The 52,828-nt window shown below is 45.8% G+C and overlaps 4 protein-coding genes across 4 annotated transcripts; 2 read left to right on the top strand and 2 right to left on the bottom strand.

The window, feature by feature from the left end:
• Positions 1-16,599: 16,599 nt before the first annotated feature.
• On the bottom strand, positions 16,600-20,187 carry LOC114786901 (uncharacterized). Its single transcript, XM_028974476.1, has 3 exons — positions 20,144-20,187; positions 18,234-18,566; positions 16,600-17,525 (listed from the first exon to the last, which is right to left on the bottom strand). Exons 2-3 carry the CDS (start codon positions 18,547-18,549, stop codon positions 16,804-16,806), a joined length of 1,038 nt encoding a protein of 345 aa, XP_028830309.1. The 5' UTR covers positions 18,550-18,566; positions 20,144-20,187; the 3' UTR covers positions 16,600-16,803.
• Positions 20,188-22,658: 2,471 nt separating this feature from the next.
• LOC114785712 (zinc finger protein 420-like) lies at positions 22,659-27,479 on the top strand. Its single transcript, XM_028972235.1, has 3 exons — positions 22,659-22,765; positions 25,021-25,198; positions 25,679-27,479. Exons 2-3 carry the CDS (start codon positions 25,027-25,029, stop codon positions 27,274-27,276), a joined length of 1,770 nt encoding a protein of 589 aa, XP_028828068.1. The 5' UTR covers positions 22,659-22,765; positions 25,021-25,026; the 3' UTR covers positions 27,277-27,479.
• A 4,111-nt stretch (positions 27,480-31,590) lies between these two features.
• Positions 31,591-39,550, top strand: LOC114785586 (uncharacterized). The gene is made up of 2 exons (XM_028971961.1): positions 31,591-39,203; positions 39,448-39,550. Exon 1 carries the CDS (start codon positions 32,039-32,041, stop codon positions 39,194-39,196), a length of 7,158 nt encoding a protein of 2,385 aa, XP_028827794.1. The 5' UTR covers positions 31,591-32,038; the 3' UTR covers positions 39,197-39,203; positions 39,448-39,550.
• Positions 39,551-40,125: 575 nt separating this feature from the next.
• fscn1b (fascin actin-bundling protein 1b) lies at positions 40,126-50,536 on the bottom strand. The gene is made up of 5 exons (XM_028972274.1): positions 49,676-50,536; positions 48,033-48,192; positions 41,077-41,198; positions 40,783-40,953; positions 40,126-40,706 (listed from the first exon to the last, which is right to left on the bottom strand). The coding sequence occupies exons 1-5, from the start codon at positions 50,520-50,522 to the stop codon at positions 40,504-40,506; spliced, it is 1,503 nt and encodes a 500-aa protein (XP_028828107.1). The 5' UTR covers positions 50,523-50,536; the 3' UTR covers positions 40,126-40,503.
• Between the last annotated feature and the right edge of the window lie 2,292 nt (positions 50,537-52,828).

Here is a 52,828-nt window from a genome sequence, read left to right as displayed (position 1 = left end):
AGGGCGGGGCTGTCACGTCTACCCACCCAGTTGCCATGATTCAAATTTCAAATAAATTCACCTGGACGATCTACACAGATGGTGACGTCACACTCGAACAAGAATAAATGAACCATAAACTGGCAAATTTGAGAAGCCCTTTTTTGGAGTGTTAGTAGCCTAGTGGGTAACACACTCGCCTATGAACCAGAAGATCCAGGTTCAAATCCCACTTACTACCATCGTGTCCCTGAGCAGGACACTTAACCCTGAGTGTCTCCAGGGGGGGACTGTCCCTGTAACTACTGACTGTAAGTCGCTCTGGATAAGGGCCTCTGGTAAATGCTTTTTCACAAATCCACCACCAATTTTGTTTTTCACAAATCCACGTCTCCTTCACAACAGGATCCATGTAAACCTCGTGTTTGTAATGATTTGATCTGCCTCGACTTTCCAGGTCACCTCTTTATTCGTCTCCTCTTCTCTCTCTCCACTGCTGAATTACAGGTGTAGGGTTTCACCGAATTGTTTCTGTGGGACACAGGACCTTCCACAGACTCGTTTTTAGCGCTGCACTGTAGATACCATAGACAGTTGCGTTCGAGTCCAGATACGGTGTTTCTACACGTACTGTCATGTCATGGATTGCTTTCTTGTCATCTAGGGGACAATTAATGACATTTCCCTGTACTCGCGTTGAATATTGCTGTGAAAGCAAACTACATTTTTCTTAGTCACATGTTCACCTTTGTCAGATGGATGAGTAACTTCCAACGAGACCTATGGAATCTTGTAGCCATCTTCCATCAAGGCTAGAATCAGCTCCTCAGCTTTTTTTTTGGTGGGTTCTCATATTATTCTGCTCTTGACCTGCTGATGTGGTTTTTGCTGCTTCAGTCCAATTCCCTTCTTTCCTTTAGACCCCATGTTCTCCATGTAGGAAGTCAGTCTGAAGAGTGGAACATCTGTAAGAAGATCTGAGTGATCTTCTGTAGGATGAATTAGTGGAGAGCTTGTGCACTGATGACTCCACTTGAACCACCACTTGGTCCCACTAGGTGGTCATCACAGCAACCGGATGTATTTCTGTCTTCATTACAGACTCTGAAACTCACCTTCTATATGAAGAACTTTTCCTTCATCTGCTGAGCAAGTGTCCTCTTGCAACCCCAGTGCAACCATCATCTTCTCCAGCTTATTGGCAGTCAGGGTGGGATCTCCTTCACCCTGAGCCAGGACCCACTCCACAGCCTCTTTACCAGAGCCCAGGAACCCAACCCACACCATCTCAGTGGCAGATGAGCAGATGCCCTGTAGAAGAGCGTGGGGCTTTACCTTCAGCTAGATTCATGTCTCCAGAGGTCCGGGCAGCACAGTGATTCATTAGTTTCGTCTCATTGTCTCCGTTCATCTGCCTCGGCATGCCACCATGGTTGTGACTATTTTAATCAGTTTCAAATCAAGGTTGAGGTAGAAGTTTATTGTACAGCGTACAGAGCACAATGAAATTCGTACTTGAAAACCCCTCCCACACAGACAGAACGTAGAACATGATACATAGGACACATAGAAGACAATTTAATACCTGAATTACTGGATCCAAGAGGCGAATTGGAGGTTCACTTAGGCTTGTGAACTTACTAACGGGGGGAGTTTTTCTTGCGAGTCCCCCCATGCGCATGCTGAATAAAACTTCAATTGACTTTCTTCATTTGCAGCTCCCCAGACGGGACAATTCCCACCACAATTGGCGCCATGAACAGGATCCACGTGAATCCGCCAGGACCTGACCGGAGGGGCTGATCACCCTGGGTCACCAAGATCCATCTCCAAAACCTCCTTTCAGAGTTTCAGAGTGACTGGGACTTCGGTCAGTGTCCTTGGCCGAATCCGCCGGGAGTTTCCTTTTTTTTTTTAGCTAAAAACACCACACCTTAAAACATTTAATTAAAACTGGAGAATCTAGAAGATTAATAAATCCAAAACCAAATTGATAAGGGAAATTGCATATTTGCTTTATTCTGTGGTCAACTGAATTGATCCAAGTGAAGGGCGTCACTTTTCTTATTTGTTAACAGAGTACTCTGACCTGGGGGGCAAGAACTGACTTTAAAGTCGTGTGAACCAAACGATCTTGGAGATCGAGTGTGAAATAAGGGTGCGAGATAAGAGCGGGTTCCCCGTGAGTGTGAGCCTTTTTAACAAGATCGGAAATGATCTGTGAGATAATAAGGCGAGAGCAACAACAAAGAAAACGTAAAACGAGAGAATTGTGAGCCATTAGTGAAAGATTCAATTAGAGATTCGTTATCTGTGAGTTTTCTTAGCAAAAGCAAGATTGAGCAAAGCTCGAAAAAAAAATTATAATAATATAGAAAAGAAATTTAAAAAAAGTCGTGAGCTTGTGGGAATGAGACCAGTAAAATATGAGAAATAAAAATGGGAAAAGTGTCACTAATGGTTTATGTGTCCTGAGAGAGAGAGGGCAGACCTTCTCTCTCCCCCTCTGATGTATGTGTGTAAGAGCGCCTCCTGCTGGCCCAGATGAACAAGATGCGTCTCACAAGCTGGTCCTGCCAGTGGCCCCTACTCCACCACACTCTTTTCCGGGGTCGATGGGCGAAGCCCGTCAGGAAGAGAATATCTGGGGTCGAGCCTGAGGAGAAAATGTTGGAGTTTATTTACACAGGAACTGTGGATGTCACCGTGGACAATGTGCAGGAGCTGATGGTGGCTGCAGACATGCTGTGGTGAGTTTCTACATGGAGGACGCATGGATCCCTCCAACTGCGTGGGCATATATCAGTTCCTGGAACAAATCACCTTCCAAGACCTGCTTGGATTCAAAGAAAACTACGCCCATGTTCACTTTCCTGAGGCATGTGCAGCAGAGGAGTTTTCCAGCATGACTTAAGATCAGCTGGTGAAGCTGCTGCGCAGTAATATATATATATGACACCTAAACTGTGCAATTTTACATGAATTTTGTACTGTTGTATGTGCACTTTGCTTGTGGCTACACTACACTTTCCCAGCAGCTGCACTGTTTGTCTCTGCTCTTGTGTCTTTCAATCCCCCTTTTGCAGAACTCTTGGACCCGCAGGCCGACCGGAATCTGAAGCTCCACCCTTCCGCCCTAAAAACCATCATGACCCCTGCTGGAGCAACAGAAACCACCACAGCACGATGACGTCACTGCTTCAACTCCACAGGAGAAACCCACCATCAGAGCAGCTGACCCATTCTCTCCTCCCAAGACTCGTTCAGGCGCCACTTACAATCAGGACCCTCAACTTCAACCCTCCCCATGGACCCCCCTGTGTATGTGTGCAGACCATGAACAACTGAAGATCTTCTGAACTCTTCTAAGCACCTCCCAAATGCAGATATAGGGGGTGCAGCCCTGTCCAGAGCCGTGAATGATTTCATCAGAGAATTCACACCGACATCCATTAGCGTCTCGCTAACGTTCTGCACCACGTCCAGGCCAGACAGGTTGAAGCAAAGGTCAAGGAAGACAAAAAAGATTTGACCCAGAGGACCCAACTCACTCTTTTGCAGCAGGCAAACACAGAAGAAGAGGATTTGGCATTCCCGGTGGCGAGAGACCTGAACACAGAGGAGGACATGTCCACCAAGGACATCCCCAATTGGACTGAAAAGGTGAAGTGGGGTGGAGCTCCAGACATTCCACACATCCGGCTCCCTCTGAGAAGTCATTGTTTTTTTCATGGTTGATTGTAGTGCAGCCGTGTAAAAAAAAACATCTGATTTGCCTGCGTGAAATAAAAAAAAGCATTTATATTGTACTGTGGCTTTTATTTTATTGTGTTGCTCCAGCCACAGCATTTTGATGACGCAATATGACGCTGTATTTTTTTCATGATTTAAATGATAGCATTGAGATGACGACATTGTTCTGGTTAGAACTTTTTTGTTTCCTTGAACCCAGACCAAGAGCATTTTCTTGGTTATTTTACCTGACTGTTACCTACATGTTTCACTGGTAAAAATCATGTTGTGATGCAACTGACTGGACCTATTTTTTTTTGTTTTATGTCTAAGATCTGTTTATTTACAGCTCTCTCTCCATCTGACCCCCCTGAATTGGCCACCACCGCCCATGCAGTGTTTGGGGGAAAAAAACCCTGATGCAGAGAAGGTCCTCTTAGCTTTAAACAGGCCCTGCAATCCCCACCCACATTAGGCTGGTCCGACCCCTCCAGGAATGTGACTATATGACCACATGGTGATTCACTGCGTCCTGTAGCTTATTTTTCATGCATTCACGCATGCATTCTAGCTGGTCTACCTCTATTCGACCTCTAAAACTCATACAAAATGCAGCAGCACGACTGATCTTCAACCTTCCCAAGTTCTCCACACCGCCCCTCTGCTACGTTCCCTCCACTGGCTCCCAGTAGCTGCACGCATCAGGTTCTAAATACTGATGCTGGCCTACAAAGCCAAACATGGAGTAGCACCATCCTACCTCACAGCCCTTATTACACCTCGCACTGCCCCTCGTATACTCCGAGCCTCCAGTACTGCTCGCCTGGTCCCTCCATCTCTGAAGGTAAAAGGAAGACGCTCATCTAGACTCTTCTCCGTCTTGGCCCCTCGGTGGTGGAATGAACTTCCAGCTCAGTCACTGAGCACCTTCACACGGCAGCTCAAGACCTTCCTCTTTAGAGAAGATTTAGATGAACTTGTAACCTTCTTCTCGTCTGACTTCTGTATAGCAACTAGAACAGAGTGAATAAAAAGATTGTATTCATAGTTGGGGGTCCTAGTGAACCAGAACTGACCACTTCATCCATGGTGACATGGATCAGGGCGTCTGCCAAATGTAAATTTCATGCATAGTTTATTTGTTTGTTTGTTTGTTTGTTTGTTTTTGGGAGGGGCAACTTGCCTTTTTTAAGTAAAGAAGAATTAGGTGCATAAAGGAATTACATTTGTTTTACTGCTGATAATGAGTGTTAATGAGAAGTGATGCTACTTATTCCCTATTGGCAGGTTGCTGTGTGGAGGAAGGTACTAGTAAGTCTGTGTAGAAGGAAACTGTGAAGGTCTGGCAGGTAGGACCAGGTGCTGGATGAAAATCTGGACCTGGCCGGTGATGTAGAGATCTGGGAGTTACTATTGGAGTCACTGTTGGATGTACTGTTACACGGTCCATGTGAATGTACCAAACGAAAAGTTACTGCTATAATAGCCTCGGATTTTCAGCATGACGGAGGATGTGTTTCTACACGGGTTTTTGATGCAATTTGGATGTTTCTTTGTCATGCTCTTCTAGGTCCGACCTCTTGACAGTCCACTTGATAACCCTGATTTTTGTTTTCTTTGTGGATGGATCAGCTTTGCGCCTACCTGATGGTTCTTCTTGCGTTTGGTATGCATTCTGTGATGCCCACTCCACCTTGAAATCTCTTTTTTGTTTTCTCAGCGTGGATTACTGAGCTGGCGGCTCTCACGCATGCACGCACTTTAGCTGCAAACAAACTGTCACCATCGACACTGATTCATGTTATGCTATAGGTGTTGTTCATGACTTTGGTACCCTGTGGAAACACGGAGGGTCTCTTAAATCCGATTTTGCTTCCAAGCCAACTCATACTAACAGCTCTGATCCCATCTCTGCAGGAAATGCACTAGCAGATGCAGCTGCGAAGACTGCAGCACGTTCACCACTTCTAACTCTGATTCAGGCCAGCTCTGCTTCTTCCACTCAACTCACTTCAGTAGCCTAAGTTGCCAATTTATGTTCAATTGACCCATGGATTGGATCATGTGTCAAAAGGAGGGATGGTGTCTGCTATTGCAGCTCATTGGTTGTTATGGCCTTTGGGCTGTAGAATGGTTTGGGGTGCTCTGTGTTGTGCGTGTTTCCCTTTAGGACCATTCCAACCACCAGTCGGGGCTCATTGTTGTGGAGCTGGAGGAGGAGGAAGTGAGAGGAGCGTTTTGGATTCTTGTAGAGTTGCAGATAAGCCTTTGTTGTGTGTTAATGATTAGTGTGGTTAGTTGTGGGTTTGTTGTGTATTTGTAGAGTCTCTCCTTTCATGGTGTGCTGTCTTCCTGTGGATTGTTGTGTAGTTGTTGTATGTAGCACTTTAGGTTTGGTTGGTTGTTCACTACTCACTGTAAATAAAAGCACACTATTTCACTTGGTCCTGGTATCTGTGTATTCGCACCGCACACATTCCTTGTTTGTTGTCATGTTTCCCAACCCCTAGACGGGGACGTGACAGGTTCACAAAAAGATTTCATTGTTTTTACTCAAAATACTGTCAATCATGCATGATATGCACTTCACATAAAGTGTGAAAGGAAAACCCTATATGTGGTCAAAGTGGGTGGAGGCATTCCCCACATCTGGCTAAAAAGCTCTACTTCTTGTCCTACATGACAATGAGGAAAAAGCAGCAGAATTGGCACGAGTCCATATGAAATCTTGTTTGCAACGCCACTTAACACAGGTCTCTCTCCCTTTATTAACAAATAAATATATAAATAAAGAAGAAATCCATACGAAATGAATTACAACGAATAACGACAAACAAAACGGGAAAACAAACACCGAAGCCGGCCGACACAACTTGTTCTCCTAGGGGAAGTGATGGGGAAACCGGAAGTGATGCAAAAGGGAAATGGTAGGGAGGCGGGTGGGTGGATGGCACGGCAAGCGCAGCCCCGAAAAAAGGAGACTGAGGCTCTTTTTATTCTGTCGGTTGGCTGAATTTGTTATCGCCAGGCACCTGCAAACACAACATAAACCCAGAACAGAAACACACCAAAAATAGTAGGACGTAACACCCCCACCACTAAAAAACATTTACTGTTGATCAAAAAACATTTATTGGTAGGAGCGTGACAAGGCTTCCGCCAAAACATTATCAGAGCCCCTTTTGTACCTGATCTCCAAATTAAACCCTTGTAAATATAAGGACCAGCGCATAAGATGCTGATTGGCAACTCCACATAAACTTCGAAATGTTGCAATGACAGCAACAACGCCAAGGCTTCCTTCTCGATGGTACTGTAGTTGAGTTGAAGCTTCAAGAACTTCTTAGAAAAACAACAAGTTGGTCCCTGACCTAAATAACTCACAGTTTCTTTAGCAAACTCACACTTCGCCAAGTTTAGGTTGAGTGAAGCCTTACACAACCGGTCAAACACAGTGTGGAGTGACTGCACTCGCTTTAGTCAGTGCAGAACCGATGAGTGCCATCTGGTTTAGGAACCAGAACTCTGAGAACTCCAGGCACTGGAACTTGATCAGCAAGATAGGCCACCTCAGCTGCCATCATAGCCCTCTTTGCGGGATTGAGGCGGTATGCATGCTGCTTTATGGGAGCATGGTCACCCACGTCAATATTATGGCACAGGACATTACAACAAGATGGCACCCCTGAAAACAAATAAGGAAAGAGACCTATTAAATTTTTATTTGATGCTGATCAGAGAGATGTGACAGAAACGAGTCCAGATCAGAGACCATTTCAGAATTCTGGAGACAGGCACAAGTCACAGGAACGTCTCACAGAGTAAGGCCGTCCTCCTCAGGACTGTAGCACAGAGTCACAGCAAAGGACACGGCTGCAACTGGAACTGCCCCAGCAGCTACTTTCTCCACATCCCTGTAACATACGACTTGAGCATATTGATGTGGCACACTCTACTTTTACGCCGTCTATCAGGCGTACGAATGACATAATCTGTTTCACTCAGTTTAGACACAACTTCATAAGGGCCAGAAAACCTTGCCTGTATAGCAGATCCTACAACAGGCAAGAGCACAAGCACTTTTTCACCAGGCTGGAACTCCCGACTCACAGCCTTACGATCATAACGCCCCTTCATCTTTAATAAATATTAAAGATAATTTTGATAAAGCTTCGCGTGCACACTCACATGCTCGATGCAACCACTCACGAAATGAACTCACATAATCAAGGATGTTCCATGGATGATCTTTGCCCTGAGACCCCCACTTCTCATGCAAAACTTCAGTGGGCCATGGATGGTGTGACCAAAGATCAAATCAGCAGGACTAAAGCCTAGTGATTCTTGGGGTGTTTCACGAACAGTGAACAATAGTAGTGGCAACCCATCATCCCACTCTTTAGTGTCATCACTGTACGTACGGAACATGGTCTTCAACGTCTGATGAAACCTTTCCAAGGCTCCTTGAGACTCTGGATGATAAGCACTAGACACCACATGCTTAATGGACAACTCACTTTCTTAAACAGGCGTGATAGAAAGTTAGAGCCCTGATCTGTCTGTACTACCTTTGGCAGTCCAAACGTAGAAAAGAACCGGATCAGTGCTCGTAACACAGGTTTAGCCTTGCGTGAACGTAAGGGGACGGCTTCAGAATAGCGTGTTGCAGCACACATAATAGTCAGCAAATATCGATGCCCAGACTTTGTCTTAGGCAAAGGTCCTACAAAATCTAAAATAATTCTCTCAAATGGCTCAGAAATGACTGGGATGGGACGGAGCGGAGCAGGGGGAATCACCTGATTTGGTTTTCCTGCTATCTGACAGCGATGGCCTGACCGGCAGTATTTAACCACATCAGATTTTAAACCTGGCCAAAAGAAGTGGCGTATTATACGGTGGTATGTCTTATTTACCCCCAAATGACCAGCAAAGTCATGGTGGTGCCCGACGGCCAGTACCTGACCTCTAAATTTAGCAGAAACCACAATCTGGCTCCGGGCCAGAGAAGGATTGGTCTTCTGTTCATCAGCAACCAACTCTTTATCTACACTCAGCTGCATGTCATCAGCAGCTGCAGTACCACCAGATGTGGAAATCGCCTCAGGTGCATGCGCAGAAGAGGCAGGTGCAGATCTCGCAGGCGAAGGGTCGGACCACATAACCCGACGTAATCTTGATACGAGCTCGAGTAACGACACATGCAGAAAAGACTGAAGCCAGACTAGATTCCACGTCCGTAACCAACATCGGTACGTCTACATCGGTACTTCCGGAACTGGAAGGACTTTTCCTCAAGTTCACTGGAAGCCAAGAACAAACTGCAACCCTAAAAACCCCCCAGACCAACTCTCTTTTTAAGTGCAGAGTGTGCAATGGGACTCTAGTGAACCCCATTTCAATTCCCTGCACCAGCACAATCTCTCTGTAGAGAATAGGAAAACCGAATCTAAAATGAATGATTGTGCAGCACCAGTATCACACAGAATTTTAATAGTAACGTCATCTTCCACACGGCCAGTAAGAGACACCGTTCCATTTAAAACCAAAGGCTCATAGCCAGGATCAACCTCATCGTTAATGTTTTCAAAAGTTAAAGTGTGCACCACCCCAACTTTCTTGGGAGTGATTTTGATGATGCTGAATTCTTTTTCTGTAACCGAGGACATGCAGCAATTACATGACCCGGCTCATGACAATAAAAACACCCACGAGGGTCTTTGGAGGGTGAACATTTATCGGGAATTCGGACTGAAAGGTGGCAAGCGAATGCAGCGTGAGGGAGACGAAGAGAATGGGACGAAGACACTTTTGTGTGTCAGAGCATACTGATCAGCACAAACAGCAGCTTGTCACCTGTCGATCATGCAGATAGGTAGCAACAGCATCAGGAACAATAGGATTAACTCTCTCAACTGTTCGTGGGTTGTAACATGTTCTGACGTACACCAGCGGTCAAATAGATTCTCCTTCTCACGTACAGCACGGTTGTCACGTTCAGATCTCCACTTGGCTGCGTCGTATTGCATCTGCTGCTCCCGTAAAGAATATTTGTGCATCTTTAATTCATGCGCATCCTTAACAACGTATGTGTGTGGGAATTCTGATCCCTAACCGGCAAACGCAGCCCGAAAAAGGAGACTAAGGCTCCTTTTGTCTTGTTTGTCCACAGCAGGAACAGGTTGGCTGAATTTGTAATCACCAGGCACCAGCAAACACAACACAAACACAGAACAGAAACACAAAAATACCAGGACGTAACCAAAGTTTGTTCAAGGTAGAAGTCATTAGACCCCTGATTAAAAAGCCGGATCTTGATCGCAGTCAGCTTTCAAATTATAGACCGATATCCAACCTTCCGTTTATATCAAAAATCTTAGAAAAAGTTGTAGCCCAGCAGCTGAGCACATACCTAGACTGTAACAATATCCACAAAGTATATCAATCGGGATTTAGACCCCATCATAGCACTGAGACAGCGCTGGTTAAAGTGGTTAATGACCTGCTGTTGGCCTCTGATCAGGGACGCATCTCGCTGCTTGTCCTGCTTGATCTGAGTGCAGCGTTTGACACTATTGATCCCGCTATTCTCCTTGCCAGGTTAGAGAATGTTATTGGGATTAAGGGAACAGCTCTTGAATGGTTCAGATCATATTTGACCAACCGATATCAGTTTGTGGACATCAATGGTGTTTCGTCTTCACATAGTAAAGTAGAGTTTGGTGTTCCACAAGGTTCTGTCCTAGGTCCGTTACTTTTTTCCCTATACATGATACCTTTAGGTGACGTTGTGTAGGCAGTGGTTTGCTTCCTACCTTGATGAGCGATCTTACCAAGTGACTTGGAAATGATCCACCTCTACTTGAAGTAGACTCTCCACTGGTGTCCCTCAAGGCTCGCTGCTAGGTCCTCTCCTTTTCTCCCTCTACACGAGATCACTTGGTGAGGTTATTTCCTCACATGGATTATCCTACCACTGCTATGCTGACGACACACAACTCCTTTCCTCCCTCTGACCTACATGCTGCTTCCAAAATCTCTGCATGTCTAACCGACATCTCGTCTTGGATGGCAGCCCATCACCTCCAACTCAATCCCACCAAAACTGAATTAATTTTCAGATTCTTCACCACATCAGGATCTTGCTATTTACCTAGACAACTCACAGCTCTCTCCTTCTACAACAGCCCGCAACCTTGGGGTAACAATAGACAACCAACTCTCCTTCTCGACTCTTCGTCCTCCTCTCCGATCACCCGCCGCGCCATGCCCGCATGGACGTGACAGAAAGACCTGACCCACATTTGGACGCCTATAAGGTCGTAGTAGCCTAGTGGGTAAGACACTTGCCTGTGGTAGTAGCCTAGTGGGTAGGACCCGGGTTCAAATCCCACTTACTACCATTGTGTCCCTGAGCAAGACACTTAACCCTAAGTTGCTCCAGGGAGACTGTCCCTGTAAATACTGATTGTAAGTCACTCTGGATAAGGGCGTCTGATAAATGCTGTAAATGTAAATGTAGATTCCTTCTCTACAATATCAGACGAATCCGCCCTTATCTGTCAACCCAGGCCACCCAGATCCTGGTTCAGTCCTTAGTAATCTCATGACTGGACTACTGTAACTCCCTTCTAGCTGGTCTACCACTATGTACCATCCGACTTCTACAACTCATACAAAATGCAGCAGCACGACTGATCTTCAACCTTCCCAAATTCTCCCACACCACCCCTCTGCTACGTTCCCTCCACTGGCTCCCAGTAGCTGCACGCATCAGGTTCAAAATACTGATGCTGGCCTACAAAGCCAAACATGGAGTAGCACCATCCTACCTCACAGCCCTTATTACACCTCGCACTGCACCTCGTATACTCCGAGCGTCCAGTACTGCTCGCCTGGTCCCTCCATCTCCATCTAGACTCTTCTTCGTCTTGGCCCCTCTGTGGTGGAATGAACTTCCCCTCGAGGTCATAGTCTTATATCGCCCTCCAGGGCCACTTGGGACCTTTATAGATGAATTGGACACTCTCCTCAGCACTTTCTCCTTAGAAACCCCCCTAACTCTCCTTGGTGACTTCAACCTTCCATCAGCCCAGCTACAATCATCCTGCCTTCTTCCCCTTCTCCACTCTTTCTCCTTAACCAACAGCAACATCTCTCCCACACACAAAGGAGGGAATGTCTTGGACCTGGTCTTCAGTCGTCCTTCTCCAACTTCTGACCTTTCTTCCACTCCCCTTCACATCTCTGACCACCACTTCCTGACCTTTACACTCACTGTACCTACAGGATCCACAACTGTCCCCCGTCCATCCTTCATTAGACAAAACCTTCACACTGTCTCACCTTCATCTGTATCTTCCTGCATTCTTTCACATCTCCCAACCTCTGACTCATTCCTCTCCTTACCACTAGAGACCACTACTAACTCTCTCCTCACCTCACTTTCCCTTTCCATTGATCAACTCTGTCCTATATCAACTAAACCCAAAAGGACTTCTCCCCCTGCGCCCTGGCTCTCCGATACATTGCGTAGCAATCGAAGAGTTTTTCGAGCAGCGGAGAGAAAATACAAGAAATCTCAACTTGACTCAGACCTACTGGATTACCAGAATCTTCTGCGCAAATTTTCTACTAACCTCACTACTGCTAAAACTGCTTTCTACAAAGCAAAACTAGAAGCCTCTGCCCACAACCCTCAAAAACTCCACAACATCTTCTTATCCCTACTCAACCCCCCGACTTCCCCTGCCCCAACTTCATTAACAGCTGATGATTTTGCCAACTTCTTCACAGGAAAGATTGAAAAAATCTGTGAGACATTCTCCACCACTAATCCTACTCTTCCCTCTGAAAATTCGACAACTACTCTAAATCAATTTTCTAAGATCACATCTGATGAAATCATTCAGATTATTTCCACAGGCAACCCAACCACTTGTCCACTAGATCCAATACCTTCTGCAATGTTTCAAACTATCTCCCCTGACCTCATCCCTTTCATTTCTTATATCATAAACGGCTCAATCTCATCTGGCCACGTACCATCCGCCTTCAAAACAGCCAGGGTTCTTCCAATCCTAAAGAAACCCACTGCTGATCCTACAGACATTAACAATTACAGACCAGTTTCCCTCCTCTCATTTCTATCCAAAATCCTTGAGCGCTGTGTCTACAACCAGCTATCACTCCATTTATCACAGAACAACCTCCTGGATCCTAACCAGTCTGGCTTCAGAACAGCTCATTCCACCGAGACTGCCCTTTTGGCGGTTACCGAGCAGCTACATGCAGCCAGATTGGCAAAACTGTCATCAGTTCTTATTCTCCTTGACCTATCTGCTGCATTTGACACCGTTAACCACAAGACTCTCTTGGCAATCCTGAAGAGGCTTGGAATTCGGGGCTCAGCATGGCAGTGGTTTGCTTCCTACCTTGATGAGTGATCTTACCAAGTAACTTGGAAAGGATCCACCTCTACCTCACGTAGACTCACCACTGGTGTTCCTCAAGGCTCGGTGCTAGGTCCTCTCCTTTTCTCCCTCTACACGAGATCACTTGGTGAGGTCATTTCCTCACATGGATTATCCTACCACTGCTATGCTGACGACACACAACTCCTCTTCTCCTTTCCTCCCTCTGATCTTCATGCTGCTTCCAAAATCTCTGCATGTCTAACAGACATCTCGTCTTGGATGGCAGCCCATCACCTCCAACTCAATCCCACCAAAACTGAACTAATATTCATTCCAGCAGATTCTTCACCACATCAGGATCTTGCTATTTACCTAGACAACTCGCAGCTCTCTCCTTCTGCAACCTTGGCGTAACAATAGACAACCAACTCTCCTTCTCAACTCACATCAGCAATCTTTCCCGCTCATGTAGATTCCTTCTCTACAATATCAGACGAATCCGCCCTTACCTGTCAACCCAGGCCACCCAACTACTGGTTCAGTCCTTAGTAATCTCACGACTGGACTACTGCAACTCCCTTCTAGCTGGTCTACCACTATGTACCATCCGACCTCTTCAACTCATACAAAATGCAGCAGCACGACTGATCTTCAACCTTCCCAAATTCTCCCATACCACCCCTCTGCTACGTTCCCTTCACTGGCTCCCAGTAGCTGCACGCATCAGGTTCAAAATACTGATGCTGGCCTACAAAGCCAAACATGGAGCAGCACCATCCTACCTCACAGCCCTTATTACACCTCTCACTGCACCTCGTTTACTCCGAGCCTCCAGTACTGCTCGCCTGGTCCCTCCATCTCTGAAGGTAAAAGGAAGACGCTCATCTAGACTCTTCTCCGTCTTGGCCCCTCGGTGGTGGAATGAACTTCCCCTCGAGGTCAGAACAGCTCAGCCACTAAGCACCTTCAAACGACAGCTCAAGACCTTCCTCTTTAAAGAATATTTAGATTAAATTGTAATTTTCTTGTTGTCAAATTTTGTGTACAGAATCTACAACAGAGTGAATTAAATAGATGTATTCATAGTTGGGGTCCTAGTGAACCGGAATTGATCTCTTCATCGATGGTAACTTGAAAGCACGTTGTAAGTCGCTCTGGATAAGGGCGTCTGCCAAATGCCGTAAATGTAAATGTAATGTAAATGTCAGAACATCTCAGGCACTGAGCACCTTCACACGGCAGCTCAAGACCTTCCTCTTTAAAGAATATTTAGATTAAATTGTAATGTTCTTGTTGTTGAACTTGTGTACAGAATCTACAACAGAGTGAATAAAATAGATGTATTCATAGTTGGGGTCCTAGTGAACCGGAATTGATCTCTTCATCATTGTAAGTTGCTCTGGATAAGGGCGTCTGCCAAATGCCGTAAATGTAAATGTAAATGTAAATGTCATCCGCAAACACGGTATTAGCTTTCACTGCTATGCTGACGACACACAGCTGTATCTGTCAGCAATGCCAGATCAGAGGCAGCAGCTGAACAGAATAGAGAATTGTCTGAAGGACATTAGACAGTGGATGCTCACCAACTTTCTCCTGTTAAACCCTGATAAGACAGAAGATCTCGTACTTGGGCCTCAAGCAGACATAAGATGGCTGACTACATCATAATCCTGGATAGACTTTCTATCTCACCAAGTACTGAAGTAAAGGATCTAGGTGTCCTCATCGACGCAGGTCTCTCATTCGATTCTCATGTAGATAATATTACTAGAACAGCATTCTTTCACCTTAGAAATATTGCAAAGATAAGAATCTCAATGCACGATGCATCAAGGTTAGATTACTGCAATGCATTATTGTCTGGATGTTCTAGTAGGTGCATGAGTAAACTCCAGCTAGTACAGAATGCTGCAGCCACTAATCTACTAATCTAGTAATCAGGAAAGGAACAAGACGATCTGCCAGATGAGCATGGAGAAGAACATCAGCAGATGTTGGTTTTCTACTCTCTATGACACCAGCAACAATATCCTCTGCATTCAAATATGAAGGATCTAAATGTTGCTTGCAGAGATCATCTACCTGGAAGATCATCTACTCTCAGCGAGCAAAACTCTAGGAGAGAGAAAAAAAAGAAAGGAAGAAACGTTGGGAAGGAGTGATACAGAGAGGGACCCCCTTCCAGGGTAGAGTGAGCCTGCAAATGGTGTCATTGCAGGGTGGTGATGATATAATAATAAGTCCTACAGTTGTAGCGTTGGAGAAACATTAGCTAGAACAGTAGGATAGACGGCGCCATTACCGTCTTGAAGGTTCTGCACGATCTTCCCACCGACCAGTGAGACGAGCAGCAGCAGAGTGATCATCTTCATGGTGGTGAGAATGAGGTTTTGGCTGAAAAGATGACAGTGAGGAGTTTTGTAGTCATACTTCTAGTAACACTGATGTTCTCCACCTAGACACATGTTTCTGAAGGTGGAGGTACCAGCGCTGGACAGAGCATTCATACAACATGGTGCAGGAACCTCAATGAGACGCTCTTCAGAAGGCAGGAAGTAGAAATTCTTCTTCATGTCCATGTGCGTACATTATTAATCCATGGTGTGTTAAGCATTAAATATTTATGGAGCATAAACAAAGTGGTTTGACTGTCCAGCTGTGAGTTGCGAGACTTGACACCTAACGTCACCCTACAGGAGAACAGGGCCTTGGTGGCCCTTCTGGATCATAATTCTGAAACAGACCAGCTGGCCATTTACAGCAAGTGGGCTTTGAACCTGGGACTTTGTGGTCTTCTGGTTTAGAAGCGTGTGTCTTACCCACCAGGATACTACCACACCATGACATCATGATATTTCTCATTTCTCAAATATACTCAATTATTATACTTTTAAATGCAATTCCAAACATTTTCTCTGCTGTATCTTCTCCTCTTTTAGGTCTCAGTGTCATCTGGTAACAGTTGAGATGAGTTCTCACATCGTCTCTCTGGTCACCTGATGTAAAGTGTGAACACTGAGGATGTTTGACCAAATTAAGACACTTAATGAAGAGATTTAATAAGAAAGCTTACAGTCGGCAGGGAAACGCTGGATCAGGCTCACCTGTGTACGTGGGAGTGGGTGGAGCCAGTTATTTCATGTTATGTCGTGCTTTTAAACATCTGCTCACCAGTAGGCTTGGGAAAGGGCGGAAAGGTCGTGTCACGTCCGTGCGGGCATGACGCGGCGGGTGAACGGAGAGGAGGACGAAGAGTGATGAGAGACGAAGAATTAAGTCGTGCTTTTAAATATCTGCTCATCTGTGTACGTGGGAGTGGGCGGTGCCGTATTTTTTGTTGACTATATGTTGCTTGCTTGCACGGTTGCATGCTAACCCATGTACGCTAAGATAAATTGCTGGACCATCACTAGATTTGTGCATGATAACATATTATGTCTTTGTAAGCGAGTAAGACAAATACACAAAATCCCACCTTTATTTTGTTTAATGTAGTTACTAGAAACCAATAGAGCAGAAACAGATTCAAGATTTTTTCTTGATGGCCTGAAACAAAATGAGAAAGATGCGAGGAGACATCTCAACAAAACAGCACTGAGCACTGAGTTTACAGTAATAAAGTAGTTATTACCTCTTTATTACTCCACATGCATACTGAAGGAGTAATGATTTATTAGAAGAACCATCTACTCTGATGATTTCTGAATATGTAAAAAGTTCCACATGTGACTTGGTACATGACCGCTACACTTTGTCTAGCAGCTTCAAACTTTCTAAGGTTGTCAGGTGAATTTCTAGTCCACTTCACCTTCGCAAAAGGATCCACATAAGCCTGGCAGTCGTTCATGTTAGTAATGATACGGTCGGCCTCATCTTTCCAGTTCACCTCTTCAGTCCTTCTACTTATTTCTCTCATCCAGTTATGAACTGCTGGGAAGGAGCTGAATTTCCTGTAATGGTTTGGATGCAGCAGCTTCCACAGAGCGATTTTTAACACACCCCAATAAACTCCATAAATCACAGAGTTCACATTGATGTACAGCTCATCTAGTTCAAACTCTGCCACCATCTCATACATGATATCATTCTGAATACTTTTATCCAGGGGACACTGCACATCACGACTGTTTGTCAGGAACTTGTCGATTTTTTTGTGAAATTTAAGAACATCGTTGTTGATCACATGCTCTCCTCTTCGAGAACGTACACCAGCGTCTTTAAGAAGCTGCTCGTCAATTTGGTAGTCTGGATCTATAGGGTGAATCGCCTCCTCTATCATGTTTTTAATTTTAATCATATTCTTCTGCTGTTGACCGGCTTTTTGAGACACAGATCCTTTCTTCCCTTTAGACGCCATGTTCTCGATGTAAGAAGACAGGCTGATGAGTGGAACACCTGTAAGAACAAGAGAAATCAGAGTGGTCTTCTGTAGGACGAATCAGTGGGGGTCTGGTGCATGATGTCAGCATGAAGCTATGTAGACATGTAACCTGTGTAGATGATTCTTCTATGTAGACATCAGAATATTTACATTTCTGAACTGACACATGATCAGTGAGAGACATGAGAGACATCTCTGTCTCACACGGGCAGAACTAGACGTCCCCCTTACAAACACTGACATTCACCTTCTTGTCACGGCTCTCATTCACCCACCACGCCAGCAGGGGGCACACGCTCATCCTCACATCCACCATCGCATCAACGTTTCCAAACGTACAATAATTATCGTATTTTAATTTTTTTTGATTGTCAATGTGAGACACTGCAGCGCCGCACACAGTGACACGGTGATCTAAAAAATCTAATAATGTCCACATCTCTGTTTTCATCTGACTGCGCGGACGTACTTGGCCAATCAATGCAGGCAGGGGCGGGGCAGCCTGTCTGGTGGCCTGTGAGAGCCCCTGCGTTCCTGGCCTTCGCTCTTTGGATTCCCGCCTTGTTGACTGGATGCACGTTGCTTGCATCTTCTACCTGACCGCCCTCGCCAATGCTGACCCTGATGTCTAACGATTCTGTACGGTGAGTCTGCAGGCCACAATGGGCCCAACATGAGCCTGAACCACCTGCCTTCCCTACCTCACTCCGTCTTTCCCTTACCATCGACTGCAGCGTCTGTTCCCGCCATGTCCGCGCCTGCATCCCCTTCATCGGCTGACCAGAACCCAGATGATCTTCCAAAGCTTCTTCCACTGGTCTCCTTTTGCAGCCCCAGTGCAACCATCATCTTCTCAGCAGCAAGCATGGGATCTCCTTCACCCAGAGCCAGGACCCACTCCACAGCCTCTTTAACAGAGCCGATGACAGGAACAGAGTCTAGGAACCCGACCCACACCATCTCATCAGTGTCTCCACCATGACCAGATGAGCAGGTGCCCTGTGGAACAGCACGTGGCTTCATCTCCTTAGCTTCCATGATGGAAGCTGAGTGTCCTGTAGAGAAGAAACTTTATTCAGGTGAAGAGAAAAATAATAATAGAGCAATTTATTAACTAGAAAGGAAAGTCTGTGAACAGATGGGCTTAGCAGAGCCGAAAAAGGAGAACAGATAGATAATAAAGGTATAATTATTGACACATGATAAAGTTAAGAATAAGCCATCGTGTGACAGAATAATAAAAGTAGCGTTAATATATCAGCATGTAGCTGTATCAACAGAACAATATTTCTTTTAGAACCTGGACTAACATGAGTATTGTTCATGGGGAAAAAGGCATGTAATCAGATTAGAAGAACCACATTCCCTCAACTAGCCTTTTCAAAGACGCTTTTATTAAAAAATTACATTTATAAATGACCCATCAGGCAATATGATGTAATATGATGCATTTTTATTATGATGTGCTGCGTTTCACAATTACAATCACTAAGAGTCTTTTTTTTTAATCTGCAGGTGAATTATATGACCAGTGTGATTTTAACTTTTTAATATATATATATCTGCAGTGCATTCTGGGTAGCTCAGGAGGAAAGCCACGCCTCTGTCGAAGCATGGCTCTCATCGCTGACGGCTCCCAGATTGTTCTTATGAACTTACAGGACTGGTTTGAACAGAAGAACCACATTCCCACAGCTAGACGTGTGTGTCGGTGGAAAAATGCTTCCACTATAAAATCTGAATGTTCGATTGATCCACCCAGTGGATATGAGCCGAATAAATTTGTGAAATTTTGAGGCTGTAAAATGAAATCACGATAATAATAATAAAGAGAAGAAGAAGATGGAAAACAATATGTTTTTTTGGCTTTACCAACATATGCAAATGCAAATAAAAAATACATTGTAAGAATATTTAAAATATATTTACATTTCTTTATCACTGAATACAATTTGGTACAAAATTCTATACAAATCAAGAGAAACACTAAAACCCAGAAAAGGTTGAAGACGATAAAATAATTCTTGTAATAAGTCAATCTTTTTGTATGATTCCCCAGTTGTTAGATTTATATAAATAGAAATATAAATTTACCTTCAGCCAGTACGGTATGTGGCAAGTTAATCAGGCTGCGCTGCTGTGATGGTCGTTGTGAGACGCTGCAGCACAGCACACAGTGACACGGTGAAATGTGTCCTCTGTATTTAACCATCACCCTGAGTGAGCAGTGGGCACCATGACAGGCGCCCGGGGAGCAGCGTGTGGGGACGGTATCGAGATCAAGGGGACCTCAGTGGCACCTTGGCGGGTCGGGATTCGAACCCACAACCTTACGATTACAGGTCCATATCCTTACCTGCTAGGCCACTACCGTCCCCACAAAATCAGTCCCCCACTACCAGAAATTATGCTGTTGAGATTGCCACATTTGGGGTGAGCACAGCCGGAGTGCAATGGCTGAGCCCCGCCCGGGGTGAACCCCGCCCTTCATCTCCCCTGCCATAGCTGCCAACTATGAAGAGTTTTATTAAAAGCAGACAAAAGGGGTTCCAAAATACCTACAGAACACAAGCAGCACACACATGCTTATTAAAACGAACTAGAGATTATCTAGAGGTGAGCAGGTTCTTACCCGAGACTCTGGTCTGCTGTCTGACTGTCAGGAAGCTGCTGGATTCCTGGTTTTATTCCTGATGATCTTGTTCTGCAGCCGCCCACTGCCTGCTGCCCTCCTCTAAAGTCATGTGACTTACAAGAAAGAGAAAGCAGCATTTACATTTACATTATTTTACATTTACAGCATTTATCAGACGCCCTTATCCAGAGCAACTTACAATCAGCAGTGACAGGGACAGTCCCCCCCTGGAGACACTCAGGGTTAAGTGTCCTGCTCAGGGACACAATGGTAGTAAGTGGGGTTTGAACCTGGGTCTTCTGGTTCATAGGCGAGTGTGTTACCCCACTAGGCTACTACCACCCCAGCACAGCAACACAGCGAAATGGCATCTGCATTTAACCCATGAGGGGGGCTGGCAGGTAAGGAAGTGGCTGTGCTGCAGTGTTTCACAATGACAATCACATCACTTTCACTTTCACCTAAAGTAGATTAAATCCCCCATTCTGGACATTACAGGCATTTTTAATTTAAAAAAGATCAAAGTATTTGCTCTCAAACTTTTTGATGATGATTTAATTAAGAAATTGTATTATGTTGTATTATGTCAAATCTATCATCATAGTATTATAACATTAAGCCACAATGAAGTGTATTAGAAAAAATATAATTTAATTATATGCACAATTTTAACATATATTGTTTAATGTAGGAAATAAAAATCATTATTATGTTGCCCAGTTATAATTTCCGTAGAAAGTAACTGTACCTCAGAACAAAAAACATTCATAAATAATTATAAACTTATATTTAATGAATATTAAAGAAAAACAATCTATGCAATGCAAATGTACAGATTTAAACTTTTATAGTTAATGCACGCATGCATGATCTAGACACATTTTGGGTGTGATGAGACGTCGGATGAAGAAGCCTCGGAGCGTGTCGAGTAATGGAGGGGTGTTTGCTTCGTTCAGGGGAGGAGCCAGATCAGAAGCCTTGCTGCCCGGCTGTGTCACGTCACTGCTTTTGTGGGGTTTTTGATAGAGAATTCAGAGTTTGGACAGTTTGGAGATACTTTGGAGAGTTTAGAGAGAGATTAGAGAAGGATAGATAAGAGGGTGGAGCTAGCTAGGTAGAAAATGGGTTAGCCTAGTGGGGTAACACACTCGCCTATGAACCAGAAGACCCAGGTTCAAACCCCACTTACTACTAGGGAAATTTTGTGGCTGTAAAATGAAATCGTGATAATAATAATAAAGAGTAGAAGATGATAGAAGAACAATATGTTTTTGTTGGCTTTACCAACATATTGTCACGGCGGCAAGGTGACGGAGGAAGAAAGCGCAAAGTCGGGACATACTAGAAACACTAGAAACAGGGACTTATTTTTAAACACAAACAAAACCAGCGCGATGGCTGAGAACAGGGGAATAAAGGGGAAAAACACCCGTGGCGATTGCCAGAACTTAAACTATACACATAAGACCTTGCCAGGTCAAGTTCACTAAAGAGTTCACCAAAATGCCGTCCCAGCAGAGGGGCGGAGTCACAGGCTTCTAATGGCTGTCCGGATTGGGCACAGGTGATGTGTCCAGGTGCCATCAAACCTGACACACATGCAAATGCGAATAAAAAATACACTGTAAGAATCTATAAATATATAAATCTATACATATAAATCTATGGGGCAGCGGTGGCCTAGTGGTCAAGGAAGTGGTTCGATGCTTCATGAGCCTCCATCGCAAATCTGAACCCGATTCAAGATTCAAATTTGGTTTATTGTCAGTACAACACAGTACACCGTGTATTGAAATAATGTTTCACACAGACCCCACCATAGTACAATTATATAAGAAAAATATATATGTATATACACACTAATTTATTTTACTTTACTGTACTTTACTTTACTTGGCAGACACTTTTATCCAAAGTGACTTACAAGAGGAAGACACCAGCAATTCTCACTCTGTTTCTATAGAATTTGAGTTAAAAACTAAGAGCCCTGATAATATGGAGAGCTTATTATATTTATTGTATTGTGGCACTCTCCACCCTCCATACTCTAAGGCCTAACTTGTCAAGAATAGAACATGCAAGGGAATTGTTAAGTGCTAGACGATTTTTTTATTTTGTGAGTGTGTGTGCGTGTTCAGACTTTGTCTGAAATACTTTTTGAACAAAAGGGTTTTCAGCTGCATCTTAAAGGTGGTGGTAGTCTCAGCTAGTCGAATGGAGCAGGACAAGTTGTCCCACCAGCCCGTGAAGATTACAGCAAACAAACTAAACAAACTATACTAAGTAAAACTAATTACACTAGTTAGAATAAAATAGTTGGCTCTTTTAATGTTTATGTATGTGTTGCTCTATCCTACTTGCTGTAATTATGAATAAGTACTAGTATTGATGCGTTATATTGCAGCGTCTGGTCTTTGTACGTGTTTCCTAATAAAATGACGCTGCAGCTTAGGTGAAAAACGAAGAAGAAGAAAAAACAGTGGCGGTGGCGTCACTTCCGGTCTGTGACGTCATTTCCGCCTCTTGCCGCGCTCTCCGTGTTTATGTTTCGTTCTCCGTCCCGAATGTGAAGCGAGTTCTTGTACCTGAATAAACCCGAAACTGGGGCGCCTGGTTCTGGTAAGTTTGTCCCCACTTCCTCTTCTTGTTGTCGTGTTGACGTCGTCTGGAGGACTTTTCCTGACCTCCCAGGGTTCCTCCAGAGTTCCTCCCAGGGTTCCATGTTCTGCTGCTGGACCTTCCCTGTGCTGTGACAAGTCCTCATATCATTTCTCCTTCTGTCTAGAACCCGGGTTTGTTCTATAAACTAATGCAGAGTCGCTCCTGGATCACGTGGGGTTCTTGTCTGTGACGTCATTTCGGTGGGATTTTAGAAGGTATAAACTGAAGTCGGAGGAACTTGTATTCTCTTATCCAGAGCAGGGACAGTGTCCCCCTGGACATGTCCGGGGACACCATGGTAGAACCTGGGAAGGCGAGTGTGTTATTTCATGTTATAAATATAAATATATGTGTGTGTGTGTGTGTGTGTAGTTGTCCAGCTGTTGCAGGACGGTGTGTGAGTGAATATGATTGACGTGCATGATCCGAGTTCTTATTTGTGGTGTTTCCGGGTCATCTGCTGTCGCTACCAATCCCCACCGAGCGAAATGAACGTATTTCGTCTCCGTTCCACGTTGTTCTGGCATCGATCCTCTTTATCATTCCAGTCACAGACGCCCTGATCCAGAGACACGTACCATCTACACTAGTTCTTCTGAACCACTTCTCCTGTCTGGAACCTTCTTTGAAGTGAAGTGATTGTCATTGTGAGACACTGCAGCACAGCACACAGTGAAACGTGTCCTCTGTATTTAACCATCACCCTTGGTGACAGTGGGCACCATGACAGGCGCCCGGGGAGCAGTGTGTGGGGACGGGACCTTCATCAAGGGGACCTCAGTGGCACCATGGTGGTTCAGTGACACCATGGTGGCAACCTTCTGATTATGGAGCTGCTTCCTTAACCGCTAGGTCCTCTGCAGAAGAGGAACATCATACCAGACTTTCCGTGGATCCTCAAAAAACGGAAATTAGATTTTCCAAAATGACGGCGTTAAAGCTGTTAAAACGCTGCAGTCAGTAGTCGGCAGGACACGGCGCATGTGGAAATGGTCCCGGCCTCGCTCTGCACCTCGCCCGTCCTGTCCCGTCCCGTCCAGCCCCGACAGCCAGATGACTGGTCCCGATTCTTCTTCTGTGGTGTTGAAGGAGGTAAAACGATGGAACTTATAAAGTCCACCTTCAAACAAGGACGAAAATGATGTCCTGACTCCAGAGTAACAGAAGGTTGCCGGTTCGAATCCCGATCCACCAAGGTGCCAAGGTCCCCACACACTGGTCCCTGGGCGCCTGTCATGGTGCCAACTGTGGTCCCCTTAATGAAGGTCCCGTCCCCACACACTGCTCCCCAGGTGCCTGTCATGGTGCCCACTGCTCACCAAGGGTGATGGTTATAAATACAGAGGACACACTTCACCGTGTGCTGTGCTGCAGTGTTTCACCATGACAATCACTTCACTTTCTTCTTCAGCGAAAGTCCGGCGTCTCATGCTCATGATGTCAGTCCGTTCCTCTCGTTCTCATGCGGTCGTTCTCGGCTTCTCCACCATGTTGCCCATATCAAAATGACTCACGTATAACAAACCGAAAATATTGTAGTCGCCCCCTAGTGGCGCGCAGCAGTACAGGTAATATGAGTCAGCGATACATTTGCAGCATTTTATAATTTTACATTTTTGGCATTTATCAGACGCCCTTATCCAGAGCGACTTACAAGCAGTAGTTACAGGGACAGTCCCCCCCTGGAGACACTCAGGGTTCAGTGTCCTGCTCAGGGACACGATGGTAGTAAGTGGGGTTTGAACCTGGGTCTTCTGGTTCATAGTAAGTAGTTACAGGGACAGTCCCCCCCTGGAGACACTCTGGGTTAAGTGTCCTGTTCAGGGACACGATGGTAGTAAGTGGGGTTTGAACCTGGGTCTTCTGGTTCATAGTAAGTAGTTACAGGGACAGTCCCCCCCTGGAGACACTCTGGGTTAAGTGTCCTGTTCAGGGACACGATGGTAGTAAGTGGGGTTTGAACCCGGGTCTTCTGGATCACAGGCGAGTGTGTTACCCACTAGGCCACCACCACCCCAGACGCCATGGTAACCAGATAATCAGCACGTTTATGATCTAAACTCTGTAACCTTTTATTTACAGGTCCGTGAAGGTCCGTACACGTTCCGTATGCGGAGGCCTATTTACTACCAGTAGAACATTATGATGTATTAGTGATTGAGGGGACTTTTTTTTGTTTTTTTGGTGAATATCTGATCCTCTTCTTGTCCCAGGGTCCCATGATGGATGCCAGTCCATCTGAGTTATCTGCTGGTGTAACGAGTGATGACCAGAACTCTACACGTGATCCACTCCAGGTGATATCTGTTGTGGTTGCACGTGCGGACTGTGGTGAAGCGGTGGAACCAGGAGAAAATGAAGAGAACAACTCTACTGACGTTGTCTCCTCTGGTGAGTGTGCTGAATCATGATGAAATTATGGGACCTTCCAGATCCTCAGGCCAGCTTTACTGCATGAAGAGCTAAACATAAACACAGAGCTAAAGGTGTGGAGCTTCAGGTCAGCATAATTACCGATTGGACTGATGAGGAGCACATGAAATTTCATATCGACCCCACGGTCATCGTTGGTGACAAAAGGGTGAGCAGCATTGTAGGTAGGTAGATGTAGAAGATGGAACAGCATCATAGTGGTAGCCTCCTCGTCTCTAACTTCTACTGAAGCCCTAGATCTCCTACTGAAAACGAGGGCTGTAACGGTACCCATATGGAACCAGCATTGTGTGGAGGATATAACGTCTCTGTAACGTGGAGACTTCAGCAAGTTCAGCCATTGGCTGGTGTCTCAGCTTCACACGTGTGGACTACATGACTGGTAACATCTCCACACCACGTGGTGGTTCATGGTTTCAACTTTTACTTTTACTACAGATGGAAGCAACACAGCAGAGCAGAAGATGTTCCAGTGCAAACATTGCAGCAAGGCCTTCAAACAAGCAGTAAACCTTCACCAGCACCAGAGGACCCACACCGGAGAGAAGCCCTACCGCTGCGAACACTGCGGGATGAGGTTCTCACAAGCGTCCAACCTCAGAAGACACGAGAGGGCACACACCGGAGAGCGGCCGTACAAGTGTGAACGTTGTGGAATGAGGTTCTCGCAGGCGCCGCACCTGAAAAGACACCAGAAGACACACACCGGGGAGAAGCCCTACCAGTGTGAGCAGTGTGGGAGGAGCTTCTCGCGGGCGTCACACCTGAAGTCACACCAAGGGACCCACGCGGGACAGCAGCCCTACAAGTACGCGCCGTGCAGCGTGAACGTTCCACCAGCGTCCGGGATCAAGAGGCTGGACACTGCAGGAGAAAAGTCCTGCCACTGTCTCGAGTGTGGGAGGAGCTTTTCAGACGCACCAGCTCTTCGGAAACACCAGAGGATCCACGCGGGGGTGAAGCCGTACCAGTGTGGACAGTGTCAGATGAGCTTCCTGGAAGCGGCGCTCCTTAGAATACACCAGAGGATCCACACTGGAGAGAAGCCCTACCCGTGTCTGGAGTGTGGGAGGAGCTTCTCGCAGGTGGCAGGTCTTAAGGGACACCAGAGACTCCATACTGGCGAGAGGCCATACAAGTGTGACCAGTGCGGGATGAGCTTCTCGCACGCCTCCAACCGCAGAAGACACCAGAGGACCCACACTGGAGAGAAGCCGTACGTCTGTGTGCAGTGCGGCATGACGTTCTCGCAAACGTCTCAACTGAAGAGACACAGGAGGACCCACACCGGAGAGAAGGCCTACCAGTGTGGCCTGTGCGGGATGGCCTTCTCACGATCATCACAGTTCAAAACGCACCAGAGCATCCATACCGGAGTCAAGCCGTACCAGTGTGTGGAGTGTGGGAAGAGCTTCTCAGAAGCTTCGGTCCTCAAAACGCACCAGACCAAGCACACCGGTGAAAAGCCCTACCAGTGTGTGGTGTGTGGGAAGAGCTTCTCAGAGTCGGCGTACCTGAAGAAACACCGGAAGATCCACACTGGACAGAAGCCCTTCCAGTGTGTGGAGTGTGGGATGAGCTTTTTACGCTTATCCAACCTTAAAAGACACCAGAAGATCCACAGTGGAGAGAAGCCCTACCAGTGTGGAGATTGTACGATGAGGTTCTCACGAGCATCGGAGCTGAAAACGCACCAGAGGACCCACACTGAAGAGAAGCCCTACAAATGTGAACAGTGCGGGAAGAGCTTCTCACAAGCGACAAACCTTCGAACTCACCAGAGGATCCATACTGGAGAGAAGCCCTACCACTGTGGCGAGTGTGGGATGAGCTTCTCACGATCGTCGCACCTGAAAACACACCAGATGGTCCATACTGGAGAGAAGCCCTTCCAGTGTGGTCAGTGTGAGATGAGCTTTTCACGCTCTTCTCACCTCAAAAGACATCAGAGGATCCACATTGGGAGGAATGTGGTGGAAGATCTGGTCACGGACCAGAACCAACCAGAAGATGTGGTTTCAGTTTCACTTCTGTGAACTTGAACTTCTGAACTTTCTACTAAGGATGAGTTTGTGGTCCAGTTCCTGCACTGGTTTTGGAGGAAAGAAAAAGTCCAATTAAGAACCAAAATCACACTATTTATTTTCTGTATATAAATGAATTTGAAGTAAAAATCACAGTGTACTCGTAACAGTGATTTATTCATCAGTCGATCATTAATTAAAAATAAATACAACGATCTTCTGAACAAATCTGCATTAGAGGTGTGTTTTTTTGTTTGGTTACAATTGTATGAAATATCAGTGCGTCATTATTAATAAAAAATGCAATTAGCACTAAACTACGAGGCCCCAGACGTAAATTTTTATAGGTCATGTTCATCTTGAACAAAGTACCAGGGACGGTGGCAACTTGACAGTTCGGGATTCGAACCCACAACCTGCTTCCTGCCCCGCTGGACCACTCAGAAGAAGGAATCCTCCTCACCCACCTCCAACCAACTAAAGAGAACGAGAGTGGAGATCCAGCTCCTAATAGCAGGATGTAGATGTTCCTTATCTCGTTAACTTCTGGACATCATTGTATTTAATGTGGGGATGTGAGATTGAAATGGAATCTGGAATTTTAAACCTGGTTCCTGGTACTTTACTGGTCTGTTGTTCTTTACGTGGCCAGTAGGCGGCACTGTGGGTTCCATGTAAAACACATTTAGAACGTTTGGTAGAAGCTCTTATCCAGAGCAACTTACATAAGTGCTTTAAAATATCCATCAGTGAAGTTCACCAGGACCTGATCTGTAGATAAAGTTTATATATATAAAAATAAACCGGAAGGTTTTTAATTTGCGCTTGAAGGTCTTTAAAGACTCAGCTGTTTGGACATCTAGTGGAAGTTGGTTCCACCACCAGGCAGCCGAGACCTTGAGAGATGGTGGATCTCTGGACTGGACCAGTGCTGGAGGATCGGAGAGATGGAGGTGCAGAGCGAGGAGTGATGAGAGATCTGAGGTAGGAGGCTTCTGCTGCTGCTTCCATGGGTCTGCTTATTTCCCCCCACATCACTACAGCAGGGTTTCTTCACCGCCACCCCCCTCTGGTCTTGCCAGCTAATTTGATTGTCCAGGTACAATGACAATAAAAAGTCTTGAAGTCTGGAGGTTTATGGGGTTCCTGGTCCGCAGTAGAGTGGGTGTGTGTGTGTGTGGGGGGGAGGGGTCACAGTGCAAGAATCAAGACTCATCCAACCTGAAACCAAAGACTGGAGTTGGAGAGTCCTGGAAAGTGACATTCGATGGAGCGGCGAGGCTGCGGGACATTTGTCTTTGGACACGCCTGCTTATAAACCCCACACCCGCAGAACAGTCCTGGTGTGATGCAGATGCTCCATATGACCAGAGACCTGGTAACTAGTTTAGATGCTGAATGTCTCAGTAACTGGGCTCAGAGGACGGGATTTATTCAGGGTTACGGCGGCGTGTGTTCCAGTCATACTTTGCTCTTTATCAAGTGTATTTGTGTCTCAGTAATACTTTAGTACATGACATGTAATTACACTAATTTACTGATTCTTAAACGGACTTAAAAACATGTATTCAAATGAAGTGTGTGCGACCCAATGTGTTTTAATAATGCAGTATTTAATAGTGTACTTTAAGCACATAAATCCAATGTGGACACCGATAAATTCATGCAATAAAAATGTATTTCTGTCTCATTTATACTTTTAAGTGAATCTTTTAAATGTATTTAAAATAACGATATATTTTTAGCACACCAAGTATCATAAATATGTGCATGAATAGAACCCTTGGTGTAATGATCATGATCAGGTTCCAACATGTTTACTCAGCACGGGCTTGTTCTCTGTTCCATGGAATATAATCAGGAAACGGCTGCTTATGATTTTCCATGGAATAGAGAAGGAGCCCGTGCTGAGTAAGCACGTTGGAAGCCGGTCCTTCTCCTTATCACTTGTGGACTGACCTCCCACTTGGAGATGACTGATAAAGAGGAGTATAAATCTGAGTCGATCTCTGGACCCTGGAGAGCAGCAGATGGTTCCTGGCGAGAGACATGACTACTGCTGCTCTTATCGAAGGTGGTTATGAAGCTTGTACCTGCTGCTCTCCTCCTTCTGGACTAGACGTCTACCTTCACCTGCACAGACAGTAGATGAACAAGGTAAAATGTCTTCATCTTCACTTCTGACTTCACTTCTTCAACTTTATTTCCACACTTTGTTTCTTTTCAAGCCGAGAGGTTTTGGTCCCGAACTGAGAACAGGAGCAGTAGTTTCATAGATCACCGTCGTAATATTCATATATTTTAATATATTTTATTTACATAATATATTCAGATGTGTTTCTTCATCCAACAGAGACCAGTGTCTCTTTGGCTGCTCTAGACAATTACAAGGTACCTGTGAGTGAAATAAAATGACATAAAATATGTAATAAATAACCCATAAGAAACATCACGTGAGACTCTGGCGTCATTTAAAAGGAAGTGTGACTGTCACAGCCTGATGTCCTCTGCTGCAGCAGCGTGGTCCACGCCGATAGCAGCCGTGTACTTCTGATAAACGTGATAAATGGGCGTAGACGGGATCATACGCCCGCTTTTCTGCCGTACGCACAATTCACAAGTCGTCTCCATCTAACCATCGCACACAGACACACACATGATGGAGAAGAACATGGGATCGACCTTCTTCCAGACAGGCCCAGGCACTGTCACGTCTGTCACCTTGCAGGTTGGGTTGGTCCTGACCACTGCAGACCAGGGCCATCCCAGGAGAAGCTGCTCCTGGTCAGAGTCGCTCAGACCCGTCTGCTGCCAGCACGTCAAGAACAAGAGGTTTACGGGCCTCCTAATAAATGCCAACCAACATCCACAGATAACCAACATCACTGTTTAATCCCAACCCCGCTCAGATACCTACAGCACCCTCTCTCACTCAACCCTTCACAAGGTTCCTCACTTTAATCCAGTTTTTTAGTGGAGATCTTCCTTGTGTGCAGAAAGGGTCACAGTGTGTTGGGTGTCGACTGCAGCACCTGTTTAAGTCCATCGAGACGAACTGTATGTGATTCTGGGCTCGATAAGAAACCTGATTGGAGCACATAAGATGATGAATGAGACATGTACCCCGTGCCTTTCTTCATGTAGTGTCTACCATAGTAGACTACTGATTCTGATGATGTAGGGTGCTAGTAGCCTAGCGGGTAACACACTGGCCTGTGAACCAGAAGACCCAGGTTCAAACCCCACTTACTACCATCGTGTCCCTGAGCAAGACACTTAACCCTGAGTGTCTCCAGGGGGGACTGTCCCTGTAACTACTGACTATGAACCAGAAGACCCAGGTTCAAACCCCACTTACTACCATCGTGTCCCTGAGCAAGACACTTAACCCTGAGTGTCTCCAGGGGGGGACTGTCCCTGTAACTACTGACTATGAACCAGAAGACCCAGGTTCAAACCCCACTTACTACCATCGTGTCCCTGAGCAAGACACTTAACCCTGAGTGTCTCCAGGGGGGACTGTCCCTGTAGATTAGATTAGATTAGATTCAACTTTATTGTCATTACACATGTACAAGTACAGGGCAACGAAATGTAGTAGTACAGGGCAACGAAATGTAGTCTACTTACTATGAACCTGAGTGTCTCCAGGGGGGGACTGTCCCTGTAACTACTTACTACTACATTACTGAATGTAGTTTGGCGGTTTGTTGTCGTGTTTTCATGAGAACGTTGAAATGTTCTATTTCTTTATTTCTGGCTCCAGGCTGCATGAGAACATCGCTGCTCAACGGCTGCAGAAATGGGGAACGCACCATCAGAAGCTCACATGGGCGACCGTCTGAGATGCTGTAAATGTAATAAAGTTCTGCCTCCGTGCTACTCCTTCTCGGACATTTACCAGAGCACCATCCATGGGCGCAACGTGTACGTCTTCAGAGGTGGAGAATATTACAGACCAGTGGGCCACGATAATGCATACGAGTGTGAATATTGTTTTAATAAACCAATAAGAGACGAGGAGAGGCGGAGAGAAGAAGAAAGAAGGAGAGAGGAGGAGAGGCGGAGAGAAGAAGAAAGAAGGAGAGAGGAGGAGAGGCGGAGAGAAGAAGAAAGAAGGAGAGAGGAGGAGAGGCGGAGAGAAGAAGAACGAAGGAGAGAGGAGGAGAGGCGGAGAGAAGAAGAACGAAGGAGAGAGGAGGAGAGGAAGAGAGAAGAAGAACGAAGGAGAGAGGAGGAGAGGAAGAGAGAAGAAGAACGAAGGAGAGAGGAGGAGAGGCAGAGAGAAGAAGAAAGAAGGAGAGAGGAGGAGAGGAGGAGAGAAGAAGAACGAAGGAGAGAGGAGGAGAGGCAGAGAGAAGAAGAAAGAAGGAGAGAGGAGGAGAGGAGGAGAGAAGAAGAAAGGAGACAAGAAGAACTAAATCAGAGACTTGAAGAATCACACCAGCAAGCTGAAGAGCAGCTTGAGAAACAGTTGAATAGTGACATCTCAGAGGAACAGGAGTCCAAGCGACAAGTTCTAATCAGCTGTCTGGATGAGTTTGAACCCAACTGTGAACTGAAGAGTGACCGTGATGAGCTTCTGGAAACCCTCTCATCAAAATGTAGCATCGCTGTTTCAAACCTGAGTCCTGCTCAGCTGACTTCAGTCCAGCTCGGGAACATCTTGTCAGCCCTGGACAGCCTTCTGTTTGCTGAATGGATATGTGCTCCTCCATCCCTTAGTACTCTGGAGCACGCTCAAGTGTTCCTCGCAGAACTGTGCACCCTGTCTATGGAGCTATCTGAGGAGCTTTCTCTACAGTGCATCTCCAATAAGGTTCAGTCCTTTGTGGGGTCCATCAGCCAGATGGCATCCAATGCTTATGAGGGTCTCCTGCTGACTCAAGCCCTGTACCTTAATGTGAGGCACCTAGTCTCTGGCCAAGACAGCTGTGATGCACTTCTCATTGCGAAACGATGGGCTGAAGAGGACCTTTCCACCGAGGACCTGTTTCTTGTAGAATTTCTTGGCACCCTCACATCATCACTACAGAATGTGGTAGAAAGAGCCTCCTTGTTCATTTTAAATATGGAAATCAAGTGCTTGGAGCTTCTCTTATTTACACTGACACATCTGAAGGACAAGGAAAGCCACTCAGAACCAGCTAAAATGCTCCTCAGACTTGTGGAAAAAAATGAATGGACCCCACCTGAGACAGTGGCTCTTCTCAAAGCACTTTCTGAGAAATACACAGAGGATGGTCCAGTGAGTGACATTCTCATGCTGGTGAACGTGTATGACCTGTCACCAGAGTGGACTGATGACTCCGGACGCTCCATCATTCAGGCTCTGGACTTTGTCGGCCCTGAGAAGTTCCATCTGGAGTTCCAAACGATCCTCAGGAAGCAAGACGAGAACAATCTGGACTCGGCTCTAACAGACTTAAAATCTTGCAGCGATGTGGACGATTCTGCTGTTGGTTTGATAAAAATCGTTATCAGCAGCGTCCTTCGGTATTCCGAAGATGCTCCAAAGGTCCAACCGTTTATGAAATATTCCTGTAAACGTTCAGACCTGAGCGCAGATGACGTCCAGAACTGTCTGTCTCGGCTCTGCAAAGCTGTTTTTGACACGAAAGGCTGGTGGCCCACCGTGCAGCACATGCTGCGGTGGTGTGTGTTGGTGCTAACGGAGAGTGGTGGACCACCAGAACTGGTGGGTGTAGAAGAGGAGCCATGCGTCACGGCCATGTTTGCAGCAGCTCAGGTCTGCATGGGCAACAAGCTGGACATTGTGCTAAGCTCTGATATTCAGTCACGGGAGCACGTCAACGAGTGGTCTGACTTCTACAGGTTCCTCGGGATGTCCCTCAACACGAACGTGAACCAGGAACACGTGTCACCGTGGGACCTATATGAAGCAGACGTCGTGTGCGGTACCATGGACTTCTTTATCTCTGATTACTTCCATCACGGCTTAGAGGTAATGGAGACGGGACGTTCTCGCCATGCCAGAGGATTTATCATTGGAGAAATCCATAATCTGGAACCTTCAAGACTTGAGGAAAACAACACGCTAGTGTTCGCTGCTGAGACCCTGAAGAACCTCATTGGTTGTTTTCACAGTGGAGATATGGAAGCGAGAAATGGGGTCATCAAGGCCATTTTCCAGGTGCTCCACATGAACCTAAATAAATGCACAGATTCTGATGCTAAAATTGTGACCATCTTACAAACATGTGGTGGAGAAGCACTTCCTCCTGTCCAGGTCTACATTCTAAACCTTCTCGAGGGTGTCCTGAAATTGCTACGGGGAGAACCAGAAGGCACGTTGTGTTTGGAGAGTTTATTTGCTTGTGCGGGGCGAGCCGTGAAAAGAGAAGCGACCACAGAACTCTTCCAGAAGGCGTCAAGTATTGTAGCACAACGGCTTTGGTCACCAGTAGAAGTCTTGAATCTTCTGGCAGCATTAACAGACCACTATCAGGATGAGGCCACCATCATGAAGATTCTGCATCTCATGGAAACATATCAGGTGTCTTCTGAGTGGACCGATGAGAAGAACCGTTCTGTCCCTCAGCTTCTGTGCTCTTCTGAAATAAAGAACCTGATCCAGCATTTAGAGAAGAGTTTCAGAGTTGAGAAGGAGAAGAGCATTGACTGCCTGTTTGATGAATTGCGGCAAATGAAAACCATTGATGAAGGAACGCTGGAGAAATCGTACTTTATAGTAAAAGGTGTGCAAAACTTGATTGAATCTGGTGAAATGGAAGCCCACAGAGATGTGCAGCAAGCGAAGAACCTGAGTCACAGCGTGGACGAGGAGGACCTTCAGGAGATCCTGGCGGTCTTGTGCAACGCTGTCCACCTGCGCATGGCTGCAGGGAAGTGGTGGCCCAGGGCCACTCAGATGATAGGCTGGTGCCTCCTGGCCTTGTCTGACACCGGGAAGCTCTTGGAGATGGGCACCGGAGAGGGCAAGTCTTGTGTCATCGCCATGTTTGCTGCGCTGCGCGCACTTCGTGGCGAGAAGGTAGATGTGGTCTCCAGCTCTGCTGTGTTGTGTCAGAGAGATGCAGAAGAATGGGCCAACTTCTACTCATACTTTGGCGTCACAGTTGACACAAACACAAATAAAAACGATGACAAGCACAGGAAGGAATGCTACCAGAAGGACGTGGTCTACGGAACCACTGAAGCTTTCGCCGCGGATCACATTCGGCAGATTTTTGAGATGATGGACGTGAGGCCCGATCGCGCCTATCAGTGCATCGTCATTGATGAAGTGGACTCGCTGCTCCTGGATCAGGGCGTGCAGCTGACCTACCTGTCCAGCCCCATGGCCTGCATGCAGCATCTGAACGTTCTCCTGGCCATGATCTGGGGCCATGTCAGCCAGTACGGCTTTTTGACGACAGGACAAGAGACGTTCCTACAGGCCCCCCCCGCTTCGTTCTTCAAGGCCATATTTGACTCCATCGACACAGAAGGATGTGAAATTAACGACCCCATGGACATTTTACGTATTGCAGAAGAATCGCAGGTCGTGCCAGAAGGATTTGCAGAGGACATGTACAAAAGCGAAAAAGAGGACCTCTTCAGGAAACTGAAGACAGTGAGTCAGGATGCAGTGGTCAGTTTTTTCCAAGAACTTGAGGACTATGTGCCGTATGGTTTTACTGTCTACACTTTGGACGACGATGGACTGCTCTGTCTTAGAAAGGCCAGTCCGTACAACAACTGGGACATTCCAGAGCTGACGTTTCTGGTCCTGGAGGACGGCTTGTGCTGTGCGCTCTATGAGTCAGAAGAAACTCTCATCGAGCCCATTGCAACTTTAATCTCCGAGAAGATTCAGTACACACCTTGTGCAGACCCCAAGGACTGCATCAGCACGCCGGGGTTCCTGAGGAACCTGATCGATGCGAAGCTGCCAGCGTGGGTCCAGAACGCCTTTCTCGCCAAGCGTCTGAAGCAAGGACGGGAGTACGTCGTGGAGAACGACAGCGTCTGTCCCGTGGACTTCAGGTCCACTGGTATCGTAGAGCTGAATAAGAAATGGGGTGACGGTCTGCAGCAGTTCATCGAGATTAAACACCAAGTCAAGCTGAGCACAGTTTCAACAGTGACCAACTACATCTCCAACATCGCTTTCTTCGAGAAGTACCATGGGAAGATATACGGAACGACAGGGACTCTCGGGACTGAAGCAGACATGCTGTTTCTGGAGGACCTGTATTCAAATCTCTCCGCCTGCAAAATGCCCACTTTCAACCGCAATAAATTATTCGAGGTCAAAGGAGCTCTGAGGAGCTCAGCTGAAGAGTGGAAGTGTGAAATAAAGCAGGTGGTCATGAGTCAAATAACCCCGAATTCATACAGACGCGGACGAGCAGCCTTGGTGATCTGTGAAACCATCAACGTGGCCAAAGAGATTCATGAAGAGCTCAAAAACGTTGTTCCAGGTGAAGTTATTCTGTACTGCCGGAGTGACAAAGACAGTCTGAGCAAAATTGAGAAGGAACTGCTTCCTGGTGACGTCATCGTTGCCACCAACCTTGCAGGACGTGGCACAGACATAAAAGTCTCCAAAGAGGTGAACAACAATGGAGGACTGTTTGTGATCCTCTCCTTCCTTTCCGAGAACAGGAGAGTGGAACTCCAGGCATTCGGAAGAACGGCACGAAAAGGTAAACCAGGATCTGCTCAGGTAATCGTGACCACTGGTCACCTGCAGGAGACCTTTAGGAGAGTGTCTTCTCTGGAGGAAGCAAAGGAAACGAGGGACATGCTTGCAGCGGAGAAGATCCATGACATGACGAGCGATGTTGCGGAGATGAGGCTGCGGGAGGACCTGTTTTCAGAGTACTGCGAAACCCTTCAGGACATCCACAGGAACACCGATGGAGATGAAAAAAGAGCTGTGGTTGCCGTCATGAACGAGTTCTGGGGAATTTGGTTGCAAACTAAATCAGATGAAATCGACAAGTTGAAAAGAGATGAATTGCAAAAAAGCTTGAAAGCCGATTTATCTTTGGCAAAAATTCAGTCTCAAAGTCTGACCTCACCATGTTCTAGCATCTACCATTACATCAAGTTTGGGAATATTGCACTGGATGAACATCAATGGGACACCAGTAGCAAACTCTTTGAAAAAGCCATGGAGCAAGATGAGTGCTGGGCCGCCATAGCTTTTTACAGTCACGCCTACTGCACTATAATGCAGCAGAGACGAGACTACCTCACCAGGGCCAGAGATGATCTCAGGAAAGCACAGGAGTCTCTGACGTTCCTCACAGAGGAGTGCCTGGTCTGCCTGCAGCTTGTGAAGATGTCCTGTCCTGACTCAGGCGGCGGTGACCCAACGAGCCTCGAGAAACAGTTAACAGCCAAGTGCAACATGTTGAGTTACTTTGACAAGAACATTAGCGAGGCCATCCAAAAGCTGGAGGAGATTAAAGAAAGGAAGAGGGACGCAAAAGCCAACAAGTTACCCATGTTCTCCCTGGTGTCGGGCGCTGAAGAAGACCTCCAAGTGCAGGCCTACAATCTTTACAGCCAGGGTTTGAAATATGTCTTTTCTGTGGAAGAGGAACCTCGTTTCCCATGGGAAGCTCTGCTGGTGTTCTGTCTGGGGATTCTGCAGATCGTTGCGGGGGCTCTGCTCACCGCATTCACGTTTGGAACCTTGGCTCAAGTTGGCATGGGGCTGGTGACTGAAGGCATATCGGATTGCATCTACGGAGTGGAGTCTATGGTGACAGGAGAATTCAGTTGGAAGTCGTGGGCGGTAGAAAAAGCCATTTCTATTGGAATATCTCTCATTGGGTTTGGAGTCGGAAAGCTTGTTGCGAAGGGCTTCAAAGCTGCCAAAGTGCTAATGAAGGGATTTGGTAAGGAACTGAAGTCGATGCCAAAGTTCCTCTCCAGACAGGCCAAGGACGGCCTGAGTGTGGTTTCAAAGACAAACATGAAGAATGCAGTGAAACACACGGCAAAACGAATGGTGGAAGAAATGGTTGGCTATGGATTTGGGAAGGCAGAAGAGGAATTAATGAAAGTCATACTAAAGGCCATTACAGACGAGGTGGAGAAGGGAATTGGTGACGCTGTGAAATCGAACATGGAAGAAGAACACTTGGCTGCGCTGGTAGACTCTATTATCCTCTCTCACCTAGATGGTAGTAGTCAGCTGTCTGATCTCCTGAAGGACAAGAAGAAGAAGGAGAAACTTCTGGACATTTTCAGAAACTTAAGCAACATGGCGTTGCAGCCATTCTACGCTGACCTCCAATGGCAGCAAAAGCTGAACTCCTCCATCTCCTCGGTGTTAAACAGAGTTAAATCAGAGGCCAGAGGGAACGTTCGTGGGATTCTGACAGCCATCCAAACCCTGCACATTGGAGCACTGGCAGCAGATGCCACAGCGACGGTGCTCAGCATGTCAGACAGGTTTTTCTCAAACCTCCAGGGACAGATGGACACATTTATGAGGGACCGTTCGCTTTCTGAGAAAGTAAAACAGAATGAGCTGTCCACTTCCGAAACTGAGATGCTGAAAGAATTCAAGCGGAATTTAGCAGACACCATCAGTGCTTTGTTAGCTGAAGCTTTTGTAGAAGTTTTCCACCAGAAATTCTCCAGTCACGTTTCTTCTCATATCCAGGGCCGAATTAATGGCATCATTGGCCATTACGTAAAAACGGGACTGAAGAGCGACAGAACGGAGGAGAAACTCCGAGCTGGACAAAATAACAGGTACATCACGTTCATGCCAGGAGAAGAAGTTGCAGGAGAGTCGGGTAAACACTCACAGTCACACGCTGAAAAGATCAGGAACCCCGCAACTCCAGGCACCATTCTCGACATCAGAGTCCTCGCAGAAACCACGGGCACCAAGGTCGTGATCCTGACAGAGGACCATGGTGGCCAGCTTGTCAAGATGCAGGAGCTGAGCCCAAGTTCCAAACCTCCACATCAAACCGTGGCACTGATCTACAGGCCGAAGAGCGTCCAGTACCCGGACGGCCATTACGACGTACTCATCAACAACCAGGCGGTGAGCCTGACCAGTGAGAGCAAGAGCTGCCTGTTCCATGCTTTAGCGCGAGGCATGAGACCAGAGGCAGAAGAAATGGAGGTTGCTCTGGAAGCAGCGCGCCTCCGGTCTCTGGAGGCCGACGCCCTCCTCAGAGAGCCGGGTCTTTGGGAGCCTTTCATCAAGCGAAAAGAGTGGACCGAAGGGATCAGGGGAGGTGACTGGTACATCGCCGAGGGAGCAGCAAGGGTCAAATGGAAAGACACCAAAAAGAACCTTCAGAAAGAGGTTGGAAAAGTAGAATACTACAAGGACTGGAAAACGTATGCAAACAAGAATCCTGGAATTGGGAGATTCATCAATGCTGATCACCAGCCACCGGTCAAGAGTATAATGCAAGCTAAAAACATGAACCAAAACAGCAAACTAGCTACAGCCATGCTTGAAGTGGCCACGAAGTCCTCTCCTCTGGATAACAACCTGGTTCCCGGCGTGCAGAAGAACCACGGCCGCCAACTTCCAACCGTCTACGTTCCACAAGAAACTCACCGCGAGTTTCCCAGCACCAAGTCGAAAGCCTTCAGAACCTGCTTGGCTACCGCCATAAGCAACGATAACGTTGTGGGGGCCTTCAAACTGACCATCATTGGCGCAATGGTCAGATGTAAGATCAACACCAACAAACAGTTCAAAAACTTCCAGAACAGCACCAAGAGTAAAACCAGGCTTGCCGTTTTTGAGAAGAGTTTTATGCAGCATTCGAAAGACATGGTGCAGACGTGGTTCAACCTGCTGAACCCCAAGGGTGCCATGACAAAGGCCCAGTACAAGACTCTGACAGTGTGGATCAACAAAAAAAACTACAGCAACCAGAACGACCAACACTACCAGCAGGTCTCCGGACTCCTGTAATGAAAAGGTGACGCGAATTCCTAAATTCAAAAGAAAACTGATCTGAAATGTTCTGAAACCGAGATGCTGAGTAGTCACAGTAGCAGTAAAACTTCAGATCCCACAGAACCCTCAGATGGTCCAACTGGACTGAACCTGGGACTGTAAATAGTCTATAATAATCCTGTTTAGCACCTACTGTCACAGAATCTGGTCCAAATAAAGCCAACTGCTCTGAATTTTCCACTGATGCTGTTTTCTCCACCTTACAGATGACTCTGGACCATCTGGCAGACTCCCTGATCCAGAGCGACTTACAACGTGCTTCCATGTCACCATGGATGAAGTGATCAGTTCTGGTTCACTAGGACCCCCAACTATGAATACAACCTTTTTATTCACTCTGTTCTAGTTTCTATACAGAAGTCAGACAAGAAGAAGGTTCCAAGTTCATCTAAATATTCTCTAAAGAGGAAGGTCTTGAGCTGTCGTTTGAAAATACTCAGTGACTGAGCTGGAAGTTCATTCCACCACCGAGGGGGCCAAGACGGAGAAGAGTCATCTGGTCTGAGGGAGGTGTCACATCTCTGGAAAATTCATCATATTTATCTATGTGTTAATTAATGTGCCTGATTATTTCTTTGTCTTTGTACAGAATTCAAGTTCAAATGTTATTTGTCACGTACAGTCATACACGGTATGATATGCAGTGAAATAGCCATAAAACACAGAATTGGCATCTGACCCACACAACATGACTAAGAACATAGAAGATCAGATGTTGTGCAACTCCTTTAATTCCCATTAATTCTACATAAGCAATGAACTGCGTAGATAGATGTGTTAAGTAGGTTTTCTTTATTTGAAGCATCAATGGAAAATAGCTACAAGCTGACCTGAATCATCTATCTATCTTCTCTAATAAATATATTCATGTAGACAGAAATATGCACTCATGCTGTTTCATAATTTGATAATTAATATTTTCATTATTATTCATTATTCTTATCATTTAAAGCAAACATGAACAGTCAGTCTGAATGCACTGAACAGAATGTTGCAGGGTTGCAAGCTGCTGAACGAGCCACGCCCAGGTGACCCCGTATTTACTACAGATTACTCCGTGTGTATGTGACTAACTTTACTGCAGTAACTGCGAACTTCTCTAAACGTGAATTAAAGGCGGCAGCAGTTCCATCTGCAGGCTGTCCGGTCGACATGGAAACTATGGAAACGATACGTTGCTAGGTGACCTCGGCCTGTCAATGACCTGCATGGGTTCTATTCGTTCCGAGTCACAGGTTCCGTAAGCCGTGGGCATGTGTGTGTTAATACTCCCACAGCGTGGCACTCTCCCGGTTGGGCGTATCAGCCGTTAGCGCCCCCGTCTGGTCTCCTCTCAGGTAGAAACCATCCTCCGTTCTGATGGCGAGTCGGTTCCAGTCACAGAGTTCCAGCTGGAAAGGAACCGGAACGTCGCTGCTGCTGCTCACCGCGCCGCCGCTCACCTGCCAATACCTGCCAGCACCGTCTGAGGGGAGGAAAGGAGGAGGCGGGGTCAGGGCTGTGTGCCGTATGATGTATGGTATGTGGGGGCGGGGCCTCACCTCTCAGGCTGTAGGCGTCGCCGCTGCGTTCCAGCTTGAAAACGTCAGGGGCGGCGCGGTTGGAGTCCAGTGTTCCGGAGCCCGACTTCCGACAACCGATGAAACCGTGTTCCCCCCGCAGAACCATCAGGGGCCTGTTGATCAGCTTCACCGCAAACAGTTCCGACTCACCTGGGATGGATGAAGAACCATCGATCAGGAACCTACAGCCAAGACTGTCCAACCAGAACGTCACCAGCAGACATGAACTCCAGTCAACATGGAACACAACTGGTTCTACGGCGACAGACCCACCTGCCAGATCCACGCTGGCGGAAAGCTGCCCGTTTCTTCTGGCGTGGACGTACTTGCCGTTACTCGCCTTCAAAGTCACCTTTGACCCCTGCCACTCCACCTGAAAATAGCAGCTGTCAGACCTGCATAAGGAGGTGGAGAACCCGCATAAGAAATACGATATACATGACAAGCGCTACGGAACCAGAATTTAACCAGCAGAGTTCTAACGAAATCTAATAAACGATATACGATACAGAACCGGGTTTTAACCAGCAGAGTTCTAATAAAATCTAATAAACTAAATAGGCTACAGAACCGTGTTTTAACCATCAGAGTTCTAATAACATCTAATAAACTATATACGATAAAGAACCGGGGTTTAACCAGCAGAGTTCTAACGAAATCTAATAAACGATATACGATACATAACCGGGTTTTAACCAGCAGAGTTCTAATAACATCTAATAAACTATATACGATACAGAACCGGGTTTTAACCAGCAGAGTTCTAATCAAATCTAATAAACAATATACGCTACAGAACCGGGTTTTAACCAGCAGAGTTCTAATAAAATCTAATAAACTATATACGATACATAACCGGGTTTTAACCAGCAGAGTTCTAATAACATCTAATAAACTAAATAGGCTACAGAACCGTGTTTTAACCAGCAGAGTTCTAATAAAATCGAATAAATAATATACGATACAGAACCGTGTTTTAACCAGCAGAGTTCTAATAACATCTAATAAACTAAATAGGCTACAGAACCGTGTTTTAACCATCAGAGTTCTAATAACATCTAATAAACTATATACGATAAAGAACCGGGGTTTAACCAGCAGAGTTCTAACGAAATCTAATAAACGATATACGCTACAGAACCGGGTTTTAACCAGCAGAGTTCTAATAAAATCTAATAAACGATATACGATACAGAACCGGGTTTTAACCAGCAGAGTTCTAATAACATCTAATAAACTATATACGCCACAGAACCGGGTTTTAACCAGCATAGTTCCGATAAAATCTAATAAACTATATACGCTACAGAACCGGGTTTTAACCAGCAGAGTTCTAATGAAATCGAATAAACGATATACGATACAGAACCGGGTTTTAACCATCAGAGTTCTAATAACATCTAATAAACTATATACGATACAGAACCGGGTTTTAACCAGCAGAGTTCTAATAACATCTAATAAACTATTTACACTACAGAACCAATTTTAACCAGCAGAGTTCTAACGAAATCTAATAAACGATATACGCTACAGAACCGTGTTTTAACCATCAGAGTTCTAATAACATCTAATAAACTATATACGATAAAGAACCGGGGTTTAACCAGCAGAGTTCTAACGAAATCTAATAAACGATATACGATACATAACCGGGTTTTAACCAGCAGAGTTCTAATAACATCTAATAAACTATATACGATACAGAACCGGGTTTTAACCAGCAGAGTTCTAATCAAATCTAATAAACAATATACGCTACAGAACCGGGTTTTAACCAGCAGAGTTCTAATAAAATCTAATAAACTATATACGATACATAACCGGGTTTTAACCAGCAGAGTTCTAATAACATCTAATAAACTAAATAGGCTACAGAACCGTGTTTTAACCAGCAGAGTTCTAATAAAATCGAATAAATAATATACGATACAGAACCGTGTTTTAACCAGCAGAGTTCTAATAACATCTAATAAACTAAATAGGCTACAGAACCGTGTTTTAACCATCAGAGTTCTAATAACATCTAATAAACTATATACGATAAAGAACCGGGGTTTAACCAGCAGAGTTCTAACGAAATCTAATAAACGATATACGCTACAGAACCGGGTTTTAACCAGCAGAGTTCTAATAAAATCTAATAAACGATATACGATACAGAACCGGGTTTTAACCAGCAGAGTTCTAATAACATCTAATAAACTATATACGCCACAGAACCGGGTTTTAACCAGCATAGTTCCGATAAAATCTAATAAACTATATACGCTACAGAACCGGGTTTTAACCAGCAGAGTTCTAATGAAATCGAATAAACGATATACGATACAGAACCGGGTTTTAACCATCAGAGTTCTAATAACATCTAATAAACTATATACGATACAGAACCGGGTTTTAACCAGCAGAGTTCTAATAACATCTAATAAACTATTTACACTACAGAACCAATTTTAACCAGCAGAGTTCTAACGAAATCTAATAAACGATATACGCTACAGAACCGGGTTTTAACCAGCAGAGTTCTAATAAAATCTAATAAACGATATACGATACAGAACCGGGTTTTAACCAGCAGAGTTCTAATAACATCTAATAAACTATATACGCCACAGAACCGGGTTTTAACCAGCATAGTTCCGATAAAATCTAATAAACTATATACGCTACAGAACCGGGTTTTAACCAGCAGAGTTCTAATGAAATCGAATAAACGATATACGATACAGAACCGGGTTTTAACCATCAGAGTTCTAATAACATCTAATAAACTATATACGATACAGAACCGGGTTTTAACCAGCAGAGTTCTAATAACATCTAATAAACTATTTACACTACAGAACCAATTTTAACCAGCAGAGTTCTAATAAAATCTAATAAACGATATACGATACAGAACCGGGTTTTAACCAGCAGAGTTCTAATAACATCTAATAAACTATTTACACTACAGAACCAATTTTAACCAGCAGAGTTCTAACGAAATCTAATAAACGATATACGCTACAGAACTGGGTTTTAACCAACAGAGTTCTAATGACATCTAATAAACTATATACGATACAGAACCGTGTTTTAACCATCAGAGTTCTAATAACATCTAATAAACTATATACGATAAAGAACCGGGGTTTAACCAGCAGAGTTCAAACGAAATCTAATAAACAATATACGCCACAGAACCGGGGTTTAACCAGCAGAGTTCTAATGAAATCTAATAAACTATATACGATACAGAACCGGGTTTTAACCAGCAGAGTTCTAATAACATCTAATAAACTATATACGCCACAGAACCGGGTTTTAACCAGCATAGTTCCGATAAAATCTAATATACTATATACGATACAGAACCGGGTTTTAACCAGCAGAGTTCTAATAACATCTAATAAACTATATACGCCACAGAACCGGGTTTTAACCAGCATAGTTCCGATAAAATCTAATATACTATATACGATACAGAACCGGGTTTTAACCAGCAGAGTTCTAACGAAATCTAATAAACGATATACGCTACAGAACCGGGTTTTAACCAGCAGAGTTCTAATGAAATCGAATAAACGATATACGATACAGAACCGGGTTTTAACCATCAGAGTTCTAATAACATCTAATAAACTATATACGATACAGAACCAGGTTTTAACAAGCAGAGTTCTAATAACATCTAATAAACTATATACGCTACAGAACCGGGTTTTAACCAGCAGAGTTCTAATAACATCTAATAAACTATATACGCTACAGAACCGGGTTTTAACCAGCATAGTTCCGATAAAATCTAATATACTATATACGATACAGAACCGGGTTTTAACCAGCAGAGTTCTAATAAAATTCAGGTGACGACCTCTTGAAGCTCATCGAGAGAATGCCAAGAGCGTGCAAAGCAGTAATCAGAGCAAAGAAACTAGAATATAAAATATATTTTCTATTATTTTACCTTTTTTTGTTAAGTACATACAGTGGTGTGAAAAACTTTTTGCCCCCTTCCTGATTTCTTATTCTTTTGCATGTTTGTCACACAAAATGTTTCTTATCATCAAACACATTTAACTATTAGTCAAATATAACACAAGTAAACACAAAATGCAGTTTTTAAATGATGGTTTTTATTAATTAAGGAGAAAAAAAATCCAAACCTACATGGCCCTGTTTGAAAAAGTAATTTCCCCCTGAACCTAATAACTGGTTGGGCCACCCCCTTAGCAGCAATAACTGCAATCAAGCGTTTGCGATAACTTGCAACGAGTCTTTTTCAGTGCTCTGGAGGAATTTTGGCCCACTCATCTTTGCAGAATTGTTGTAATTCAGCTTTATTTGAGGGTTTTCTAGCATGAACCGCCTTTTTAAGGTCATGCCACAACATCTCAATAGGATTCAGGTCAGGACTTTGACTAGGCCACTCCAAAGTCTTCATTTTGTTTTTCTTCAGCCATTCAGAGGTGGATTTGCTGGTGTGTTTTGGGTCATTGTCCTGCTGCAGCACTCAAGATCGCTTCAGCTTGAGTTGACGAACAGATGGCCGGACATTCTCCTTCAGATTTAGAATTCATGGTTCCATCTATCACAGCAAGCCTTCCAGGTCCTGAAGCAGCAAAACAACCCCAGACCATCACACTACCACCACCATATTTTACTGTTGGTATGATGTTCTTTTTCTGAAATGCTGTGTTACTTTTATGCCAGATGTAACGGGACACGCACCTTCCAAAAAGTTCAACTTCTGTCTCGTCGGTCCACAAGGTATTTTCCCAAAAGTCTTGGCACTCATTGAGATGTTTTTTAGTTAAATTGAGACGAGCCTTAATGTTCTTTTTGCGCCTTGGAAATCTGCCATGCAGGCCGTTTTTGCCCAGTCTCTTTCTTATGGTGGAGTCGTGAACACTGACCTTAATTGAGGCAAGTGATGCCTGCAGTTCTTTAGATGTTGTCCTGGGGTCTTTTGTGGCCTCTCGGATGAGTTGTCTCTGCGCTCTTGGGGTAATTTTGGTGGGCCGGCCACTCCTGTTCACCACTGTACATGTTTTTGCCATTTGTGGATAATGGCTCTCACTGTGGTTCGCTGGAGTCCCAAAGCTTTAGAAATGGCTTTATAACCTTTACCAGACTGATTGATCTCAATTACTTTTGCTCTCATTTGTTCCTGAATCTCTGTGGATCTTGGCATGATGTTTAGCCTTTGAGGTGCTTTTGGTCTACTTCTCTGTCAGGTAGCTCCTATTTAAGTGATTTCTTGATTGAAACGGGCGTGGCAGTAATCAGGCCTGGGGGTGACTACAGAAATTCAACTCAGGTGTGATAAACCACAGTTAAGTTATTTTTTCACAAAGGGGGGCAATCACTTTTTCACACAGGGCCATGTAGATTTGGAGTTTTTTTTCTCCCTTAATAACGTAAATCTTCATTTAAAAACTGCATTTTGTGTTCAATTATGTTATCTTTGACTAATAGTTAACAGTTTTTGATGAGCAGAAACATTTAAGTGTGACAAACATGCAAAAGAATATGTGTTCATTCATAGTTTTGGTGCCTTCAGTGAGAATCTACCAACGTAAATGGTCATGAAGATAAAGAAAACACCTCGAATGAGAAGGTGTCCAGGCTTTTGGCCTGGACTGTACACTATAACTGAACAATCTTAGTTCAATCAACTATGAACCCATGGTAGCAAAATTGTTGGAAGATATCAATAGATGACGACTGTGATATCTATATTGGGAAGAATAAATATTAATAAAGATGACCGTTTTACTCAAATTTCCGTATGTATTTCATTTCAATTCCTCCATCCTCACCAGCAGTCTTTTTTTCCTAAAATCAGAAAACTTCTCTCTAATCTTATTTGGAACAATAGGAGGCCAAGACTGTATTTGCCGTATGAAAGGGGAGAACCACGGTTCCCAAATCTAGAACGGTATTTTTGAGGTCCATAAGGTTTTGATATTTGCATGCCCTGGTTAGGTACTGAATAGCACTCCGTGGAAGGTTTGGCACTGAATAGCTATTTATACTCAGCAACCCTTAAGAAACTGAAGAAAAACATTACTAATCCAATCCAGGTTTTAAAAAATGAAGAACCCATCTGGATTGTCCTGTTTTTACCCCGGCTAAGAATGACATGGCATAATATGGTGAAATATGGGCATTGTACATATGCAAGATGTATATAGGGATCACAATCTCATGCCATCTGATGAGTTGAAAGCAAGGTTTGATATACCTCAGAAACGCTTCATCAAGTATCTACATTTTCCATCCTGGAAACGTATGTTACAGATAACTGTTTGGACCGAGGACTGATGTCTCAGGTCTACAACATGCTGGTCAGAAGGATAATACAGGTGGTGAGAGAGAAGAGAGTGGATCCATGAGTTATGAGAAGAGATTTCACCCACAGAGTGGAGCCAATTTAGTTTGGAGATTGCGAGTGATTTAATTTAACTGGGTAATGTGGGTATACGTCACCCCAATGTTCCTGACACCGGTTATAAGTGTACCGTCCATCAGGACTCAGTATTAAAAGTATATTTCTCGGGCCACATCTTCCCAGGCACCTACGTGTCCTAAATGATGTATTTTAGGTGGGAAACACACGTCAGGGCTCCGGCCGTGGAACAGGAGTGAAAAGTGAGTGAAAGTGAAGTGATTGTCACATGTGATGCACAGCACACGGTGCACACATTGAAATTTGTCCTCTGCATTTAACCATCACCCTGAGTGAGCAGTGGGCAGCCATGACAGGCGCCCGGAGAGCAGTGTGTGGGGACGGTGCTTTGCTCAGCGGCACCTCAGTGGTACTGTGGTGGATCGGGATTCGAACCGGCAACCTTCTGATTACGGGGCCGCTTCCTTAACCCCTAGGCCACCACTGCCCCCGCTAGGCCACCACAGGAATGAGGAATTATGGTTATAAGGTACTTACCTTATGTCTGTTTTCGGTTCGTGCCGTTTTATTAGTGTTTGTCATTAATAAATCCCGTCCCCAGAATGTCCCGCCTGGCGCTTTATAACGGCAGAACTATGGTTACTTTTGTAAGAATGTTGTTGTACAGTATTTGCAGGATGTTTCTGGAACTATTAAATATTTCCCTGAATATCGGGGATGTACAATATTCTTTTTTATGTTGCTGTTTTATTTGTTCTAGTTGTTTGATGTCTGCATGTTTATATCTACAATATCTAAATGAATACATGTTTAAGATGTGGAGTGTTCTCACTTCTCTACAGCGTCGCTCTGCACTCCTCCGCTGGCGTTGAGGTTCCAGTATTTCCCATCAGCTGTTCTGAAGGCACAACGTCCTGGCGGGTCTTTCAGCATCTCCAGCTGGAACACCTCCTGGTCCGTCTCTTCATCCTGATTGGCTGCCAAGTCCACACCTGACATAAACAGACAGGACAAAATATCCCCGTTCTCCTCATTAACCATCATTAACCTGACACGTGTGAGTGTGTATGAAGGTGTGTGTGTGTGTGTGTGTGTGTGTGTGAGTGAGTGTATGAGTGTGTGTTAGTGAGTGTATGAAGGTGTGTGTGAGCGTGTGTGTGAGTGAAAGTGTGAGTGAGTGTGAATGAGTGTATGAAGGTGTGTGTGAGAGTGAGTGTGTGTGTATGAGTGTGTGTGTGTGTGTGTGTGTGTGTGAATGAATGAGTGTATGAAGGTGTGAGTGTGTGTGTGTATGAAGTAAAGTAAAGTAAAGTGAAGTGATTGTCACATGTGATACACCGCAGCACAGCACACGGTGACACAGTGAAATTTGTCCTCTGCATTTAACCATCACCCTGAGTGAGCAGTGGGCACCATGACAGGCACCCGGGGACCAGTGTGTGGGGACGGTGCTTTGCTCAGTGGCACCTCAGTGGTACCTTGGCGGGTCGGGATTCGAACCGGCAATGGGACCGTATGAGTGTGTAGATGTGAGTGTGTATGAAGGTGTGAGTGTATGAAGGTGTGTGTGTGTGTGTGTGTGTGTGTGTGAGTGAGTGTATGAAGGTGTGTGTGTGTGTGTGTGTGTGTGTGAGTGTTGTGTGTATGTGTGAGTGTATGAAGGTGTGTGTGTATGTGTGAGTGTATGAAGGTGTGAGTGTGTGTGTGTGTGAATGAGTGTATGAGTGTGTGAGTGAGTGTATGAAGGTGTGTGTGTGTGTGTGAATGAGTGTGTGAGTGTGTGTGTATGTGTGAGTGAGTGTATGAAGGTGTGTGTGTATGTGTGAGTGTATGAAGGTGTGAGTGTGTGTGTGTGTATGAGTGAGTATGTGTTTGTGTGTGTGAGTGTATGAAGGTGTGTGTGTGTGAGGTGTGTGTGTTTGTGTGAGTGTATGAAGGTGTGTGTGTGTGTGAGTGTATGAAGGTGTGTGTGTGTATGAGTGTGTTTGTGTGTGTGAGTGTATGAAGGTGGGTGTGTGTGTGTGTGTGAGGTGTGTGTGTGTGTGTATGTGTGTGTGAGTGAGTGTATGAAGGTGTGAGTGTGTGTGTGTGTGTGTGTTGTGAGTGTATGAAGGTGTGTGTGTGTGTGTGTGTGTGGTGTGTGTGTGAGGGTGTGTGTGTGTGTGGTGTGTGTGTATGGTGTGTGAGTGAGTGTATGAAGGTGTGAGTGTGTGTGTGTGTGTGTGTATGAAGGTGTGTGTGTGAGTGTGTGAAGGTGTGTGTGTGTGTGTGTGTGTGTGTGTGTGTGTGTGTGTGTGTATGAAGGGTGTGTGTGAGTGTGTGAAGGTGTGTGTGTGTATGTGTTTGTGTGTGTGTGTATGAGTGTGTGCTTGTGCTGGAATGAGGGCGAGTGGAGGTGTGGTAAGTAGACCAGCCTCCACCCAGAAATACCCGCGGTCCCATCAGGCCCCGCGTCAGGTGACCGCGACACGTTACCCTGGCGCGTGGACACGTTCCTCCCGTTGGTCGCGGTCACCACCACCTGCGCGCGACTCCTCTCCAGCACGAACAGCGCCTCCTTCCGGCCGCGCGCACTGTCGGCGGCGCGCAGCGCGCCGCTCGGCCCGGCGGGGGCCAGGTACTTCCCGCCGGCGTCCCTGAAGGCCACGGCGCGCCGGGCGCGGAGCTCCAGGGTCCAGGCGGTGCTGGGGTCGGGCTCGGGGCGCAGGGCGCCGCCGGCGGTCAGGAAGCGGCGGTCCGAGGCCTGCAGGTGGTAGCGGCGCTCCAGGTAGACCAGCGTGATCAGCGCGGCCACGCCCCACGGCGCGTCAAGCCCCGCCTCCAGCTCGCCGCCGGCCCGCGCGCTCAGGTGGGCGTAGCGCTTCCGGGCCACGCTGTAGAGGTGCAGCTGGGGGTGCGCCGCCAGGTGGACGTGCCACTTCTCCGCGGCCGTGACGCGGGACGCGACGCACGACACGCGCTCCCCGGACACGCCCAGGTGGCGGGCGTGGCCGTCCGAGCGCAGCGACCAGCGGCCGTCGTCGTGCGCCGTGACCAGGAAGCGCGTGGCCGCGTCGGCGCCGTCGCCGTCCCCGGTCACGTTCCCGTCCTTGTCGGTGGACAGGTAGCGGCCCAGGTGGCTCCTGAGCAGGACCGCGTCCCCGTGCGTCCCCGGTTCCGTCCCCGGTTCCGTCCCCGGTTCCGTCCCCGACTGCTCCAGCGTCCACGTCTGTTTCCTCCTCATGCAGCTGGCGGACGCGTTGACGCTGAAGCCGAAGTTCTCCGCCGTCAGGTAGCGACCAGCGGAGCTGATGAGACCCAGTCGCAGCTCCAGAGGTTCCATCCCGAGACAGAGACACGCAGAGAGACGCAGAGGTATATACACAGAGAGAGAGACGCAGAGGTTTATACACAGAGAGAGAGAGACCCAGATTTATATATACAGAGGGACAGAGAGAGAGCGAGAGAGAGAGACCCAGATCTATATATATATGTAGGAACATACAGAGAGAGGGGGGGGCACCACATCCTATACAACTCTGTTTATAGAGCATTTGTACAACCACAGTAGAGCAAAGTGGTGAAATAAGAGACATGAAAGTCTTCTTTTATACCACCGATGATGATGATGATGCTCATGTTCATCCACCTGAATGGGGTCGTCTGCTCTCCCTGCGTTTCCCCAGCAGAGGGCGACTGTGTGAAGCACATTGGTGGAGGTGCATCTATGAAAGCTGCGGGTGTGGGAGTGGCCTGGTCTACACCTTATTTAGGTCTGCATTCACCTATAAAGTGAAATCAGACAAAGGTGAGACCTTCTCTCTCTCTCTGTCCACAACTCGAAATTCAATATTAGAGCCCAGCCTGTGGGGAAGCAGGTGACACCAGAACCGAAGAAGAGGAGGAGGAGGAGGAGGAGATGCGCTTTCCTTGGCCTTCATCTGAAGTCACATGATTAAAAGTCACATGACTGGATCTTTATCTGAACCAAACAATCCATCATGTTTAACTGCTTTCACTCATAAAAGCTCTTCATGGTATCCCTGTCCAATGTCCACAAAACCATCAGCAGAATATTCATTTACATTTACAGCGTTTACCAGACGCCCTTATCCAGAGTCAGTAGTTACAGGGACAGTCCCCCCTGGAGACACTCAGGGTTAAGTGTCCTGCTCAGGGACACGATGGTAGTAAGTGGGGTTTGAACCTGGCTCTTCTGGTCCATAGACGAGTGTGTTACCCGCTTGCTTACTACCTACCATCAAGTTCTCAGGGAGGGTTGTGGCCTTGTGTCCCACCTGCTGACGAATGGGCCTCCAGGACTGGCTGATAGGTCCATGATCTTGACGTCCCAACGTTCCTACAGAATTCTCTGTATGTGGAACTATGGAACCGGTTGCCAACAATGAAACCCGAGACACTGCAGCATGAATTCAGCAGATCAGAAGTGGGGTTCAGATCACATGGTCACCGCAGCTGAAGAGGTGACAAGCGTGGTTACGACTGATAACAGACGGGATTCTGGGAGCAGAGAACACAGGCGAGCAAGACACGCTGGAGCGCAGCCAATCAGATGGTGCCGTCAGGGGGTTGATGTGGTTTTTGACAGAGGACAACAGCAGGGAGGAGATCTTCCTGGACCTCAGCACTTCTTCTTCTGTCCTTCTCTCTGACGGGGCAGTGGTGGCCCTAGGCTGTAAGGAAGCGGCCCCGTAATCAGAAGGTTGCCGGTTTGATTCCCGACCCGCCATGGTGCCACTGAGGTCCCGTCCCCACACACTGCTCCCCGGGCGCCTGTCATGGTCCCACGAGGTCCCCTTGATGAATGTCCCGTCCCCACACACTGCTCCCCGGGCGCCTGTCATGGTCCCACGAGGTCCCCTTGATGACGGTCCCATTCCCACACGCTGCTATCTGGCCGCCTGTTATGGTCCCACCAAGGTCCCCTTGATGAAGGTCCCGTCCCCACACACTGCTCACTTTATGTATTAAAGGGAGAACCTATCGGAACCCACATGGCCATGTACAGGTCTGTTCTTCAGCTTCTAACTCTGTGCCACACCACATTTTAGCAGGTTGGGTCATGTTTTTTATGCTGGTTGCTTGATCCCAGAAGGTGAGGATGAATGGTGGAGTAAAGTCTACTTAATGAAACGTTCTAATGGCCCTGTTTTAATATTTACTCTTATCTGTTGGTCTGAGGTCAGTGTTCACGACTCAGCCAGGAGTGAGACGTCCCATCGGATCTGTTGTAACGGTAACACAGCTGTCATGTCCTGGACTACTTGCTGAAGGAGAATGTCCGGTCATCAGTGCGTGACCTCAAGATGAAGTGGACTTGGATTCTGCAGCAGGACAAGGATCCAAAACACACCAGCAGGACTTTGGAGTGGCCTAGTCTTCCAATTGAGTGTCAATGTGAAGGATGATGTGAAGAGTCATTGCACACTGCTGTGATTTTAGTTTTCAGTATAATCAGTTATACAATACAGCGGCAGCCATGCAATTATATCAAATCATACTACTCCACATCACAATACATTACAGTATATTACAGTACATTATATTATATCACATCACGATACATTACATCGCAATATATTATATCACATCACAATACATTACAGTATATTACAGTACAATATATTA

This window comes from Denticeps clupeoides, chromosome 3 (assembly GCF_900700375.1).
Source record: "Denticeps clupeoides chromosome 3, fDenClu1.1, whole genome shotgun sequence".
Classification (NCBI taxonomy): Eukaryota; Metazoa; Chordata; class Actinopteri; order Clupeiformes; family Denticipitidae; genus Denticeps; species Denticeps clupeoides.
This window is presented reverse-complemented; position numbering and strand designations above follow the sequence as displayed.

Bases quoted from the DNA above. Each gene is read 5' to 3' on its own strand.
- LOC114786901 (XM_028974476.1), bottom strand. From the start codon at position 18,549: ATGGAAGCTAAGGAGATGAAGCCACGTGCTGTTCCACAGGGCACCTGC. The intron at 17,526-18,233 runs GTAAGGGAAAGA...TTGTTCTTACAG, and splicing joins AACAGACGCTGCAGTCGATG to GTGTTCCACTCATCAGCCTG.
- LOC114785712 (XM_028972235.1), top strand. From the start codon at position 25,027: ATGATGGATGCCAGTCCATCTGAGTTATCTGCTGGTGTAACGAGTGAT. The intron at 25,199-25,678 runs GTGAGTGTGCTG...CTTTTACTACAG, and splicing joins TACTGACGTTGTCTCCTCTG to ATGGAAGCAACACAGCAGAG.
- fscn1b (XM_028972274.1), bottom strand. From the start codon at position 50,522: ATGGAACCTCTGGAGCTGCGACTGGGTCTCATCAGCTCCGCTGGTCGC. The intron at 41,199-48,032 runs GTGAGAACACTC...CTCCTTATGCAG, and splicing joins CAGAGCGACGCTGTAGAGAA to GTCTGACAGCTGCTATTTTC. The intron at 40,954-41,076 runs GTGGGTCTGTCG...CATCCATCCCAG, and splicing joins CGCCAGCGTGGATCTGGCAG to GTGAGTCGGAACTGTTTGCG.
- LOC114785586 (XM_028971961.1), top strand. From the start codon at position 32,039: ATGGAGCTATCTGAGGAGCTTTCTCTACAGTGCATCTCCAATAAGGTT.